Here is a 63,387-nt window from a genome sequence, read left to right on the forward strand (position 1 = left end):
TGTTTAGGAACCATGTGTCCTAAACAGCTCGTTCACACATCCAGTTGGCAGAGCTCCCACAGCCCCAGTCATTCCAGCCGTTCTGGATCCAAAGGTGGGCGCAGTTTTCAGCACCGCCGCTTGGCTCATGGCGCACCCAGAACCTGCAGACGATGGTGGACAAAGTATATACATTCAAGTGAATAAATATTAAAGTATGTATATAGTAGTAAGTATTCCAAAAAATCTGAATAAAAAGGTTCAGGAAGCAAAAGGAAAAAAAGGAAAACAAATCTCCTCCCGCCACGCCATCACCACCGATCTGATTGATATCAACTCCTCCTAATCTCACCTGCTATGATTATCTGATAACAACCCCTCCCTTATCTCCACCTTCCAAGCCAATCAAGTATGCCGTATGACGGCATTTAAACCCAGCCGTGTCCACCAGCATTCATGCATAGTTTTCTCACATCCCACCCCCAACCCATTCTCCCCCACATGCATGCAACTAACCTTCTCTCTCCCATGCATGTGTCCAACTAACCTCTCTCTCTCATGCACGTGTCTGAATAATCTCTCTCTCTCTCTCTCTCTCTCTCATGCACGTGTCCGACTAATCTCTCTCTCTCATGCATCCATTTTCATGCAGGTTCTCCAGAGGGGCCTCGATCGGTTTGCCCCTCCTCCACGCCGCCATCCCTTCATCCCCCCCCCCCCCCCCCTTCCCAAAGAGCTCTCCCCCAACCAAAAACGAACCATTATTCTTCCTTCCACAGCACACCAAACGTGCATCATTTTCCTGCCCATCATTCCATTTCAATAAATACTATCCAATCATACCAGGCTGTAGAATATCAAAGAACAATAGAAGAGTGAAAGTATAGTCTTACGTTGGTGTGGTCAGTGGTGTTCCATCCACCCACTTCCACACGCCTTCTGTCTCTCTGTCAGTCAGACCAATCCACACATACCGGGATGACGCCACTCTCACAAGTAAGGCCTGTACATAAAAGGCTTCTGGTTACTGAAGTACAAACTGTACAACACATGCACGCACGCACGCACGCACGCACGCACGCACGCACGCACGCACGCACGCACACACACACACACACACACACACACACACACACACACACACACACACACACACACACACACACACACACACACACACACACACACACACACACACACACACACACACACACACACACACTGTTACCTGTTTTTCTCGGCTGTTTATGATGATCAGGTCTGATTGCCTGTCGATACAGTCTTGTCTGCTCTGGTCCCAGCTTTTTCTCTCAGTAGAGATGTAATAACACACACCGGTATCGCCATCAAATGTCATTCCATATGATTCTAACACAAACAAATAATAATAAGGGTAATATAATAATAATAATAATAATAATAATAATAATAATAATAAAGTTAAGCACTTTTTTTCTCTATGATGAACAACATGACATAACAATAAATAAAAACAGTGAAATCTCACTGACCACACAGCCTCCTCGGGTCACATGTGGTCTGCAACTGGTTGAAACTGGTCTGCAACTGGTCTTTCTCTGTAGCCAGGTTGTTATGGCTGGTCTGCAACTGGTCAAAACTGGTCTGCAACTGGTCTTTCTCTGTAGTCAGGTTGTTATGGCTGGTCTGCAACTGGTCAAAACTAGTCTGCAACTGTTCTGTCTGGTCAAAACTGGTCTGCAACTCACCAAAACTGGTCTGCAACTGGCCGAAACTGGTCTGCAACTGGTCTTTATCTGTAGTCAGGTTGTTATGGCTGGTCTGTAACTGGTCAAAACTGGTCTGCAACTGGTCTTTCTCTGTTGTCAGGTTGTTATGGCTGGCCTGCAACCGGTCAAAACTAGTCTGCAACTGTTCTGTCTGGTCAAAACTGGTCTGCAACTGACCAAAACTGGTCTGCAACTGGTCGAAACTGGTCTGCAACTGGTCTTTCTCTGTAGTCAGGTTGTTATGGCTGGCATGCAACTGGTCAAAACTAGTTTGCAACTGTTCTGTCCTGTCAAAACTGGTCTGCAACTGACCAAAACTGGTCTGCAACTGGTCGAAACTGGTCTGCAACTGGTCTTTCTCTGTAGTCAGGTTGTTATGGCTGGTCTGCAACTGGTCAAAACTAGTCTGCAACTGTTCTGTCTGGTCAAAACTGGTCTGCAACTCACCAAAACTGGTCTGCAACTGGCCGAAACTGGTCTGCAACTGGTCTTTATCTGTAGTCAGGTTGTTATGGCTGGTCTGTAACTGGTCAAAACTGGTCTGCAACTGTTCTTTCTCTGTTGTCAGGTTGTTATGGCTGGCCTGCAACTGGTCAAAACTAGTCTGCAACTGTTCTGTCTGGTCAAAACTGGTCTGCAACTGACCAAAACTGGTCTGCAACTGGTCGAAACTGGTCTGCAACTGGTCTTTCTCTGTAGTCAGGTTGTTATGGCTGGCATGCAACTGGTCAAAACTAGTTTGCAACTGTTCTGTCCTGTCAAAACTGGTCTGCAACTGACCAAAACTGGTCTGCAACTGGTCGAAACTGGTCTGCAACTGGTCTTTCTCTGTAGTCAGGTTGTTATGGCTGGTCTGCAATTGGTCAAAACTAGTCTGCAACTGTTCTGTCTGGTCAAAACTGGTCTGCAACTCACCAAAACTGGTCTGCAACTGGTCAAAACTGGTCTGCAACTGGTCTTTCTCTGTAGTCAGGTTGGCCTGCAACTGTTCTGTCTGGTCAAAACTGGTCTGCAACTGACCAAAACGGGTCTGCAACTGGTCTTTCTCTGTAGTCAGGTTGTTATGGCTGGTCTGTAACTGGTCAAAACTGGTCAGCAACTTGTCAAAACTTGTCTGCAACTGGTCTTTCTCTGTAGTCAGGTTGTTATGGCTGGTGTGCAACTGGTCAAAACTAGTCTGCAACTGGTCTTTCTGGTGGCTCACTTTGTTATGTTTGGAATATAACTGGTCAAAACTGGTCTGCAACTGGTCAGTCAACATCTTCAATTCAGAATCTGTAAGAAGGGGGGTAAGGTTAGGTTTAGGTGTTGGAGGTTAGGTTTAGGGTGAGGGTTAGGGTGATAGGTTGTAGGACTAGGATCTATCTATCTATCTATCTGAATTCTTAATTGTGTTTTACAGATTGGATGGATTGATATAGGAAGGAATACTGAAGGAAGGAATATGAAGGAATACTTATTCGTTCATTAATCCTATTAAATTAAATAAACAAGTGTTGTGAAACAAACACTCTATACACTTTCGCTGATCCACCCGAAATGAGCTAACAACGCATTCTGACACATTTTACCGTCCTCAAAATAGCTGGCGACCACGTCAGCTATTTTTGACCACGACCACACAGGTGAAGTTAAAACGTAAGACTTGACGGACAAAATAGGTTCCTGTAACTCACAAAGTCACAATACCTATAGCTACTATATTCTGTCCAAAATGGTTAATTTTCAGGATTCAAATTTAAAAGTATCAATGCTTTTTGTGACACTGCAGTGTGATCTCATGGGGCATATGATCTTATGAAACCCCACAAAAAGTTAGAATCTGGAGATAAGAGGTTCCAACAACAACAAAACAACATCCAGTATCTCTCTTACCTGAACATCCTCCACTTACTTCCAGCTCCGTCTTACTTTCTGAAAGACATTATCATGTTAAATATGAAAACAAATAATGTATATATGAGGCATTTATATAGCGCCTTTATCCAAGGTGCTCTACAGAGATGCATTACATTCACACACCGATGACAGAGGAAACCATGCAAGGCCCCAACCTGCACATTGGGGCAATTAGGGGTTCAGAGTCTTGCTTAAGGTCACTTCTCCGGCCACTCTACCGCTGAGCCACCGCCGTCCCGATATGAACACAGTATGGGCCATATCCATACTTTCATGTAACTGGTCACATTCAATGGAAATGAGGCCGCTGTTTTTCCTTTGATTTGTGTCTTTACCCAGACAGGATCTGTAAAGATTCAATGTATCCCCTGAGCAAGCAGGCAGGCCTGATTAGCTCAATGGCGGAAGAAAAAAAAAAAAAAACAGCACTTGCCACTGGAAACCAGGTTCAAATCCAGGGTAGAATAGAAAAAGTTGCATAGTACAAAACAGAAGAGCATTTTAGCTTTCTTGCTGTAATGTGAAGTAGCCTATAGGAAGTGAAGTGGTTAAATCACACTTTGTACAAGCATCAGCATCTCAATCATACGTACCTGTGTTTTCGTTTTCCGTTCTGTTGTGCTTGTGATGGCCGAAACTCAGCTCCAACTCCGTCCCTTGGCCCTCAAAGCTCAGCTCCAACTCCGTCCCTTGGCCCTCAAAGCTCAGCTGGAACTGTACGTCAGCTGGCATGGCCTCAGCCTCACGCAGACAGAAGAGGAAAAGCAGCAACACTCTGCAAGCCTCCATCCTGGAACTCTATGTGACTATTGATACAGGACAGCTGTCTTATATAGAGGGAATGGACGTGACATTATCATCATCCCTGGAAGTTATGCAGGAACGCCTACTGAGTGTCAGAAAACTACTTTCTGGCCTTGACAGCCCATACATCATGTACATACATCGTGTGTGTGCACGTGCGTGCGTGCACGCGTGAGTGCGTGGGTGAGGCAATTTGCTGTCAATGCTGTCAGTTTATTCTATTGGCTGATCGCCGCAATTAAGTTGACTGAAACTTCTTCACGCACACATGCAAATTCCCCGATAGAATAGATGTTGCAACTATTCATGTTAGCTGAGAGTCACACGCATAGAAATATGAATTCATTGTTACCTGTTGATTGTTTAGCCTACCTTGCTAGACCAGTTCATTGTGTTATAGGGCATAGCAGTGGCAGCCATTTTGTGGTATAAAAAGGTCATTTAGATTAAGACTGCTTAAATGTATGTTTAACTGAATCTAATGTATCATGGTCATGATTCACCCGGATCCTGAATGGCTTGAATACTTGTGTATGAATGTTGCAATATTAGCCTCCATAAAAGAACCAATTTCCTTCTTAATTGAGAGTGCCATAACTTAAGGACTCGGTATCCAGTCTCTGGTTTCCTATTATTCCTATGATAGGATCTATGCACAATACTTAGGCCTATACTATAACATTTGGAATGTACATTACATGTGATGGAATGAACCTTCCCTATTTCAGTGGAACTACGTTTCACACGATCAACATGGAATGAACCTTCCCTATTTCAGTGGAACTACGTTTCACACGATCAACATGGAATGAACCTTCCCTATTGGGCGACTGTGGCTCAAGAGGTAGAGCAGGTCGTCCAATGATCCATGGGTCGGCGGTTCGAATCCCGGCTCCTCCTGTCTACATGTCGAAGTGTCCTTGGGCAAGACACTGAACCCCAAATTGCTCCCGATGTGCTGGTTGGTACCTTGCATGGCTTCCGCCGCAATCGGTGTATGAATGTGTGTGTGAATGGGTGAATGTAATGCACAATCTATGTAAAGCGCTTTGGATAAAGGCGCTATATAAATGCACCATTTACCATTTATTTCAGTGGAACGACGTTTCACACGATTAACATGAATGAACCGTCCCTATTTCAGTGGAACTACGTTTCACACGATTAACATGGAATGAACCTTCCCTATTTCAGTGGAACTACTGTAGGGTTAGGCCAAAGAACTGGTTCCTGTGGCATGTGCATGGCCTGTTTACTACAGCCTGGGTTCCAGCCTGATTCGCTGATACCGGTAAATATCAATTACACATTATTGCATTCATGTCTTGTTTACATGCCGAGTTCAGCTCTGTCATTTGAGTGAAATGTAGCCTGAAATTGCAGGATTACTAAAAGGCTCCAGGGTCACCCTCTATCTATTTTGCGCCTAGAGGTGTGATCATCCCCTAAATTGCTATTTTGGTCACACACATTTGGGAAAGTGATAGTCAGACAATTGCTCCAAACCGAGTCCCAAGCGAGTAGCAAGTCATTTGGTCCAAGTCTCAAGTTTTTCTGTTGTGGGCAAGTCAAGTCAAGTCGAGTCACAAGGTTATGTTCAACTCATCTCCGTTGTGTGCATTATTCTCCAAAGCAACACTGCTGAAAGCAGCCACATGACGCAAGTAACGAGGCGCTGCAGCGACCAGTAACTGTAGTGTGATTATCAAATTTGGAGGAGTAGTGTCGTTATATTACTCGTTACCGACCAAAGTAGTGTTGTTACAGTAACGAGATTTTCCGTTACTCGTTACACCCAACTCTGCTCCCGAGGCACGTCAGACCCCCAAAAGCCTCATTAAAGGAGACGAGATGGGATCTTGCAGATCTGATCTGATGTTGCGGAGATATGCCTGGGAGGACCAGTGGCCCATGATTTGGATCAGGTGGTCGGGGATGCCGTTACGAGATGCGGAGGTGGCTGCGCCAATCCTGAAAGAATCGAGTAGTGTGTGGGGGAGATACCGGAGAGAGCAAGTACGTTGCAGAGTTGTTGGAGGAACCACGTCTGGAAGCAACGCGGCCGGACTCGGAAGTGAAGGGGGGATCTGAAGGAGAATAACTCTGGGACTTCTGGTATGGATGGTAGGTCTCCTGAGTGGAGAGTTCGTATGCATGTGACCAGAAGGTCTGTGGCGAGGGGCAGGCGACGAGGGACTCGTGCCGGTTCCTGGAGGTCGATGGAGATGAGGTTGGATGGTGGCGACGATGGGTTGGTTTGGTTATGGGAGTGGCGAAATTCTGCCGAGCTGACCGATAGAGGTTGAGGGTTCCCAACTGTTGATGATATGGATCCAGGAGGAGTGGACTGGAGAAAGGCGAGGTTTGCAGGTTGAATGTCGGCACCAGATATGGGGAACTGGAGTTGGATCAGGGCCTGCATGGAGAGGCGTGACGTCTGAATTCGGTGTCGGTGAAGGCATGGAATGACCGGAACATGAGCGACGTGGGGGAGGAACTGATGAGAACCTGGGTGCCAGATGAGATGGCCCGTGAATGGCACGATAAACGGAGTGGGAGCGGCCTGTGACGACGGCTGTGTTGTCCGAGTGGATTGGGATTGATTGGTGAGACCATTCGTGGCCCCTGCAAGCTCCGGGGTTCGTCCGGCGGAAGACCATCAGGCGCTGTAGAAAACCCCAAAATCGGCATAAAGAACGGCTTCTGTGGACGGGTTAATGTCTTGCGGGTGGGTGAGGTGATCTTCATGGAAGGAGATGCCGTTCCAGTGGGCGAGGAGACAGAGCCGGAATGAAACCTTGTGATGACGATGGCGAAATTAGGATGGTACGGGGAGAAAAGACGTTTGGCGCAGCTGGGGTAGGTGGGGGGGTCGGAGATCAGGGTCAGTCGAGCATCTCCTTTGGGAGGGGAGCTTGGAACTGGGCTGTGATGAGCTGTCGGCTGGAGCAGACTGCTGCGTCCTTTAGACGTGGGCAGTGTGAAGCTATGGCACCCGGATGAGGAGACCGGCTGTGATCGTCGGAGGTAGAGGCCCGGGGGAGAGGCGCGCTGTGCAGAGGGAGACGACGCTGGCCCGGGGGAGAGGCGTGCTGTGCCGAGGGAGACGACGCTGGCCCGGGGGAGAGGCGCACTGTGCCGAGGGAGACGACGCTGGCCCGGGGGAGAGGCGTGCTGTGCCGAGGGAGACGACGCTGGCCCGGGGGAGAGGCGCACTGTGCCGAGGGAGACGACGCTGGCCCGGGGGAGAGGCGCACTGTGCAGAGGGAGACGACGCTGGCCCGGAGAAGAGGGGCACTGTGCAGAGGGAGACGACGCTGGCCCGGAGAAGAGGGGCACTGTGCAGAGGGAGACGACGCTGGGGGAGAGGCGCGCGCAATTTAAAATGTGTGTTCTAATATTAGTCTATTATTGCCAGATAACATCATGGTCCATTGTCTTCATTATAGGTAATGTAATGAGTGTATTTATTTATTTTTCACAATTGAAAACGAGTGCTATATTGAAAGATGAATCCCTAACCCTAACACAAAATAATATTTTAACTGGTGTTTACGTGGATAACAATGCATAACAAGACAGCTATGAGGTGTAAATGGAAATTCAGATTAGTTTTAGTATTTTGGGCTGATTTATACCACGGGTCAAATTTGACCCGCTAACACCACAAGTGTTAGTAGGTTTCTAACACAATGCAAGGGTTAAGGCAGCTAATATGCCCTAGCAGTAGTTCCACTCAGATTTAACTAGGCCATTCATTTTCCCATAGAGATTTACAAAAAATAAATCCTAGAATCAAGCTATCCAGCATCCGGGTGAATCATGACCATTCAAAATAAATGTAAGCTATTTGTTTTGTGTGCCATTTTTGGCTAGAGTCTTAATCTGAATAAACTTTTTTTATACCACAAAATGGCGACCACTGCTATATGCCCTATAAAACAATGAGCTGGTCTAGCAAGGTAGGCTAAACAAGCAACAGGTAACAATGAATTCATATTTCCATGCAAGTGACTCTCAGCTTATGTGTATGCTTATCTCTCACACATGTCAGGGGTGATTGATGAATAATAAATGAATAGTGGCAACATCAAAGGGTGCTCGCATGTGTTCGTGAAGACGTTTCAGGCAATTAAGAATTAACTGTGACGACTCAGTCAACTTGTGGCGATCAGCCAATATAAAAAAACTGACAGCACATCAGCACACACACACACACAAGCTTGACATGCCATCAACAGCTCCCTCCGCATAGAAGCTGGATCCCGTGTTCAATCTTCCAGTCCTCATATGACCTGGGCCAGACATCCCTTCAATTGACCTCATGCAAACTGTGGCCATCTTGCCAGCAAGGTTCTAACTACAGTAGGTGCAATTTCCCATTGACAAATTTGACAGCCCCTACATCCAAACAGAAAAGTCTGATTGTATTAAACAACGTCAAACTCACCAACATTGCAGCTGTACGAAAAGCTTAAATTGGAACAAAGGTTCCTATGTTGGGGTTTAGTAGCCTAATACTGAAACTAATCAGTCTCATGATGATGATGATAAAGCGTATATTCCGTTTGTGTCCGAGCATAGGCATGGCTGAGGCATGGTAACGCCCCGCCTGCCTGTGATTGGTCTACTGACACTGCCCGTCTTGACTGTCCTCCGAGATGCAGGTTACTCCGTGGTGAGATTGAGAAATAAATAATAGGCTACAAGAGAATGACAGCTTGACACGCGCAACACGAGTAACTAACTTGTACGTTTTGTTTTTGTAGAAGAGGCAAACTTATTGTTTATGGCATGCTGTTTGCTTTGATACTGTTGATTATCGTGTATTAATCTAATTATAGTAAACTAATACTATTACACTAAAAAGGAAGGGAAAATATACCTTTTTATAGTACAATAATGTTCGTATAGTTGGAATATGGCATATTTAGCAGATCAACAAACGTGACACATTATTGTAGAGTACAAAGGCCGCTTCCCTTCATCTTTATCCTTTTTAGTATAATATTATAGTTTTCTATAGTTCGAATATGGCGTTGCACAGACCATAAATAAATAAATAAATGAAGACGGACGTGCAATAAACAAACAATTTACATGGAAAACTGCAGACCATTACTGTATTAGCATAGCACCCGACGAGGGCATACATTGACACGAAACAAGACAGGAACGCCCAAAAACGTCACAGCCGGTTTTTTAACAAGACAGGAACGCCCAAAAACATCACATCCGGTTTTTTACCCTGGGCAGAATTTTCTATGGCTGCCAATGCAACTTTTTCCAATCCTTAATCACATACGGACAAACATCCATGCCGATAATATCTAACTTGCGGAGGTAACGTGCCTTGTCCGCGGGCAACAGATCTTTCAACGTATGGCATTGCAAATACGTTTGATAATCGCTACTCTGCGCAATATTGTTTTGAAAATGCCGCAAATTGCATTGCAGTGAACGAGAGCAAATCACAAATCACAAATCTTACCCTGGGGGGTGGGCGGAGCCGCGGAGTCGCAGCTGACGCCCCTCCCTCCGCTCTGATGACGCGTTGTTATGTCAATGTATAAATAAATGGAGATGGACCCGCGATAAACAAACGATTTATTTATTAGAACACCCTGATCAAATCATATCAAATAAAACCGCATAAACTATATAACTATATTTCTACAAGAAAGTAACGCTGCCGCTGTATCTGTCAGGCGTACGCAACTAGCGTATCTGACATATAGGGCGCTGCCATCTTTGACAGTTTTTTACATTGACAACAACGAGCTCTGGCGAATCAGAGGCAGGCGGGCCAAGCGGGGCGTGTCTCTGCCTATGCTCGGACACAAACGGAATATACACAATGATAAACCTAATTATTTTTTCATACAGAAAATACAGTGCTTTCCATCAACAAAATCACATGAACAGTAGGCCTATACTTCATATAAGAATGCATATGGAATGAACATCAAAACCGAGTGCATATACTGTAAACATAATGGCACTTGACGGGTTACGATGGCTCAGGGGCCACTCAGAGAAATTCCAAAAGTCCATGGGCCGCAGGTTAAAAATGCCAGTATTATTTTCAAAGTTTTACAAATATATTTTGTAACAGACTACACCACTAGTCTAAACATCAAGGAAACAAACAGTAAAAAGCCACATTTCCTTTTTTTTTGTTCAAATCAATGAAAATGTGGGGATCAACCAACTCAAAAACTAAAGCAGTGTGAGAGGGGATTTGCGTGCTGTCAGTCAGTGATGCTGATCGCCACAAACTATTATTTTGTGGCGATCAGCATCACTGAGAGCACGCAACAAAATAATGTGACTGACTGACTGAAACTTCTTCTGCACGCACCCTTGCAAAAACAAACCTGCGTGCGTGCGTGCGCGCACGAGCAAGAGTCTGAGCAAGTATGAGAATGATGTCAATGAAAGAAAAAAGTTGTAGAGAGAAGACTTCCGCACACCCGGCAGGCAATTTGGAGCAGGTGCGATGATGACAGAGAGTATACAATGTGGAAGAAGGGACATCCGCACACTGCCACTTGCTAGTTCAGAGCAATTGTATTGAGCAACGTTTCGGTCTTGCGACCTTCCTCAGGCTTAATTCAAGAATGGGCTGACATTGTCACTAAATACATTTCAGGAAGTGTGAACAACCAATCAAAATGCATGTAATTTATCCAAACAGATAACAGCTGTGAAGAACCTTGTCACGTGACTTGAAGGTGCAGTGCTTCTGTGAACATTCCTCATATATCATTGAAAATAACAGTTTACAATAATACAGGGGGAAAAAAAGAATTATACATAAATGTCATGCCATACAACATACAAGGAAGACATACAGTAAAATAAGCAAATAAATGTCAAATGTAAGATCCTACTCTGTCCGAAAGAGTGGAAAAGCACCTAAAGTGCCTATAGTACCGGCTGGACAAGAAGTTCAGATCAACATTTTCTATAGCATAACATTCAATAGTAGTTCATCATTAAGCCCTTTGGGGTGTAAGGTTTGTAGAGTGTGGATCCAGTAGGCCTCACGTTGTTTTAAAAGGGCATCGTGGTTACCACCTCTTCTTGGAAGTTTGACTTGTTCTATACCAATGAAGCGGAAAGTAGAGATGTCATGTTTAAGGTCATTGAAATGCACTGCAACAGGGTATTCACGGTCGTTTCTTCTGATCGAACTCTTATGTTCACTCATTCTCTGTTTTAACTGTCTAGTAGTTTTGCCTATGTATGCTAAACCACAGGGACATTTGACCATATACACCACATGGGTTGACACACAAGTAACAATGCTATTGATCTTGAACTTCTTGCCAGTATGAGGATGGTTAAAAAAGGAGGTCTTATGTGTATTACCACACTGTGCACAATGACCAAAAGGATAATTTCCTTGTGGGAGTGGACTTAACAGGGTCTGTCTGAGTGAGACCTGGGGAGATTGAAAGTCAGAGTGTACAAGCTGGTCTTTTAGATTCTTACCCCGTTTAAAGGAGAATAGGGGTGGGTATTTGAATAGTGTAGCCAATTCAGGGTCAGGAGTTAAAATATGCCAATTTTGTTTAAAAATAGCTTTTATTCTATGTGAATAAGGAGAATATGTGGTTTCACATGTGACCGAAAACTTCTTCTCTTTTTTCTGAGTTGTTTTCAAAAGCTCAGAACGAGGTTTATTTAAAGCTAATGTGTACGCTTTGTCAATACATTCAAGTGAATGACCTCTTTCAACAAACTTGGCTTTCATCTCAGACGATTAATTGTCTGAGATGAAAGCCAAGTTTGTTGAAAGAGGTCATTCACTTGAATGTATATGTCAAATGTCCCTGTGTACATAGCATACATACATACAACATCAATTACAAATGATTTAATAATCCTTTACAGATGTATATAAATGGCTTATTCATGAATAGTTTACTACTTACTAATACCTTATAAATGTTTTTTAACCATAGTTATAACGGTTTTAGTAATCATTTACGAATGTCAACAAACAGGTTGTTAATGATTTGTTAAGTCTACAAACTGCTTATAAACGTTTATAAATGCTTTATAACGGGTCATTATTGTAAAGTGCTACCGAAACGTGGATTGAATATCAAAAAGGCAATATTAACTATGGCAATATTAAAAATAGAAAGCACCAATAGATTAGAAATACATGCAAATGGTGACGTTTCAATATAAGGAAGGTCTAAAAGTATAATGCTCAAATCCTCAAAAATGCTCAAAAAAAGACGGAAATCACTCCGATTGTCCATGGTAAATGGTAAATGGTAAATGGTGCATTTATATAGCGCCTTTATCCAAGGCGCTTTACAGAGATTGTGCATTACATTCACCCATTCATACACCGATGGCAGCGGAAACCATGCAAGGCACCAACTAGCACATCGGGAGCAATTAGGGGTTCAGTGTCTTGCTCAAGGACACTTCGACAGTAACTCTGGGGGAGCCCGGGTTCGAACTGGCAACCTTACGGTTAACCATCCAGGCACTCTACCCCTGAGCCACCGCCGCCCCACGGTGATCCATTTCCGGTTGCCGTAGCCGACTGCCGTATCCGTCGTTGCTTAAAGTCGCTAATGATGAGGATCCGCAACGTCCGTGTCAGAATTTGCATAGCAACGGAAATGACATGGTTATATAGAATTTATGTTCAATTAAAAGGGACTATACAGCCGTGTCTCATTATTAAAAAGGCATACATAGTAATGAACATACATAAGAAATCATTAATACAATTATTGTCTCATTTCAAGTCACAGAATCCACATTACAAAAAAAAGACAAAATCACTTCATCATTTTTGACCATGAATTATAGCCGGGTTAGGGTTAGGGTACTGTAGCATGCCGTTTTTCATCATTTTTGAGGATTTGAAAAAAAGAAGAAAATCACTCAGAGACCATGGACAATCGGAGTGATTTCCGTCTTTTTTTCAAATCCTAATTTTTCGTCTTGGACGGCATACTATAGCATGCCGTTTTTCATTTTTGAGGATTTGAGCATTATACGTTTAGACCTTCCTTAAAACGTTACCATTTGCATGTATTTCTAATCTGTTGGTGCTTTCTATTTTTAATATTGCCGTAGTTAATATAGGCGGAGCTTGAACTAGACGCCAGGGGGTGCGACAGCTTGGCAAGCGACCAGCGTTTTTTTTAACCTTTATTTTATTATTTTAGCGTTTTTACAATGCCCTAACCCCTAAAAGAAATAGTTATTTAGGTAGTACAGCAGCACACTACTACCTGCTGTACTAATGAAACCCTGTAGTGCTGTGTGTGTGTGTGTGTGTGTGTGTGTGTGTGTGTGTACACAGTACACACAATGCAACACGATGATCTGTCAATCCCGCTCTGTCAGTGTTACAGGAATTCAGGCTCTCTGTGTTCACATTCCAAAACAAGCTAGTTTCCAATAAGGAAGTTAATTAAATATAATATCCATTGCAACAGGGCTGCCAAGTTCCTGCTCATGTTCCCCTCTCACTTCTTCGTAATTGACATACCTTGCTACTCGGGGCCTGCCCTACTTGCATCGAGGGCAGGCATGCTTTCAAATGCCCCCGAAAACTGTAGTCAGAGGCCTGGAATCCTATGCTATATGAAGCCTATAAATGTTAGAGGTGATTAATTTTAATGCCTTTTCAATCAATCAATGAATGCCTCTTCATCTTGGATCATGCTTCTGCAGCTACTATTGGAATGCATCAAATGATATGCATATCTATCTATCTCTCTCTCTCTCTCTCTTTGTGTGTGTGCGTGCGTGCATGCAGTTAGACGTACTGTGAAGTTCGACATTTGTCACATAACTCATGAATGTCAATTGTTCCAGGTTGCAATGGAGATGCTGTTCACTGGAACACCGATTTCAGCCCACGATGCTTTGCTGCATGGCCTGGTCAGTAAGGTTGTGCCAGAGGAACGTCTGGAGGAGGAGACGTTAGCGATCGCCCAGCGCGTGTGTCAGGCCAGCCGACCTGTTGTAGCGCTTGGGAAGGCTACTTTCCAAAGGTGCGAGAGCTCTGGTTTGGAATAAGGAGCTGTTTTTGTCTATGATCAGTGATATACCTAAAGCAGGTGTTGTTAGTTTAATGTTCTGACAATGTGCTCTTTCCCATCAGACAAAAGGACGAGATGCCGCGTACGCCACGGCCTCTAAAGTCATGGTGGACAACCTAGCTCTCACAGACGGCCAGGAAGGTATCCGGGCATTCATAGAGAAACGCAAACCTGTGTGGAGTCACAAACCAGAGAAGGCTCACGACTGATCCATTGCTACTGGCCTGGATGGACTAGTTCTTTGGAGCTTATCCTGGCTGTTGCACTTTAAAACTGTTGTCCAAATTAGCTGAAGTAATATTTTGTTAATGTTAAAAATGTTAAAAATACGATACATAAACCTGCTCTCCGTCGCAGCCCTTTCTACTACGGGAGAACCTACACATGCACGTAGTGTCTACAACGCCATGTCATAACCATGTTTATTGAAATTATAGCTGTCATACATTTACACCGATCGCTCTCTTATGCTGTGTAATGTTTTGGCATGCTCTGAATGAAGAAATAACACTAATACCATATGTCATATTAACCATGTTTATTAAACGGTTTTAGAATAACACAGATTGCTCCTGGACCTTACTCTTTCCACTGTTGATCATGTTTAGCGCATGTAAAAATTAAGCAATATCGGCAAGTTAGCTGACGCGCGACGAGGTATAATAGTGTTTGTTTGACACATGCTGCATGGACGCGTCACCGGAGGCTGTTTGCTTAACGATTTTGACAGCTACGGCGTGGGCGTCATAGTAGGCCGTACTATAGGCCGTACTTCCGCGTAGCGGAGCCGTCCTGAAAACAGTCATTGCTTAAAGTCCCTATTATTAAATAAGACTCTTCCTACTGGGAGTGCGGATTTTATTCTCTTTGAATCTGCACCCAGCACACACCTGAACCTTTAAAAGACTGTCTGAGTTGAGCGAGCCTTTTCCCTTGAAGTGAATTATTAAATTATCTAACATTAACAAAATATTACTTCAGCTAATTTGGACAACAGTTTTAAAGTGCAACAGCCAGGATAAGCTCCAAAGAACTAGTCCATCCAGGCCAGTAGCAATGGATCAGTCGTGAGCGTTCTCTGGTTTGTGACTCCACACAGGTTTGCGTTTCTCTATGAATGCCCGGATACCTTCCTGGCCGTCTGTGAGAGCTAGGTTGTCCACCATGACTTTAGAGGCCGTGGCGTACGCGGCATCTCGTCCTTGTGCCATTTGTCTGATGGGCAAGAGCACATTGTCAGAACATTAAACTAACAACACCTGCTTTAGGTATATCACTGATCATAGACAAAAACAGCTCCTTATTCCAAACCAGAGCTCTCGCACCTTTGGAAAGTAGCCTTCCAAAGTGCTACAACAGGTCGGCTGGCCTGACACACGCGCTGGGCGATCGCTAACGTCTCCTCCTCCAGACGTTCCTCTGGCACAACCTTACTGACCAGGCCATGCAGCAAAGCATCGTGGGCTGAAATCGGTGTTCCAGTGAACAGCATCTCCATTGCAACCTGGAACAATTGACATTCATGAGTTATGTGACAAATGTCGAACTTCACAGTACGTCTAACTGCATGCACGCACGCACACACACAAAGAGAGAGAGAGAGAGATAGATATGCATATCATTTGATGCATTCCAATAGTAGCTGCAGAAGCATGATCCAAGATGATGAAGAGGCATTCATTGATTGATTGAAAAGGCATTAAAATTAATCACCTCTAACATTTATAGGCTTCATATAGCGTAGGATTCCAGGCCTCTGACTAGTTTTCGGGGGCATTTGAAAGCATGCCTGCCTCGATGCAAGTAGGGCAGGCCCCGAGTAGCAAGGTATGTCAATTATGAAGAAGTGAGAGGGGAACATGAGCAGGAACTTGGCAGCCCTGTTGCAATGGATATTATATTTAATTAACTTCCTTATTGGAAACTAGCTTGTTTTGGAATGTGAACACAGAGAGCCTGAATTACTGTAACACTGACAGAGCGGGATTGACAGATCATCGTGTTGCATTGTGATTCATTGTGAGCTTGTACATCATCGATGTTCATAATGTGGTCAGAATGTACAGAGAGGTCATTTAGCCCTTTGAGATGCAGCTTCTCATTTTAGAGGGGGCAAACGCTGTGTTTCCCCTCAAAGTCCTCCATGTCCACCCTCAGCTCATATGTTCTGAAATTGGTGAGGAGATGCATATGTTCTCCAGTCCCAGCCCGTACTTGTCTGATACGTCTCCAAACCCAGCTTGTTACTGAGCCCAGGGTCTGTAGAAGTTAACAGTGCCGTCTCTGGATGACTGTCCACTTCCCTCCGTCTGTGTCCATGTCACAGTAGACCTTGACAGGTGTAGTGGTGGGGTAGATGGAGCACACACCACTCTGTGTTGAGACGTTGTTGTAGATTTCATCGCATTTAATCTGTTTTCGATGGTGACGTATATGTCGATCAGTGTTGGGTGGATTAAAGGAAAGGTGAAAGGTGGAAAGGAAATGCCTCTATGTATATGTACAGTATATGTAATTTGTAAATTGATTAGCGGTATACTGTGGTTACTTTGCACCCCGTTTGATGCGTATGTATCGTACCAGCATAATTATGACGTCAGGGTATAACTGGTATAACTACCGGACTATAAGGCGCACCTGAATATAAGCCGCACCAGCCAAATTTAGGGAAAATCCCAAATCTGTACGTATACAAGCCGCACCGGACTATAAGCCGCAGGTGTTTTAATGTTTAATTACCATATGTAAAGGTTTCCGCACGGTCGCCCCTTTTCCATCTCGCCCCACTATTATACTGATTATATAAAAGGTATTATCATATTAATTTATCATTGTTAAGTTCACTCTGCATATCCACGGGCATAATAGCATGATGATGCCATTACAAAAAATGGGCTAAATCAGGAGAAATGTGCGAGAATGCTTGCCGATTAACCATGGGATTCAAAATAAAAAGTGTTTGAAATAATTCCAACCAGATAGACCTACCGAACCTCAGTCATAAGAACAGTTCTTTCTGCAAGCGACGTGGAACTGATCTGCAAGTCTGCCTGCAAGGACGGCTATTTCTTTTTTCTCTCTCTCCCTCTCCCTCTTGCTCTCGGAGGCATGATGTAAATGTTCATGAATCCAACTATCCAAGTAACTGCCCGTGAGGCGGAAGTGCATTTTAGATAACGCTGTAGCACTATTTGTGGCGGTGATGCGTCACATGACTTGATCTATCCTATGGTGTATATATAAACCGTGCTGCTATAAAACTTCTGCTCTCTTCTCTGCTGGCACAATCAATAAAATATATATAAATTACAATACACACTGTAGCCTATAATGTTTCTAACCTGACTCTGCCAGATGGGGGCGGTATTGGGTAACCATGTTCCCCAACACAGCAACCATCTGGGATCTCTCAGGGAGTTGAGCTAACACCGAACCGCTCCGTGGTTCGAACCAACCAGCGTGAGCTAAGGGCGGGATATGTGCGAAACCGGATGTGAAGCTATATAGAAACGTTAATATGATTGGTTGTGTTTGCACGCCCACACGGTGATAGACAGACGGTCCCATCCAAGCATCTACCAAGTATCTTGAAAAAAAGGAACAGCCCCGTCATCGAATATGCTTCCGAGATCCCAGATCCCAATAAGCTGTGAAACCAATTTGTGTAGCAAGCTTCCTGGATCTTGCAGCGTCAGGTTATAATGTTTCCCCCTCTATATAAAAATGTGACATTTAAATAAGACAATGGCAATGGTTACCGTAATGACTGGAAAATTGCGCAGAGGAAAAACGGTAAAATGAACTTCTGTGGGTGCCGGTCGGGGCGGGAGGCATACTATCATCCGACAGAGCATTGCTCCGAAGGAGCAATGCTCCGAGGTGCGATGCGGGTCGGGAGAGGGTTGCGGTTAGGTTTAGGTGTCTGCCCCGGGGGAGGTTAGGGTTAGGGTGAGGGAGGAGGTAGGTTGTCGTTCGGACCAATGCTCCGTCGGATCAAAGGCATGCACTCTGTCGGGGCGGGGGCACCACGGCCACTGTGGCCGTATGGGCATATACTTTTTCGAGGGGCACGCGGCCAAAGAGAGGGGCAACGATGGCCATGGCCGCCGTGAAATTCCTGCCCTGGTTGGTAGGGCGTTTAAGTTAAATAACTCAGAAACTACAAAACATTTCAAAGTAAAAAGTTCCAGCATGTGTCTCCACAATAAGCTGAATAATAAAAAGTGTGAATGGAGTTTCTAGGTGAAAGTGATTTTTTGAAATGCCACTATCTGCCTATAAATGTCTCAAATTTGAATGCACTATATTTCTAAAACTATGAAACATTTAAAAGATTCCTTTTCAGGCAAACATGTCCACCGTAAGATCAATCTAAGTAGGCTAGAATGGGGTTGGTAGGTTTAAAGGAGCATTCAGTGATTTGGGTGATTTGGGGAAAAAAACCCTATCCTGATTGGATGAAGGCTGGGCCACCTAGCCAAAAACGAAACCTAATGCTTTTTGACCCCCAGGGGTTAACTGGGGACAGGGAGGAACTCCTTATATGGTCAGCACACTCTATAGTAGGGAGGATTATCACAACAAAACAAAAAAAGAAGTGATATTTGAATTAAGTGAAATCACTGAATATACCTTTAGATGGTTTGAACTCACCATCTCCCGATCATATGACCAATGTTCTAACACACTGAGCCACTGGTTCCAGACAATTCACAATGCTTTTTTGTTTGTTTTGTTCTCCTGAAATTGGCCTTGAAAGTAAAGACTTGAGTGGGGCTTGAACTCACCATCTCCCAATGTGGCCAATGTTCTAAAACATCTGTGCTACTTGATGTCAGTGTGGAAAGTAGAGTGTCACAGTAAAGACTAATGTTGGATTTGAACCCTGGACCTGTGGATCACAAGGACAGCCAGTCATCAGATTGAGTTATCTGCAAGTTACTAAAAAACAGCTTTGTTGTGCTACTTGAAGAGAAGAAACGTGGATTGAATATCAAAAAGGCAATATTAACTATGGCAATATTAAAAATAGAAAGCACCAATAGATTAGAAATACATGCAAATGGTGATGTTTCAATATAAGGAAGGTCTAAAAGTATAATGCTCAAATCCTCAAAAATGAAAAACGGCATGCTATAGTATGCCGTCTGAGACGAAAAATTAGGATTTGAAAAAAAAGATGGAAATCACTCCGATTGTCCATGGTCTGAGTGATTTTCTTCTCCTCAAAAATGATGAAAAACGGCATGCTAACCCTAACCCGGCTATAATCCATGGTCAAAAATGATGAAATGATACGGGAAAACCTACACTTACACGTAGTGTCTACAACGCCATGTCATAACCATGTTTATTGAAATTATAGCTGTCATACATTTACATTGTACCTTCGTCAGGCAGCCTCTGTAGACATTTTTAAAGCTCAGCTCAAGACCCACTTCTACAACATTGCCTTTAATTGATCTTTTATTTTTTATTTTTCATGTCCTCACTGTACTGCATTACTGCTTGTTTTTTTAATGTCGTTGCCTTGCTTTTCTTTTATTCTCCATTGTTCTGTAAAGCACTTTGAGCTGCATTTCATGTCATGAAAGGTGCTATACAAATAAAGTTTTATTATTATTATTATTATTATTTACACCGATTGCTCCATCACCTCTCTTATGCTGTGTAATGTGTTGGCATGCTCTGAATGAAGAAATAACACTAATACCATATGTCATATTAACCATGTTTATTAAAACGGTTTTAGAATAACACAGATTGCTCCAGGACCAGGACCTTACTCTTCCAATGCTGATCATGTTTAGCGCATGTACGAATTAAGCAATATCGGCAAGTTAGCTGACGCGCGACGGGGTGTTTTAAAAATAATAATGTGTTTGTTTGACACATGCTGCATGGACGCGTCACCATGGCAACCAATGTCGCCGTCGCCGGAGGCTGTTTGCTTAACGATTTTGACAGCTACGGCGTGGGCGTCATAGTAGGCCGTACTATAGGCCGTACTTCCGTGTAGCGGAGCCGTCCTGAAAACAGTCATTGCTTAAAGTCCCTATTATTAAATAAGACACTTCCTACTGAGAGTGCAGATTTTATTCTCTTTATATGTTCTCTTTGAATCTGCACACACCTGAACCTTTAAAAGACTGTCTGAGTTGAGCGAGCCTTTTCCCTTGAAGTGAATTATTAAATGATCTAACATTAACAAAATATTACTTCAGAAAACAGCCAGGATAAGCTCCAAAGAACAAGTCCATCTAGGCCAGTAGCCATGGATCAGTCGTGAGCCTTCTCTGGTTTGTGACTCCACACAGGTTTGCGTTTCTCTATGAATGCCCGGATACCTTCCTGGCCGTCTGTGAGAGCTAGGTTGTCCACCATGACTTTAGAGGCCGTGGCGTACGCGGCATCTCGTCCTTGTGCCATTTGTCTGATGGGCAAGAGCACATTGTCAGAACATTAAACTAACAACACCTGCTTTAGGTATATCACTGATCATAGACAAAAACAGCTCCTTATTCCAAACCAGAGCTCTCGCACCTTTGGAAAGTAGCCTTCCCAAGCGCTACAACAGGTCGGCTGGCCTGACACACGCGCTGGGCGATCGCTAACGTCTCCTCCTCCAGACGTTCCTCTGGCACAACCTTACTGACCAGGCCATGCAGCAAAGCATCGTGGGCTGAAATCGGTGTTCCAGTGAACAGCATCTCCATTGCAACCTGGAACAATTGACATTCATGAGTTATGTGACAAATGTCGAACTTCACAGTACGTCTAACTGCAATTGATGCAATTGTAACAATATGATTATGTTTTTTCCACACAGACCTATTGAGAACAGAACAGAACACCAGAACAGCCGAGATGACATGTTTGACATGGTGTAAGCAGCTAAAACGTTCTTTTACCGTACATTCCGAGCGTATGAGAGACTGAAACGGCAATGGACCGGCGGTTACAGGATGGAGTTTATCAGAGCTCTTTCAAGAGTGATGCCATCAATGACAGCTCTTTCCTGAGCTGCAATGTACAGTATGTTCAGGTACTGTACAGCAGTGGTTCCCAAAGTGGGGTCCGGGGACCCCTAGGGGTCCTTGAGGAAGTTCCAGGGGGTCCCCAGCTAAATGATAAGTTTGGAATCAAATGGACCCTTGTGGGTCTGTAACTCCGAGTGTACAAATGGAAACAAATGGACCCTAACAGGTCCATTCCACACTGTCAGAGTTCAATTAACGTTGATTTTACAATACAAATCGGGGTCTCAGAGATAGAAATGCCATTAAATGGGGGTTCGTAGCCTGTTGCATATCAAACTGGGGGTCCTTGAAATGAAAATGGTTGAAAATCACTGCTAGAGCTGCAAAAATCTTCTTATGGGGGTCCTTGGCATATATTTTCAAATGGGGATCGGCAGGTTGATGAGTGTCATTTTGGGGGTCCTTGACAGGAACAAGTTTGGGAACCAATGCTGTACAGGGCTTGACCTTAACGTTTTGAGGCACTTGTCCTTTGCACAAGTACATTTCCCATTCACTTGTCCGGGCACAAAAGTCACTTGTCAAGAGCACGAGCACACTCATTTTAAATCAACTAGCCTAACTGTAAGTTGGTTTTGGTGAATACATGTTATATTAGATGAATATTCTCAGTTTACAAGTTAATAGCCCTAGAATGTCTGTGATATTACATACATTTCATGTATTACAAACAAATACACAGCCATAAATTGGTCCTATCCGCACATGGTTACTATACTGACCTCATCGGCATTTAAACTTGTAGCACTCACCCAATAATTCATTTCTAAGACCTAATTGCTAGGATCTGGAGTCGTTTTGGGGACTAGTTTTGTATTCATTTGAAAGTTCTGGCAGAAAACATGTATTTAGTCAAATATCTCAACTTTTCCATGAGCTATACACAGGCGACATTCTCTCCGGAGAGGGACCTGGGGCCCAGAATGAGTGCAGGACTGAACATATCAAAACTTCCTTTAGGGAGCACAAATGTATGGGGGACACAATATAGGTTGTGTACCGTAATCACTTACCCCACACCAAGCGCAACACAGACACCTGTCAATTGTGTGCCCCATACGTTTGTGCTTTCCAAACATCAACTGTTCCCAAAGAATGTTTTTATATTTTCAGTCCAGCATTTCTACCTGGAAAAGTGGGAATATTTCACTTAAACACATGTTTTCTGTCAGAACATTCGAATGAATATTAAACTAGAGGACAACATCTGACTCCAAGTCTTCGGAATTAATTACTGTGTGAGTAGGCACACAGTGCTACAATTTAAAATGCTGACATGGTCAGTCTGCTAACCGTGCGTGGATAGGACTGATCTATGGCTGTGTGTTTGGAATACATAAAATATATGTAAGACATTCTAGCGCTATTACAATCAGAGCCGGATTAACAATGGAACTAGGTGGAGCTTAAGCGCCAGGGCCCGAAGCTTGCAGGGCCTGGTACGAGACTATATGTACAGCTGTTTCTTCTTTCGAAAAATATAACGCAACATAGGAACCCCCGCTAGTGTTTTTGGTCTTCTCTGAGAGTTTCTGTAGCAGTTTTCTGGAAGGGGGGGGGGCAGTTGGTTTGGGGGGGTTCCCCATGGCTGCGCGTCGCTTCCACCTCTGACAGAGGGGAAGCGAGTAAGCGACGCCGTCAAAAGCCCCCTTGCTCAGGAAGGCCCCCTCACTCAGACGGACCAAGTTGCGACAATAACATACAGCCTATGTAAAGAGGAATATAAACAAGACCTTGGCGCAAAACTTCATATTTACCCTGCTCTAATGCAACAAAAGTGTGTTCTTACATCCTCCATTTCACTCGTGAGTAAATTAATTTAATTGCTATTATTATGAAAGTTTTCAGTGACGTTGGACCCACAGGTTGCATTGTCGTCAATAATTAATCTGTCTTTAAAACGTTCTATATAGCATATTGGCATTGTCTGTTGGTGCACACTGTTATATGGACCATGTAACAACATGGTCAACAGCACTGTTTGCAAATGTAGCTACATTTGTTGGCCACAAAGACAATTTAGACAAAACATGCTGCTGCCTGCTAATGGAGCTTGTAGATATAGGCTAATTATTTTTCGGGGAAATTGCAGATAGTTTAGCAGAGACTGAAGTTGGAAAGGCTGTGCGCAGTGCCTGCTGGCTGCTGTGTCTTGTGTCAGCGGGCAGCGCAGGCAGAAGTGGATATGCGCTAAACGCATGCATGTTAATTAATTCATTAATTAATTGGCTGAATCAGTAGGGGCCTTTTGGTGAAGCGCCAGGGCCTTGAGAGGGGTTAATCCGTCACTGATTACAATATTGGAAAGATGATATTAGGAAAGACAATATTGTTGGCTGCTAGGAACGCCACGGGAAAATGTGAAACCAAGAGTCACTTGTCCAACGGACAATTCAAATGTTAATGCACTTGTCCGGAAAAGATACTTGTCCCGGACAAGCCTTATATGTCAAGCCCTGCTTGTATACCTTCCTTGGCACAGCTCTTCCGATGGCTACGGCTGGCGTGGAGCAGAACAGACCCACATTCACGCCTGGGGTGGCAAAGGTGGACTTCTCTGTCACCACAGCAATGTCACAGCTGGCTACTAGCTGGCAGCCTGCCGCCGTGGCTACGCCGTTCACCATCGCTATGACAGGCACGGGTATGTCTTGTATGAGGGTCATGACCTGAAAAACAGGGGGAAGGGGGGGGGGGTTAACTTACTGCAGTGGTTAACATAGAGGGACATTGAGGTTGCAGCTGTAGGGAAAGCTTGGCCGCAATTTGCAACACTAGATTTATTTTTATGATGGCGTGATTCTTTTTCCAAGTGTTGGAGTTTGGAAGCGCTTGCCGAAGTAACTGAAAGGCCCTGAGTACCACCTGTTTCGAATTTTCGCATAATGGGGGAGGCAGCAGCACGACCCGTTAATACAAACGAGCGCTATCAAACTCCAACACTTTAATAGAAAAAATGATCACAGCATGGAATTTCTTGACAGAAGGTAGCTCATTACATGTCTACGTGGATGTTTATGAAACAAACGTTTTGCAGTTTCAAAGAGGATAATTCAAGCTTTCCCTACAGCTACAATGTTGGTGAGTTTAACATTGTTTTATACAAGCAGACCGGAAATGCAATTTGGATCAATGGAATGTCAATAGAGGGTATTGCAACTCTGGATTCATCCCATTATTTTAAAATAATGTGTTGCATTTTGCTGCAAATTTGCGGCTAGGGAAAGCTTGAATGATCCTCTTTCAAACTGCAAAGCGTTTGTTTCATAAACATCCACCATAGAAATGTTATGAGCTACTTTCTGTCAGAAATTCCATGCTGTGGTCATGCTTCTGCCTCCCGCATCATGTGAAAATTCCAAACAGGTGCTCCGCAGGGTCGACAGAATGTAGCTCATAACATGTCTACGGTGGATTTTTATGAAACAAACAATTTGCAGTTTGAAATAGTATAATTCAATTACAACTGCAATGTTGGTGAGTTTAACGTCGTTTAATACAAACAGATCTGAAATGCAATTTGGATCAATTGGATCATATCAATGGAGGGTATTGCAACTCTAGATTCATCCCATTGTAAGAAAGAAAAATCTAGTGTTGCAAATTGTGGCTACAGAGAGACTAACCTGCGAACAGGCCTGAAACACCTGTGTGTGGTATTCTCTACCCTGTGCTGAGGTCAGCTCCTTCAGGTCATGTCCAGACGAAAACACTGGTCCCTTTGCTATGACACATGGATTAAAATGTTGGTTAGCGTCCATCTATTCTTGACCCCACCACACACACAATTTACTAGCAGTCAAAATGGCTTTCAAGTCATGTGAATATGATCGCAATAACAACCCCTGCTGAAGTATCGCTGATCATAGACAAAACCGTTAACTATAGTCTGGCAGCCGACAGGCTTCTTTTGTTTAAAGTGGGAAATTTGGTATAGGCCCTAGTCTTTTTTTATTGGCCTAAAATATTGTCTATATATACATTCATGAATCCACTTGTTGACCGGCTGTTAGTATTGGGCTTGGGCAATCTTTTTTATAGGGGTTTCTTGTGACCCTACCATTAGCCATCCTATGACCCGTCCACCTCGGCAGCCGGACTACTAGTACATTATTCAAAAACAGAGCTCGCACCTTTGGAAAGTAGCTGCGGACTGCTGCAATTCGAAACTGGCCCCGTAAAATCTGAATACCCCCCACCCCTTTCCCCTCACCGTTTTTTTTCTCCTCCTTTTATGTGTTTCCTGTTTTGATTATATAGAATTGTAAACAAATTGAATGCTTTATGGTGTCGTCCACAATTAACAGTTTTTGTATTGAGTTGTGCTTGAAATGTAATGTAATTCTCCAAACTGTTAATACATACTTCAATCAAGCAAGCTTATATTTCCATACCTTACCTGATATGATTATGACCCTTAGGTCATTGCTGTCAACATCGTTTATAATGTTCTCTGTTAGGGATTGTAACATGGACAAGGACAGGGCATTCCTCTTTCGTGGATTATTGAGTATGATTCTCCTGGTAAGATAATACATCTTTTTAATTGTTATGAAGTTTAGTTGTAGGCTACAAACGACATCGTAAAACTTGAGAAATTTAGAATATAATTGTCAAATAGCCTACAATCTGTGAATATTAATAATAATAATAATAATAATAAACTTTATTTATAAAGCGCTTTTCGAAAATAATGTTTACAAAGTGCTTTACAGTGTCAAAGGATAACCAACAACAATCAAATGAAATGCATACAATAGACAGGAGTAGGCTATAAGACAATAACAGAACCAAAGAAGATAATGATGCGGAAGACTAATCAATCAAGCCCAAGTCGCCATGCAATAATTCTTATGAAACAAACAGTCAGTACACAAGTGTACACTAACACTACATGTTACTGTGCAGACACGTGCTGAGGAGGAGCACTATATGACACAAAGCCATTAAAACACGTTCGACCTTATTCCATTGTGTTGCTGGCTGACAGTGAGCGGCTCCGTCTGAGCTTGTTGTGTGCATAATAAACGTGCCCCAGACAAACGTGTCAGCTTGCTCAGTTGAACGAGGCCGGACGACGCTCTGCACAGCAGGTTTCGTGCCATTTTGTTTGTCCTCCTGTCTTGTCTTGTAGTAGTGTAGTCAGTGTGCAACCTGCTTCTGAGTCTGACTGTGTACTGTAAAGTGTAACCTACTAGTGTAATGTGTAAACCGTGGACTTTGGATCCATGTTTGGATCAAGTCACGTGACATGTAGAGAACACTTCCGGGTTGTACACGCCAAATTCTCGTCCACTCGCTCTGTCGCTCACTCACAATCGGTCACTCCAGCATGGCGGTGTTGCGGTGAAATTTGTGACCTGACGAAATAATTTACCATCTTGTGGACTTCTTCACATGATAACTTACATGGAGGTGTTTAAATAAGTGGCCTAAATACAGCTAGGTTGAACTCTGCTAATAAACAAAATTATTTACGTTCGGACATTAATGACACTGACACTAAGCAGGGACGGATTAACCCCCCGAGGGCCCCTGGGCCGGTAATTTTTGCAGGGCCCCCATAGCGCGCGTGCGCGCAAAATTTTGGTGTTTTTCCGTGTTTTTATCATCTTTTTGACCTAAATTTAACAAAATCAATGGCCAATGAAGGGCCCCAGGAGCCCTTTTCAGGGCGTCAAACCTAGTACCTGACGGTCCAATTTCCCTGAAGGGCCCCTGAGAGCCAAGGGCCCCTGGGCCACGGCCGCACTGGCCCAATGGCTAATTTGTCCCTGACACTAAGTGAATGTGATGTCATGTCAACACGATTGTAACATATTTCAGCAGGTCACCAATTTCACCGTAACACCGCCCTTGCTGGAGTGACCATAGAGAAAGTGAGCGACTCAGCGAGTGGCCGAGATTTGTATCGTTGGAAACCAGCTTGTGGTAAATGCCATAGGGTAAACGCCTACCTGAGAAGCCTATCACAAATTAATAGCATGTTTTCTCACTTATTTTCTCAGTCACTTTCCAGTCCATTGTAGTGAATGAATACTTAATAACCCCTAGGATGTAAATAACTACATTAAACAAAAAGGGGTACGATTGTGCGAACCTATTATTTTGTAAATGCATACGGTTAACTTACAACCCAGTTAGAACTATGGAAGGCATATTCTTGGACACTAGATGGAGCTATAGCTTCAGCTCAGCTGTGCGTGCATACATTTGTGTGGATCAGACGTGCTGCAAAATTGCAACTTAAACAATAAACGAATAAAGATATTGGCCTACACGGAATTTGTATTACTATTTTAGGCCAAAAATAGGCTACTATTTTCAAACATATTGGACACATGATTGATCGGTCGTGATATATTCAAATCTTCAATTTACATTAAAATTAAAACTCTATAGTGTGTGTGTGTGTGTGTGCGTGCGTGCGTGTGCCTGCAGTGCACAGGTTTAGCTACTTTTTACTAGGCCAATAGGCTATAGGGGAGAACGGATGAGATAACCATTGCATTTCTTTCTTGTGAAATATTTTCAAGTGGGAGTGTATTGTGTTCTACATTGTGTCTTTGTGTGCGTGATCATGTCATCTTTCTATGTCGTTTTTCATGGTTTTCAATTTAGAGTCATAGGCCTATGCTCTCCTAATTTTTTTTTATATTCTGCAAAAGTGAAACTTTCATATATTCTCAATTCAATTCAATATTTAAAACCTTTTTTGTTTTAATTTAGATAATTATGACATAGGCCTACAGCTGAAAATCAAACAATCCTATCTCAAAATATTAGAATATTTTATGAGACCAAAAATAAAAACAATGTTTTTTTAATCCAGAAATGTCGACCAGATGAAAAATATATTAATGTATGCAGTCAATACGTCTGGGCTACTTCTGAACCAATTATTTCATCAATGGGGCGTGGCATGGAGGGGATCAGCCTGTGGCACTGTTGGTGTTATGGAAGCCCAGATTTGCTTTGATAGCCGTAAATGAATTTGTATTGTTGAATCTTATGTCTCATACCTTCCTCTTGACAATACAACCTAGATTCTCCATGGGTTTCAAGTCAAGACAGTTGGTCGGTCAGGTACAACGCATCAAGTGTCCTAAAATATCCTGATAGATGGCTGTGGCCATAGCCACTTGCCCAAATGTACCCAAATATGCTGACCATTTGTGATGGCCGTTTTTAGCCCAAGGAGTGTTTTTCGTGCTAAACTACTGCTTGGAATGGATTCAGAATCATGAAAAACCCCTAGTTTGACACGTCACATGCTACTTAAAGCATAATGAAATTTAGAACATTTTGCCTTATAGCCTATTGGTTGTTGATGGTACCCCAACTTTCAGCAGCTGTCAAAAATTCCCTTAGGGTGGTTGAATAGAAACCAATGTGGGATATGTTAGTAGACACATTTACAAACACATTGGTGAAGAAAATTCTTGGTAAGAAATGTATTCCCAGATTTGACATTATTCTGATAATATTCCCTGACTATCAGTGTTTACAGGAATGTACAATCTGGAGCATGTTCATACTGTAGCTACAGTCAATTTGGCACCGTGGGGAGAGATAAGTGTTGGGAGCTCCACAAACAAAACAAAACAATTGTTCACAGTCAACAAAATTGTCTGGGAACAATTGTTTCTTGAGCGAAAAAATGATATTTAGCAATATCTAGTTTTGTGATATAGGACCCTGATTACAACTGATGTCTTGTAATATCAGTTTAGCATAGTTTAGGAAAATGAACAATTAACTTTTCTGTGGTATACTATTAACGTAATATTACGGCCTTGTATGCTTGTTTTTCTTTTGTCATAGGTTTAGTACTGTTATTCATGCACCGTTGGTATTTATATGCATTATGGAGAATCCCCCCAACCTAGTTTTTCACAACGCATGTACATCTGTGTGACAAACATCTTGGGCTCGATTCACTACGCTGTTTACATCCATATTATTGGTGTAAAGGAATTTTCAGTGAATTTAGCGGAGAGTCACTCTTTCTCAAGTCTGCTCGGAAGCAGACTTACATGGGACCAAAGCTTGCTGTATGTCATTAGAATGCCTTATTCTAGACTACTAATGTAGGAAGTTTGTAAAAGTCCTTTACACCCAAAATAAACAGCCTTAGTGAATTGGTCCCCTTGAATCTTGAATAGATGCACGGATTCATTTACACCCCAAGTCGTTTTATTAGGCAAAGTATCCGAATGGATTGAAATTAGTCATTTAACATAACAAAATCATAACTTGTAATGGAATGTGAATGTACGGAACAGTACGGCAATACTGTTTGAGAAAGATAGAAACTTTATCAAAACAAGCAGAAAAATTATGGAATGTAGCTAAAGGTGTGATTGCAGTACTGTGTATTTAATTAAGACTTCAGTGGAAGTGGCAATACTGAACGGTCAGTATAACTGCGATGAGAGAAGTGAACTCAATATTGATACACGGTATTGAAACACTGGTTTAAACTAGGGATGTTATCGTTAATTGTTAATCGCCGTTAATTAGTCTGATAAACTTAACAGTTAATAACTAATCGTAATTAATCGAAAATGATGCGGTTCTATCATTGGGTGGTTTTCTGTGGATGTAATGCCGTCTGCGTGAGCGTTTGGCCGAGGAGCGCACATACAAAGATGCCATTGCCTGGCCCGGCCTGTATCGTCAATGGTCAAATAAATATTTGATTAAGGAATATTAATATGCCTTTTTTGTATTTCTGTATATCAGCAAAATGTAGATTTGTATGTTAGACATTGAGGGAAATTAAGATTCTCAGATTTCTTTTTTTTACTGCGCTTGTCAACTAACCGGTTAATCGATCGATAAGCTTATCAAAATTTAATTAACTATTAATGCATTAATCGATAATTCACATCCCTAGTTTAAACCCTTCTCTGGCTGTGGACCAACTACTGCATGTGCTGAAAACTCACTGGTGCACGAATAGTATAAAATGTGTCTTGGTTTTTCAGTCTGTCGGAGGAAACCGGATTTGAAAACCATTGAATGAAACCCAAAAAGTATTTCACAAGTCCTCACTAGGTGGCACACACAAGTCCTTGAGTCTACAGACAGGAATGGAGATTCAGTAAAATAATTACACTGGCCTCAGGTACACACACACATACAGTACACACACCATGTAATGTACTTCATGGGGTAAAGAAAAATGAATTGCACATAAAAAAATAAAAATAGAAATCACTGAAACTGAGCAGAGTACTCTCAATGGAAAAACAATCCCCAATTTCCAAAAAAAACGACTCTCTACAATGGAGTTATAACTTACAGTGCTTCAGTTGTCACCATTTCTAATTAAATTATTTCCTCTCTTTGAAAAATAAGATATTCATGAGCATGAGGGAAAAAAAACAACCTCTAATGTAGATATTTGGAATTAACATAAGATACAAAAATAAAGATGGAATAAAGAAAACAAATCACTGAGTTTGTTTGCAGGAGAATCACCGGCCTGCTATTGATAAAGTCAAATATTTGCTGTACATTTCAGACTCTAAATTGTGTGTGTATGTGTGTGTGTTTATATATTTACACATCTGTGTACACACATATATACACACACACACATGCATTATATATATATATATATATATATATATATATATATACTGTATAATAATTTTACATCCAAAAATAAAATAAAATCTTCAGTCAGTATTTTTCTTTTAAAGTGATCAGTATAAACGTCAGAAGCTGGTGTGTCCTGCAACGTCACGATGCATTCAGACAGTCAGAAGGTCAGTATTTCACACGTAAAGCACAAGGAAACAAAAGGAAACAGAACCAAAACAAGGCTCCTAACAACGCTAGGACTACTGCTTTGCCTTTGCCACAGTGTCAGTGACTACCAGTCAGTATTTTCAGTGTCTCTTCACGCCTCCGTTGCCGCGTCTCATCAGAGCAACATAGACTCCTGCATGGCGAACGCCTCCTGTGCATGTCTGTAGTGTGGTCCTCCAAACAGCTGGGCAGTCTGGAGCTGCTGCTGCCTTATGACGGGCTGCTGCTCCTGTGTCCTGTGGTGAAGCAGGCGCTCGGGATCCGAGGGGAAAGTGAACTCTTGGACGGGAGACATCTGGGCCTTCTGGAAGCTGGGCGACCGGGGAACCCCCCCTGCTGCAGGGGAGCGAGGTGGCAACTCGCCCTCCAGAGCCCAAGGCTGTCCGTCGGGGGCCCGCAGCGCTGGCCCCTCCAGAGCCCATGGCTGTCCGTGGGGGGCCCGCCGTGCTGGCCCCTCCGCTGGCACGTAGTTCTGCCTGTGCCCCCCCTCATACCTGTAGTCTGCCTGAGGGTAGACCTGCGTGGCAGAGGCGGTGAGTCGAGTGGGCTGTCGCAAGTACACGGGGGTCGTTGTGCTGCTGCTGGGGCTTTCCAGCTGTAGGACGCGATCCAGGCCAGGCCCTGCGGGGTTCCGGAGTTCATGGGCGGTGATCAGCGGCTGCCTGCGGTAGGTGGCGAACGAGTTGTTCACGAGGGCCTTTTCTGGGGAGAGACTGTTGGGATGGCGCTCAGTGGTGGCGTACGCCCTGTCCCCATATGAGACACCCGATGACGGAGGTGGAACTCGGGAGGGTGGGGCGTAGTGTCTCTCCTCTCCTCTGTGCTCCAGACTTACACTGTAGTTGGGATGGTACAGAGGCATCATGGTGGGCCCGCCGGGGGAGTACTGCTGGGGAGGGGTGTGGTACTGCCCATGGACGCTGGGGTAGGTGGGATGGAGCCCCGCTGGACTGTTCAGGGACAGCGGAGGAGGGATAGCCTGCTTGGGAAACCGAGGCCCCGTCGCCACGGAGACCAGGCTCCCCGCCAGGCTGGGCGTGCGGCTCGGGCTGAGCTGCCGGAGGGACGGCGGCGTGCTGAACGAGGTCTCGCTGCTGCGAGGGGTCCTCATCCTGGAAGGCGGTCTCTCCAGCTCCAGGACCTCAAAGTCCTGTTCGGGCAGTCCCGGTACGTTGTCGTACTGGGACGCGTTGGAGCCGCGGTCAGAGCCAGGCACGAAGCCCCTGGACCGGGGCCGCCGGTGGGGCAGCGCGGACTCGTCCGGGCCGGAGCCGGCCGGCGAGGCACCTCGGCTCAGCTGGGTCTCGCGTGCCGCCGCCGCCTTGACCGCCTCCAGTTTGGTGTCGGAGGGCTTGACCCAGCGCGGCGTGATGTCCCTTCGGGAGCTGGAGGCCGCGTTGGAGTTGTGGTTAGCGGTGGCGTGGCTCTGAGACCTCACTCCTCCTTCCACCTGTGCGGGAGGAGCGGGCCCCGGGGACGGAGTCGCCACCCTCTCGGGAGTCGCGATCGACGCCGAAGGCTGCTTCCGGGGGTCGGCGCCGATCTCCCCCGACCCTCTGGAGCGAGCGTCCTTCTTCTTCAGCTTGTCCAGGGAGTCCCTGCGCGCCCGACTCGGGGGCCGGCTGCCATCTCGCTGGCGCTGTTCCGGCAGGGGGCTCGGGTCCCTCGGAGGCTCGGCCGGCTGAGCGTGACTCTGACCGTTGGCCACGTGATTCACCGCCACGGCCGCCGGCTCAGGAGGTAGCTGGCCAAGCGGCTTCTTGGGAAGCTCTTCCTCTTTACCTGTTCCGGGGGAAACAGAGGACAGCGTTTAGTGGGACAAAGACGTAGAAACTATAGAAAAGATTAATATGCTGTAGAGCGTTTTTGGTTTTTGTGTCACATCAGATGAGAATTCACAACAGGTACAGTACATGGAATCATGCAACACCACTGCCATAGGGAGGTAGAACATAAAGGAGAATTACATTCATGACCACAGAATCACATTTCCACAGGCGAGGAAATTAGGACATAAACAAAAAACGGAAATTGTGTTTAATATTAGTTCCCAGCTCGCTGGCAGTGCTCAATTACGTGCTACTGAAATGAGCAGCCTCTGAAGTTAAAAGTCTCACTCTAGTCTATTCCATCAAACCGTCTTTCATACAGAAATACCTCTTGATTAATAAAATGTAGTTATACTGTGCCCCTTAAATATAACCATTCCAAAACTTGACAAGACAAATAATGCATGTGATTCCAAAAGATCTGTACATATGTATTTACCCCACTCACTCCAATTTACTGTATTACAAAATGATATACAGTTGACAAAAAACATGTACAATACGCAGACAGGAGGTGACAGTACTGGATGTGTTGAGGAGACTGTAAGGGAAAGAGTGTTCTATGATCACCATGGTGACATGACGCCAGCCCGAGGACACACAGCAGCTGGAGGAAAAGGAAGTGGTGTGGGTGTGACCCGGGAAGACAACTTATTGGCACTAAATCCACAAACTAAAATGTCTGCCCATTTTGGTCTGTAGTAGGGGTTGGGTACAGGACGCCATGTTCACCCATCGAGAACCAAAGCTTCCCAACTACGAGACCCGTAGACGTCTACTAAATTGTCGGCGCTAAATAATTCTGATTAACAAACGCGACGACATGGTAAAACGGGGGGGAAAAAATAAATGCCAGCAGATTCAGTGGCGTCTGGCTTTTGTGGCAGCAGATGGTTAAAAAGATGGGCTTCTAGGTCTCTAGGAGCCTCCAGTGTTGTAAAACAAAAAGTGGCTCATTATCTTGTCAGTGAACAGGCAGAGAATATTGCTCTCTTACCGTCATGGCTTCTGTCAGGTTCTGAACAACAGAAATGCTTCAACTCTGGAACACGTGTCAGATCTATTGTGTAGACATGTGTAGTAATAAAGGTGACTATTGTCCGACAACTATTCAACGATTTTGCTTTGCATTTTTTTGAGCATGTGAGCAAAAAGAAAACAGACCAGACCAGACAAAAAGAAAGAACGTAAAGAGGGAAGCCAACCATTGCAAGACTTCATGTAAGAAATAAAGCAGCGCAACTGAACTTATAGTTCAAACGTCAGCAGGAAGAAAAAACTACTATCAGACAACTATTTCAGTGACAAAACCCCAGTGCTGTTGGACAGACAGGCGGACAGACAGACGGACGGACGGACTGAGGGACAAGATGGACAACAAGATGGAGAGAGGGAAGACCAGTCAGGATTTGCCCACCGGTTACTGTTGTAGGAGGGGATGTGGGCATCGCTCACAGACACACTTTTGACGGCTGACATCGTTTGAAAAAAGAGGGAGAGATAGGAAATTAAGCAAGAGACAGAGAGAGAGAGCAAGTCATCAGATCTGATATTACTAACGTAACTACGAACGGCACAAAGCAATAGCAAGAAAGTCTGTGTGCCCCCTACTGTGCTGTATGTGGCAGTGCACGTGGATGAATACAGGTGTGTCAAGTGTTACCTTCTCTTGTCCTGTGTGACGAATTATTAGACTATCGTATGGTTGTGACAACATCGTGAGGGCTTTAAGCAACTAGTCGACTATTCAACTAGTCGACTAGTAAATCCACTAGTTGACCCTGTTGGTACTAGTTGACTAGTTAATAGGCCTCAAGATCAGCTAAATGTCACCAATGTACACAGTTTTTAAATGTACAAAACATGTTTTTTTCTTTACATAATAGGTAGGCTTGGTTAAACAACTAGACGACTAGTAAACTAAGCAACTAGTCAACTAGTAAAAATCACTAGAAGTGAAAGCCCTAAGTCGTGTGTGTGTGCGTGCACGCGTGTGTGTGCTAGTGTCGTGTGCGTGCGTGCGTGCGTGCGACAACAAAGGTCTGTACCTGGAGCAGCTAGCTCCAGCTTGGCCCTCCGGAGCTCCACCATTGACTGCTGTAACTGCTCGATCACAAAATCATCTTCCAGGAAGAAGTTTTTAGACAAAGAGACCTGCAGAAACTCTACCAGGTCCTCCATAGACAACTTCAGCAGGTGCTCTGTAAAAACCACGCACGCACGCACGCACGCGCACACACACACACACACACACACGCACGCACGCACGCACGCACGCACGCACGCACGCACGCACGCACGCACGCACGCACGCACGCACGCACGCACGCACGCACGCACGCACGCACGCACGCACGCACGCACGCACGCACGCACGCACGCACGCACGCACGCACACACACACACACACACACACACACACACACACACACACACACACACACACACACACACACACACACACACACACACACACACACACACACACACACACACACACACACACACACACACACACACACACACACACACACACACACACACACACACACACACACACAGGCACACTTAATACGTGCGACCAAGAATTGTGACAGTTATCCAAATTTTGACATTGATTTACATAAATATTTGTTGCGCTAAGAAACTTAATGTCGGTACATGGCTTGAGGCAAGACCTCAAATGCTGATTGATGATTTGCATCCTACAAGTTATGCACGACCATGTGTAAAATATCAATTCACCTTATTGACCTTGGACCATCCAATGACACCATGTGTCAGATATGTAGCTAGAGATTTAATCTAGGACATTTCATGGAGTTGTGATATTATGGTGACTGTAAGTGTATCACGTCATTGCGGACAGAGTGACACACTGTGCATTATGCTGACAGCACATAAGAAATACAGCTAGCTTCATTGCAATAGATTTGCAGATCAACTAATAGAGGCTCTCAAACTTTTTCATGTCAAGGACCCCCATTTGAAAACGTATGCCAGGGAGTCCCTGGCCCAACAGTGATTTTCAACCATTTTAATGGACCCCCAGATTTACATGCGTTAGGCTACGGACCCCTATTTAATGGCACTTCTATCTCTGGGATCCCAATGTATATTGTAAAAACAATGTTAATTTAAGAGTGTACAAATGAGAGTTACAGACCCACGAGGGTCCATTTGGAACTTCCTAACTATCCATTTAGCCGGAGACCCCCTGTAACTCCCTCAAGGACCCCTGGGGGTCCTCGCCCCGGACCCCACTTTGAGAACCACTGAACAAATACAATAGCCACAGTACTTGAGTTGCAATGAAAGAGGTTCTTGGTGAGGGAGATGTCTTACTCTTGTGCAGTTTGAGGACTGTGTAGGACATGGCGGTAAGCACTCTCTCTCCCTCCAAGATGTAAATATCCCAGATCCTGAGGGTCAGCGTGAAGGGCGTCTGACAGAGAAGAAAGAAAGACAAGCAAAGAGAAAAAAAAGTCATTGTATCAAATCTCTTGTGTCATTTATATTGTCGCTGTTGGGCAGAAACCAGGTATCTCCATTATTTCAAAATGTGAACCAATGAAAAGTATTATTATTATTATTATTATTTACTACAGTCCTACTAGACCCCAAGAAATTAGGATCTACTGAATGTGAAGGGGGAGGTGACAACCTCACATATTGAGCCTACGACACACAGTATGTGTTTACTGTTTGAGAGCAGACCAAAGACAAATTTCCACACGTGGACAATAAATGAAACTAACTAACATGGCAGCCCCCTAGTATCTCCCTCCATTCAGTAGATCCTGTGATATTTTGTGGCCAGATGTAATTTAACTTTTGAAGTCTCTAGTACTGTAGTAAATAATAAAAATGATCGCCATACATTTGTGTAAAAAAAAAAGAAAAAAATTAGCCCCATGTTCGAATGCCTCCGCCCCCCCCACACTGTCAACAATCGCTAAAATCTCTAAAACGAAAGAAAGCAGCAAATGAAAAAACACTTTATTTTAAAACACATAAAACACATCTTTTACTTTCTCTAATAACAACCTAAAACATGAACCTTGGTTGAAAAATAATAATATATATATATAATTTAAACTTTAAAGGTGTAGGGCAACGGAAATGGTGGACATTTTATTTTGAAGTTTTATCTTCAAACGCTGGCTCTGAAGTTTCTGAACCAATCAGAGCGTCCCATCCCTCCAGGCACGTGGATTTAGTTTGTAAACAAAGTGACAGGGAGACATGAGGACAAGTCAGCGGATTATTTCTAACCTATGCACAACCTATACATATTTTAGCGTGATGATTACGTTTAAAACAAGTTATACACTGTCTGGATGTCATCTTGAATGAGATTAAAAACAGAGTAGTTATTTGATCAAAACCAGCGGTGTGGAGGAGGAGAAGAAGCATGGGAAACAAACTGGTGAGCTCTACACGTCATCACGCAGCACGTTTGGTCTAAAAGTGTGAAAAAACATATTTTTCATTTCACTACGCCTTTAATAAAAACACTCACATGGATCACAGCCAACAGTAGAAATGTTACTCACTCTGTCCAGAAAGCACTGGAAGAACCACTTCATTGTGTACAGACTGGTGAACACCTCCTGGTTGTCCTGCAGTAACACACACAGTAGTATAGTTTAAGAACCTCCTCTTGCACTGTCATGCTAAAACCGCACCTTTCTAAACTAATTGCATTGTATACATGAAACATAGCCCCAATTGCACCTTCTTAAACTAAATGATGTTGTATATACAGTCTATGGAACATAACCTGCTGTGAAGCTGGTCACAAAAAGTTGACCTAACTTTGCTACTACAGGGAACAACATGCACATTGTTTGACTCTTTGATTGCCCTTACTTGCACTCTTTATTATTTGTTTGCTGTGCTTGCTGTGTTTTTGTTGTTTTGAATGTTACGCTATATATACCACTGCATTGTCTAAAGGAAGCCACACAAAAATAGGTTGTACATTTATGGGGGGGTAATTGCACCACTCAGTTCACACGTGTGTGATTTTTTATATGCAACTAATAAAGTAACTAAAGTTTTCAAATGATCGTAAAAGCCCAATATTTGCCTCTGAGATGTAGCGGAGTAGAAGTAAAAGTACTGAAAACTGTACTCCAGTAAAATAAAAAACACCTCAACATTTTACTTAGTACAGTACGTAAGTAAATGTACTGTATGTAAATGTACTGTTCTTCTGTATAATAAGAGCTGTGTCTAGTAGACAGCTGTATACTGTATATACAGTATACTGTACGTAAGCCTGCTTTAATCTGTACATCAAAGGCTGCTGCCAGCACACCATTCAGAGCTCCCATGCTAGTAGGCTTAGGACTGTCATGCACCTCGGTTGTGTATGCAGTGTGTGTGCGTGTGTGCGTGCGTGCGTGCGTGCGTGCGTGTGTGTGTGTGTGTGTGTCACTGTGCGTGCGTGCGTTGCCCTCACCAGGTGTTGCTTTAGTTTCGGCATCATCTTCTTAAGGATACGGTCGTGGTGCTCCTGGAATCGCATCAGCTTCGGAAAGCCAGGGATAAAAAACCCTGTCGGACAAGAGGATGGAGGGATGGAGAGAGAGAGAGAGAGAGAGAGGATGAGGAGGAGGTGCAGGTGTAGGAATGTGGGCGTGTGAGGTGCTTTAGGAAACGAGGTAAACGCTGCCAGCTGAGATCCCACAGCATTATCAATGGGAAAGTCTGCATCAGCTGCAATAATACGCTCTTGAAATGTGTACATTTAGTATATCTGAGTGTGTACAGTATGTGTGTAGTCTGTACAGTACACAGTTGTTGTAGGTGCCAGGTATAGAGGGTATGCGCATGCATAAAGTCAGTGGCAAAGTAATCTGAGTTCCCAGAAGTTTTATTTTTCGCCACTAGGGGGGCGAGAAAGACTTCTGGGCCTAAACGACTGTATCCCTGTGAGGGAAGGGGGTCACGCTCAGAATTTGAGCGGACACTCCCCTATCCGGTCTGAAGCGCTGTGCATACCATGAAAATATTCCCAAGGGAATCCAAACCACAGTACTACAATGGCGACAGCAAGTGAAGATACCGGCGGTACTTTCAGTGTCTTTTTGGACAAATGCATGGAAAATGCTGGACATATTATTGGTGTCGAAGGTTTTAAACCCTTGCAGAAGCTATGTTTAGCTACTCTATTAAAAGGGAATTGTAGTAGGCCACCACCGCTCAAGGAGCAATTGTTTCCCTTCGGTCTTATTTAGATGTAGCGCCCACTCCATGTGGAACCCGCCGCTGTCTTTTGATTCGCATTTCATTTGAAACGCAACGCACTGACTGGGCCACGCCCCTGCTGCACAGCATCTGAGGCCAAATCTCCTAGGCTAGTGGCAAAGTGAGTTTAAAGTCGTTTAATGCAATCAGATAGGACTTTTCTGTTTGGATGTATGGGCTGTCAAGGCCAGAAAGTAGATTTTTGCCACTCAGTGGGCGTTCTCACATATCTTCCGGGTACGATGATAATGATGATGATGATGATGTCACGTGCATACCCTCTAGTATAATGGTTTGTTCCAGTCTAATATCATGATGAGATATTATTGATACTAGGGATCTACAAGCTTGTAGGTCTGCTATTTAAAACAAATCGAAGAACGACTGACATAGAAACATAGCTTTTTCAGAAAACTGTCAGGATGTAGAAGACATTTTTAGAATCTGATCTCAGGTCAGAATGGGTTAAGTGCCTTCTGCATACTCGTTTGTCTTAGGCCATGGATGGTGTGTTCTGATACTGTGTGTGTGCGTGTGCATACCATGGATGGTGTGTTCTGATACTGTGTGTGTGCGTGTGCATACCATGGATGGTGTGTTCTGATACTGTGTGTGTGCGTGTGCATACCATGGATGGTGTGTTCTGATACTGTGTGTGTGCGTGTGCATACCATGGATGGTGTGTTCTGATACTGTGTGTGTGCGTGTGCGTGTGCATACCATGGATGGTGTGTTCTGATACTGTGTGTGTGTGTGTGTGCGTGTGCATACCATGGATGGTGTGTTCTGATACTGTGTGTGTGTGTGTGTGTGCATACCGTGCATGGCGTGCCTCTGTCCAGACAGTAGTTTGACCAGGGCCCAGAACGCATCCTCCTCATTCATGTAGATCAGTAACAGAGCCGTTATCTGACTCATGCCCTGGCAGTATCCCACCTCCTGCACACACACACACACACACACACACACACACACACACACACACACACACACACACACACACACACACACACACACACACACACACACACACACACACACACACACACACACACACACACACACACACAGTGAGGCAGAATGATCCAGACAGTGATCCAGATCGATGTTCTTCCTGCTTTGCTTCCGAGGGCTCCTTCTTGGAACAACATATTTTCAGATGGGGGTCGGCGGCCAATTACATATAATGTTTGGGGTCACTGACATGAAATATAGGTATTACAGAAAACTGTCAGGATTTAACCCATTCTGACCTGAGATCAGATTCTATAAACGTCTTCTACATCCTGACAGTTTTCTGAAAAAGCTATGTTTCTATGTCAGTGGTTCTTCGATTTTTCAAAAATAGCAGACCTACAAGCTCGTATCGCGCCACTCGGTGGCGCGATATGAGCTTGTAGATCTGCTATTTTTTAAATATCTAAAGCACGACATGATGCTAACACCAAAATGGGTTCCCGTTCAGAATGGGTTAAAAGACTTTTTGTTTTATTCCGACGTCAGGCCTAAATGGGGTAATGACAGTCAGTCACTCATATTTGATACAGTCTTTTTCCAGCGGAAATTTGACTAATTCTGCAGCAGTAACATTAGTATTTTTTTGTAGTCAGTTGATTCTTCATATCCATGAGTGAAACGGCCTGGAGGATTTATTTACTTTTTAAACAGTTCTTATATGAGATCAAAAATGTGGTGTCCAAGTTTCTTGTCGTAAAAATGTGTCTGTTTTCTAGACATTGTGTGTGTGTGTGTGTGTGTGTGTGTGTGTGCGTGCGTGAGTGAGTGACGCACCGTATTGTACATGGAGTAGGCGGTGAGGACATGGAACAGGGCCTGCTGCCTGTAAACACAAAACACAGACACAGACTCTCATCTCAGCTTGTAGGTCTGCTATTTTTTGAAAAGTCGTAAAAATGTGGTGCAAATCTTTGAATATATATTTCCGAGAGATCATTCTGGGGGTCCTTGACGTGAAAAAGGTTGAGCACCAATGACATGGAAACATGTTTCTTTTTCTGAAAAAATGCCTTTTTAATCGACCTCAGTCCAAAATGGGTTAAACTGGTTCTTAAACTATACTACTGTGTGTGTTACTGCAGGACAACCAGGAGGTGTTCACCAGTCTGTACACAATGAAGTGGTTCTTCCAGTGCTTTCTGGACAGATGAGTCAACAGCTCTTCTTCGCACCATGATGATGATGACTGTACAGGCGGTGTTTTCCATCCGGCTGTTGTGGAGTTGTTTGAGTTAACGGCCGGAGCGTCTTATTACGGCAGATTTATACCTGGATATATGGATGCACACCCCGGTGTCGCATTCTGAAGAATAGCAGATCTACAAGCTCACGTGTACTCATGTAGTAATGCGATGCGTTACTTGTGAGCCATTGTTGGCAGGTCATGAGACACAACTCATGTACAGTTAATCAAACTATGATTTTGATTAAAAATACATTTAAATCCAAGCACAGTAGATCAGTGGTTCCCAAAGTGGGGTCAAGGGACCCCCAGGGGTCCTTGAGCGAGTTCCAGGGGGTCCCCAGCTAAATTATAGTTTGGAACCAAATGTACAGTACCCTTATGGGTCTGTAACTTTGAGAGTGTACAAATGGAACCAAATGGGGTCCATTTGGTTCCATTTGTACACTCTCAGAGTTAAATTAACATTGCATTTACAATATTCATTGGGGCCTCAGAGATAGAAATGCCATCAAATGGGGGTCCGCAGGCTAATTAGTGTACATTTGGGGGTCCTTGGCATGAAAAGGTGTGGGAACCACTGCAGCACAGTAGATGAGCTGCAGTACCAATGGGGTTCCATTGGCCTCAAAGCCAAGTTCAGGCTGGTCCGATGAGTCTCTAACCTGACTCCGCCAGCTGGTGGCAGCAGTGAGTCCCTCCTCCTGCTCCCATCTGGTCCCTCTCGGGGCAGAGACGATGCACTCCGGACAAACGCTGACCGGAGCGATATGCGGCCGCTGGAGGCGGGATCAACGCGAGACTGGTGACGTATTGTAGCTGTTGCCACGGCGCACATATAAACGCAACCTAACGGGACTACAACTCGAAATTATTATCATGGCGATATCAGATCTTTGTCCCCGCTGCTTCCGGGTTCATCGTTTCGGCTAGAGAGAGACCAGATCAAGGTAGGAGGTGGGAACTTGTGAACTCAATACTGCCGCAATCTGGCGGAGTCAGGTTAGTGAGTCTCAGGAGGAGTCAGACTAGTAGAAGGAAGAAGGCGCTGGAGCAAATTACGTGACAACGTTTCCATGCCAAAAGGGCATAGCAGTGGTGGCCATTTTCTGGTTCCAGACACGCATTCCTTCCCCACAGAGATTTCCAAAAATATTATTTACCCGTATATCAATTATTTTAACCCTAGAGTGAGGATCCATATATATATATATTTTATATATAAATTAGATTTAATAAATACCCTTTGTTTTGACTTTCTTTTTTTTTTCTTTCACAGAATCAAATGTTTTATTATGGTCATGAAGCATCAATGATCCAGGATGGCTTGATACTAGGCTTCAAATAATTTAAATCTCGATGGGAAAAATGTATTGGGTCTGGAACGATGGAACCGCTGCTGCTTTTCTTAGAATTGGACGGAATGATTTAGATCAAGAGTTATTAACGCTTTAAGATTTTCAATCTCGTCGGCTAAAATGGGGGGGGGGGAGTGGGGGGCACATTTTCGATGACGTCCCACCGGAAAATAGCATTGGATGTTGCGCAACAGGCGCTCCCAGCCTGTGGCGCGATGCAATCGGTTTTGTCATATCAATAATCTCCGTCCTTTTGATAAATCTCTGTCCTGCAGCGCTGGGCGTTACTAATTGATAGGGGCGGAGAACTCCGTCCTTGCCGCTCAGGGTGTTAAGCTGCGAAAGGTATTGATGATCGGTGCGTGCTGCGCGTAAACCTGGCAACCTGGTGTATTGACATCGAAACATCACATACTTTTTGCCTGCACCCTGTGATTAACCCATTTTGGGTGTTAGCATTATGTTATGCTTTAGCTATTGAAAAATAGCAGATCTACAAGCTCATAGCGCGCCACCGAGTGGCGCGCTACGAGCTTGTAGGTCTGCTATTTTTGAAAAATCGAAGAACGACTGACATAGAAACATAGCTTTTTCAGAAAACTGTCAGGATGTAGAAGACATTTTTAGAATCTGATCTCAGGTCAAAATGGGTTAAAAAAAAAAGGCTCTAAATGAGTTTGCTCCAGTGCCTTCTCCCTCTCTAACATATGAGTGTTGGAATACGGCCCACTGGGTCATTTCAGTGGTGTGAAACAGCGGATATTTGAAGAGCAAATACTTTGGTTCCCGTTCCTCATGGATGTCAGAAGTCAAAGCACAGAGAAGTGGAAACGTGCTCTCTCTCAGTTCCACACTATGAAACGTCAGCGGAGCAGCTGTGGCACTGGACAACCAATTACGCATTGTGGCATTTTCTGAACTCGGTGTTCTCCTGCTTGTGTGTGTGTGTGTGTGCTGCGTTTATAGTGTTGCGGTTGCTTTCGGTCGTGAACGGATTGTGACGTTTTGTAGTTCAGTGTCTGAAGAATATCACGTAAAAGATTAGAAGACTTCACTCATTCGTCGTATATTGGTTCAGTGAATGTATCCACAATACATTCACTATACCGATAATGCAGTGAATGCACAGTGCATGCTGGTGCAGTGAATGTATCCACAATGCATTCACTATACCGATAATGCAGTGAATGCACAGTGCATGCTGGTGCAGTGAATGTATCCACAATACATTCACTATACCGATAATGCAGTGAATGCACAGTGCATACTGGTGCAGTGAATGTATCCACAATGCATTCACTATACCGATAATGCAGTGAATGCACAGTGCATGCTGGTGCAGTGAATGTATCCACAATGCATTCACTATACCGATGATGCAGTGAATGCACAGTGCATGCTGGTGCAGTGAATGTATCCACAATGCATTCACTATACCGACATGCAGTGAATGCACAGTGCATGATGGTGCAGTGAATGTATCCACACAGTATACATCGGTGCAGTTTAGGGGATGAATACCCACTTGACATCGTAGCGATGCATGAACATAAGATGGTCACGGTAGGTGCGGTTGACGTCCAGGTCAATCTGACGGATGTCGGGGGACAGCCCTCTTGCTCTGGCCTTTAGCTTCTGAGGACGGAGGAAACAAACGTACAAACAAGCAAGCGAGAACATGAGAGGGAGAGAGAGAGAGAGAGAGAGAGAGAGAGAGAGAGAGAGAGAGAGCGCACGTGCCGAGAGAGAAGCTTCAAAGAGAAATGATCCTGCGTTATACTGCATGCTCTCATTGATCTAGCCTGTCGGCACAGCCCACTAATAAAAGGCCCCCGACTCTGGGCTCAGAGGAAAAATAAACTTCCCTTTTTAGTTGCTTTGCCACAAACACACATCCTCCAGAACCTCCCGCGGCCCGTAATAATGACACCTCTGTGGAAGCAAAAGAAATAAAGCCCACTGCTTGTTGACTTGCCATGTGAATCTTTATGAGGCCTGTGCTATAATGAGGGATCCTGTGGTGCACATTATTATCTCTTAAAATGGCATGGGTGTCCATGGGTGTCTTTTTTTCCCTCTGTGACGGCAAAATTGCTGTGCCGTGTTAATTCCTGGGATTGTAACTTAATGGCTGTAAACGGTCCATTTGTGACCAGATTTGACTGAGAGACTGCCATCGCGCAAATTCCAGCTTTTTTTTTAAATGAGTTAATAGCACAGGCATACTCTTCACACACTAGAGCATGTCTGAAATATAGTGTCAGAGCTGAAATCGACATGTAATTATGAAATGCATGCTTAAACATGTTTTCTCAACTTGCTATTTTCTGCAACACATTACTCTATAAGCCATATCTCCTGAACAAAAATTCAAAATAAATCCAATGGCAGTCTCTCAGTCAAATGTGGTCACATTTAGTTACAGTTGTACACTCCTTGAGTTACAATAGACAAATTAACACATTAATTTGACTCTGACTGGAAGTGCAGCCTGGGAGAATACAGATATAATGTTTTAGGGCCAGATAAAAACATGCCGTATGATTTCAGGTCCCGTTTCCCTACATCTCTCACCTCATAGAAGTCTTTCTTCTCCTCCTTTATTCTGGGAACGTCAAGGAGCAGACCCCACACCTCTCCTCTGAGCTGCAGGGGAATTCCCTTATAGATGCGCCGCACCAGCTGGAAGGAAGGGAACCCGGGGTGGAGGAAACATTGTTAGAGGGAGGACAGGGTTTCTTCACCTCAAAACACGCCCACGTGCACTGCTCGCACACTCTCACGGTGCTGTTGAGTACGTCGTTTCTCGCAGCCAGACAATGTCCAGACAAACATCTGCAGGGACATCTTATTTCAGTGTAGGGGCTAGAACAGAATGGCAGCTAAAAACCTACACCCAATGCTTCTGGATACAAAAGATACAAAGAAGACCATCCGAAAGTCTTTAGGTTGGATCTGAAATGTTTGTTTGTGTTTTACATTTCGGAATGTTTATCACTAGGGATGTCCCGATCGTATAATTTTATTCTTCAATAAAATGGTGTGTTTAAATAGGCTAATGTAAATCTCAAAGAAATATGTATAAACAATGATATTTTGTGAAAACTGTCTATAAATGTTTATGCTTGTCCTCCTGGGGCACTATAGTTCGAGCAGTGGCAAACACTTGGTCTCAAAGATCATGCAACAATCCTGAGCATGTTCCAGTCAAAATAGGTGAGATGCAGGCCTGGGCTATATGGTTCAATGGTCCAGGCACCTTGGCTAGTAATCCAGTCTGGCAGTCCCTAAACTTATTCGCCTTCTTTTTTTTATTTATTTTTTACCATTTTGAAAAACACTTTTGAATAGTTCAACTAGCCGTTCTACATTGACATGCCGTGAGCTTGTAGATTGGCTATTTTAACTATTGAAAAATGTTTTTCAAAATAGTAAAAGAAAAGTCAAAGAAGTTTAGGGATAATGGGTTTAGCGTGGGTTTAGAGCCCATAGTTACGGGTGCGGTGAGAGGGAGTCAGGAGAAAAAAAAATAAGAGAGAGAGAAACTTTTAATGAACACCATGTTCATTAAAAGTTTCTGTAAGGACAACATGAGTGCATGAGCGTGCTCTGCAGCCACACATTTCCCTGAGGAGAAGGAAAAGGGCTTGGAAGGTGAGCTTTGACCATCTGGCTGGACATGCTCCAACAAAGACAGTGCGTGTGCGCGCGTGCGTGCCGTGTGTGCGTGCGTGCGTGCCGTGTGTGCGTGCGTGCGTGCCGTGCGTGCTCGCTAGAAGAAAGGCTGGGGTGGTGCTACGCATGCAGAAGAGATTCAAGTAATTCAGTGTCCACAGAGAGAGAGAGAGAAGTGTGTGCGACTCAGGGCGTGAAAGATTACCTAAACTGCTGGAACAGCAAGGCTAATCGGAGCAGTGAATTCACTAACCATGGCTATTAAAAAGCCAACAAGTGGAGAGGTAGGAAGCAGATAGGGAAGTGTTATGAATGGCGTGTGTGTGTGTGTGTGTGTGTGTGTGTGTGTGTGTGTATGTGTGTGTGTGTGCAGTACAGTACAGTGCTTCAATCACGATAGTTCAAGTGTGCCGTTCAGAGTGCACGGTTACGCTAGGTTAATCGCATTTCATCTATAATCCTGATATGTCTCTGAATTATTTATCACGTGGAAAAGAGAGATAGGGCGTGCAGGAGGCAGCGAGGGAGGGAGAGAGAGAGAGAGAGAGAGAGAGAGAGAGAGAGACAGTCATTGAAGGGTCCTTTCAAACGGGCAGGGGTGTACGCAGACGTTGTTGCCTGGATCAACGACAGGTCTGCTACAGGTCTGCGACAACGCAAGCGTAAAAAAAATAAAAAAGCTAAACAGAATCCAGGTCTGGTGAGTCGCGGGGGCGTGTGCACGAAACGAGCGCATTTATTGATAAATGGTGATATAATTCACGCCAGCATTCCTCCATTTTTCCCTGGTCAGCTCTTATTTTGAAAAGCCACATTTCCAGACCGGAAGTCAGAGTGTAATGGAAGGCATCACAGCGTCGGCTCCCGGCCGTGGAATAAACCTTGTTTTGACCAAAAACGCCATCTGGGACAAGCAATAGGAGATACAGGCGATTGAAAGAAACAGAGAATGCCAATTGCCGTAGAGCCACGGCATTGGCGTTAAGCTAGTTTAAAAAGCAGGTGGCTGCATGGCGCACGTCCAGTTCTTTGCTGGTGCTGTACAAAAGGTAGGTACATACAGAGAAGGAGTGGTCCGCACACAGTCTTTGCTCCAACAGTGTGTATCGTGTTAAAACACCATTCTTAAATCAGGACACAACGTCTCGGCCGTGAACGGCCTTCATCAGGTGACAGCAATCAGTATATGATAACCTCTCATAATAGTCATCAGGGCAGGTCATTTTCAAACACCATAGAGTGATAAAATAAGTTAAGGCGTTGAGCGTAACATTCATGAATTGCTTTTAATTGACGTAGATTAATGGCAATGGCGGTTTTCGTGGTAACACATTCTATGCCAGGTTTGAACCCTCTGCCAGCACGACTGCTCCCTCCCTCACCTCCACCTCTGTGGGAGAACAGACCCCCCCGCAACCCCCCTCTGACTGTCCCTTTACCATCAGTGAGGCCGACGTCCGCCGCTCCTTCAGTCGGATTAATCCACGGAAGGCAGCCGGTCCAGACGGCATCCCGGGACGTGTCCTGAGAGCCTGTGCCCACCAGCTGGCAGGGGTGTTTGCAGGGATATTTAATGAGTCTCTCTCCCTCAGAACTGTTCCCACCTGCTTCAAGTCCAGCACCATCATTCCCATCCCCAAACAGCAGAAAGTGACCAGTCTCAATGACTGGCGCCCCATAGCCCTCACACCCATAGCCAGTAAGTGCCTTGAGCAACTGGTTAAGGCAAAAATATGTCCTATGCTCCCCCCCACCCTGGACCCCTTGCAGTTCGCTTACCGTGCCAACAGGAGCACGGAGGACGCCATATCGCATGTCCTCCACACTGCCCTCTCCCACCTGGAGGGGAAGAACACCTACGCAAGACTGCTCTTCGTGGACTACAGCTCGGCGTTCAACACCATAATTCCATCTAGGCTCGTCATTAAGCTCCAGGATCTGGGTCTGCACGCAGCTCTGTGCGACTGGATCCTGGACTTCCTGACGGGCCGCCCCCAGGTGGTGAGAGTGGGCGACCGCACCTCCTCCCCATTGACCCTCAGTACAGGAGCACCACAGGGCTGTGTTCTCAGCCCACTCCTGTACTCCCTCTACACACATGACTGTGTGGCCTCACACCCCACAAACACCATCGTGAAGTTTGCTGATGACACGGTGGTGGTGGGGCTGATCACCGGAGACGACGAGGCAGCATACAGGGAGGAAGTGACCAACTTAGAGCGGTGGTGTGAGGAGAATCATCTCCTGATGAATGTCTCTAAGACCAAGGAGGTCATCGTGGACTACAGGCGGGGGAGGGACCCACATCCTCCTGTCACGATCAACGGCGCTGTGGTGGAGAGGGTGGAAACTTTCAAGTACCTGGGGGTGAACATCCAGGAAAAACTGAAATGGGAGGTACACACAACTGCGGTTGTTGCAAAAGCGCAACAACGCTTATATGGCCTCAGACGCCTGAAGAAGTTCGGCCTGAGCCCCCACATCATAAGGAACTTCTACCGAGGGACGATCGAGAGCCTTCTGACAAGCAGCTTCACCAGCTGGTATGGGAGCTGCACAGACGGGGACCACAAGGCCCTCAGAAGGGTGGTGCGCTCAGCCGAGCGTATCACTGGGTGTCGGCTGCCCAGCATGGAGGAACTGTACACTCAGCGATGCCTCAGGAAGTCCCTGAGGATCATTAAGGACCCCACGCACCCCCATACAGTTTTTTTCAGGCTGCTGCCCTCGGGGAAGAGGTACCAGAGTATCAAAGCCAACACAAACAGACTGAAGAACAGCTTTATCCCTCAGGCTGTGAGACTGCTCAACAAGCCTAAATGAACATTGAACATTCCGTGGTATTACGGCCTTGTATACTGACCTGAGTCCTTTAAAACTTTTAAAACTTTTAAAACTTTTAGAATTTTATACTTAGTATTGTTATTTTATTTTTAACTATGTGTATTGTGGAGCATCACCCAACGAAAGTTTTTCACAATGCTGTACCTGTACATCTATGTGACAATAAAACACCTTGAACCTATACACATGTGTACCATGGGACCCGAATTAAATGGAGGGCGGGTGGGGTTGATGTGAACTAATAGTGTGTGACTGTTCTAATCTAATCTCTCTCCAATCAAGAGGTCACGGCGCCTTGCACTTCACGGGACCTCGACGGCGGGCGGCATTGATAGACTGTCAACCCAACCAACCAACCAACCAACCCTGAATCAGCATTGTCCAGTGAGAGTCTCCACCACACCCCCCACCCCACACATCATCCAACGATGCACTCTGCACTGCATCGATTTAGTCCGGCTTTATATACAGGGGCTACAGTCTTTCCATTAACCCATTCTGACCCGAGATCAGATTCTAAAAAATGTCTTCTACAGCCTGACAGTTTTCCATTCTGACCTGAGATCAGATTAAAAAAAAATGTCTTCTATGTCAGTCGCTCTTCGATTTAAAAAAAATAGCAGACCTACAAGCTCGTAGCGCGCCACTTGGTGGCGCGCTACGAGCTTGTAGATCTGCTATTTTTCAATAGCTAAAGCATAACATAATGCTAACACCAAAATGGGTTCCCGCACAAAATGGGTTAAAGAGGCCACCACGATTCTGGGGATAATGCTAAAGTTAGTTGATTATAATCAAGCCTGCAGTCCATTTGATTTAAACAACAGCGAGGAGGGACTTGCGGTGAAGTACTTAAAGATGCCACGACCGTGCCCAGTCGGTCATATCGTGCAAGGACTTTTATTAGTGTGCTTTTAGCAGTGTAGCTGCAGCGGCGCGCATTGATTACAACGTCAAACTGGTGTTTTGTTTTTTTCCCCCCCAACCCGCCGCACCACAGACCAATCAGAACTCAGAAGCCACGGGGTCCATTTACAAATACTATATAATTCTAGGGGACCTTGACGTGAAATAGTTTGAGAACCGCTGTCATTAAAAACATTTATCATGATAAATGTTTATCATGATTTCGAAGACATTTGTAATAATCGTCCTTGGGTCTAAATGGGTTAATGGCATGCTAAAATAAAAATGAATGCAGCAGCGTGCACCATGCTATAACACGCCTGCAGCGTCTGCATCAGCAGCACTGCATGGTTGCGTTGGTCCCCTCGATATATCCTCGACAGCCAGGAGGTGAGGATACAGACAGAGCATTGTTGTATCATCAACCGTGGCTTGCTCACCGCGTGGAAAGCCATGTGGCGTTGGGCTGATGAAAGAGAATACCCTCGAAGCAAAGAAGATGAACAGAAACCGAGGGAAGCTCAGGGTCAAGGTGCAGAGAGAAAGTGGAGTGTTTGTGTGCGTCTGTGTGTGTGTGTGTGGGGGGGGTGTCCTTGGTAAATGGTAAATGGTGCATTTATATAGCGGCCTTTATCCAAGGCACTTTACATAGATTGTGCATTACATTCACCCGTTCAATTTCACGCACACATTCACAATTCAATTTTAAATAGGGTGCATGTTGCGTCCCAAAACTCAGTTTATAGCTAAGGGTTAAGCTAATAAAAAACAACGACCTCTGCACTACTGTACTGTTTTTGATTCTAGTTTATTTTGCTAGCTTTAGCTATAATAATCATTTCTTCTTCTGTTTTCTACATGAATATAACCACATTATAACCATATGAAATGGGAGTTAAATGCTGCAATTTGTAAAATATGACTCCTATAACGTGGTTGAAGTGGGACTCATCTAAAACACCATACCTGCATCTCGGGACTCATTACATTGAAAACCTATTTACATCACTGCATTCATACACCGATGGCGGTGCCGGAAACCATGCAAGGCAACCAACCAGCACACCGGGAGCAATTTAGGGGTTCAGTCAGTGTCTTGCTCAAGGACACTTCGACACCAACTCTGGGGGAGCCCACCGGGTTCGAACTGGCAACCTTGCGGTTACCATCCGGCCCACTCGCAACTGTAATGTGATGTGATGTCTCTGCCCCCTACCCCCTCCCTCTCTGTCATTACCCCCCACCCAAATTCTGTCTCCCCCACCCCCCTATCCTTTTCCTTTCTTTTCTGAAGATGCAAGTAGGCCGGGCGCAGCGCACGCTTGCGACCAGCAGCAATAACTTTGGTCTGACTGATGTATTTATATGTGTTTCAAGCCTTATGACCTGCTGTAAAACCTTTTGCCCTTCGGGGACACTATTAAACAACCTTGAACCTTGAACTCGAACCTCTGAGCCACCGCCGCCTTGCTACACAGTTCCTCAACAAAAAAAAAACAGTAGGGAGCAGCTGCTTACTGCCATGGATGAGCATGATTCAAATTCCCTGTCTAAAAATCCCACCACATGTGGTGAAAGCGTCCCCCCAGGGCTCTGCGACACTCCTCCTATCACAGCCATAGCTGTAAAACCATCAGGCACTAATGAGGACAGCTATAACAGACAGCCAGCTCCTTCTAACCGGCCTCGTCGTCTGAGGCAAAGTTAAGCCCTGGCGGCGACACTCCGTCTGAGCCGTCAACCAACCAGGGAGGAGGACATGGAGGAGGGCATGATGAGAGGAATTCACCCATTTTGACCTGAGATCAGATTAAACAAATGTCTTCTACATCCCGACAGTTTTCTGAAAACTACAGGAGACGAGAGTCAAGATGTGCGTGTCCACAGTTACTAGACCACCAGCGCGCGACCTAGTTACTAGAGTTTTCAATGTATTTCACTGGCTCAGGAGGTAGAGCAACTGCTCGCTCGGGGATCGGAAGGTTCCCAGGTCCGACTCCCTCTCGAAATGTCCTGGTCAACAAGACACTGAACCCCGGCCCTAACTGCTCCAGGCTAATATGGTTTCTGCCTCGGATTCGGGTTCTTGGAAACGCCCCCCAGCCACTGCGTTAGTTTTATTGAGGTTAGGTTTAGGCATATAGTTTACTGAGGTTAGGTTTAGGTATTGTTTTACTGAGGTTAAGGTTAGGGTTAGGTTTAGGTATAGTTTTACTGAGGTTAAGGTTAGGGTTAGGTTTAGGTGTAGGCTGTCAATCACAGCGACTGGCCAGTCACAGCGCACCATTTACTCAAACCCGAGGCAGAAACCATATTAGCCTGCTCCAGATGTGCTGGTTGGTGCCTTGCATGGTTTCCGCCGCCATCGGTGTGTGAATAGGCGTATGAATGGAATGCACGTTATGAAGCACTTTGAATAAAGGCTCTATAGTTATAGTATAGACTATAGAGCCCACATGTTAATATCAGAATACTGATAGCCTATAGTATTGATTTCAGCTGTTACAATTCCAAACGCACAACTAGTATTAAATTACTAGTACTTAATATCTATACATTCTATATTAAAATGTTACTGTCTTTTTGTGTCCAATGTAGTATGTTAACAGTACATAAAGTTAACATAACTATAACTAAATGCATTTGAAATTCAATAAAAAAAGGGTTACTTATCAGGATTCCAATTGAAGAATAGCAAAAAATGATTCAGGTTTTCAATTCAAGTATTATTATGCAACGTGGCCCCTCTGGAGTGAGTGTGGAAATATAGTGGCCCTCGCCAAAATTGCCCACCCCTGGTCTATACAGTATAATGAATGAATGAATGAATGAAATATTTATTTTCGTGTCATGCCACTTTGGCCCATCCAATATGGGATTATGTGACACATTTCGCAGAGTACACTACAATTACAATTTACAATTTAGGCATTTAGCAGACGCTTTTAATCCAGAGCGATTTACATTAAGCAAGAACAAAAAGCATGGGAATACATCACAAAAAAGCATTTATCATGAAACATGCTTAAGCTAAGAAAGTAATAGTGGAATATCTATATTATGAGACTATACATATAAACTATATATATATACTACTATGTTATACATATGTACTATGGTGTGCTATGACTATATACAATGCAATTATAGTGCTATCTACATAACATGCTATAAGTCTGTATCAAATGCTATCTAAGTCTACAGAAATGCTATCTAAGGGGGTAGGGTAAGTGCTATGGGCCATGATGGAGTCTGAAAAGGTGGGTTTTCAGACTACAGCGGAAGATTGGGAGTGATGCTGCAGTTCTGACTGCAATGGGAAGTGCATTCCACAGTTTTGGAGCCAGAAGGGAGAAGAGTTTGGGACGTGTGGAGCGTTGTCCCGGCGTTTTTAGAATACACTGAATACACTGAATACATTATATGACACATTTCACAGAGTACACTGAATACAACTGACACTGCAGTCCTTCCTGTTCATACATATTTGTATGTATAAATGCACCATTTACCCTGCATGTGGACACGGACTAAAAGCATAAATGCACCATTTACCCTGCATGTGGACACGGACTAAAAGCATGCTCACCTTTTCACTGTTCTTGTATTTGTCCCAGCTCTTCATCATCTTCAGCCATTTGGTGGTCCTCTCCACCTCCAGGTGTTTTTGCTGAGCGGACACAGGAGGACGTGACACGTTTAAAATACTTCTCTCTCAGACGGCCGTGACTTTGAATTTGTAAAAAAAAAAAAAAAAAAATTGTCTTAAAATAATAACCATGATCAGTCGTCATAATGACGTCGTGTCAAAGGCAATGGAACACAATAACACTAGCTGTTATTTTAAGCTCTTACTGCGAACCCAAAGGAATAATATATTCAACTCTGTTGTAACGAACCCTGGAAAGAAAAGGATTTTTAACTAATGAGGAGGACTTTGTAAAAACACTCAGAGACATTAGGGGAGAAAAGCTTTCTACGCGCTCAGCAACCTTCGGGTCTATTTACAGCACGGTCAGAAATGATTATTTGTGCAAATCAGCCCATTTTCCTTTCCACTATTAGCTGTGAAGGTCAATGGGGGGGGGGGGGGTGTGAAGGTGAGCTATGAGTGAAAAGGAATGATTTAAAGAGAATCAACATCACTCACCCTCTCTTCCAATAGTGTGTCAGAGTCCGGTAGTTCTTTCTCACTAGAGTAGTGGGGGGGGGGGGCAGAGAAGAATAGACGAGCAGGAAAGGAGAGAAGGGAGGGGGGAGGGATATGGAAGAAGAAGAAGTTGGACAAGGAGTGAGGAGATGCAATGCAGTATTTCATATTGATATATATATATATATATATATATATATATATATATATATATATATATATATAGGTTTATTTCACGTTCATTATGTTTACTTGAGATTGAGAATGCACCATTGGTTTGGTCAGGGGCTGAGCTCAAGCATCTCATAGATACTGTATAATCAGCATATGACAGATGGCCAGCGTCACTCCATAGTTACATCATAATCCAAAATTCCCCAATAGCTGTGTCCCTGTGGTTCAGTGTTGGGCAAGTTACTGAGGAAGAGCAATTTGTTCATTATTACCCATTTTGGGCGGGAAGTTGGGAACCCCTTTTGGTGTTAGCATTATGTTATGCTTTCTCCAGCTCATAGGTCTTCGAGCTTATAGGTCTGCTATTTTTGAGAAATCGAAGAACGACTGACATAGAAACATAGCATTTTCAGAAAACTGAAAGACATTTTTAGAATCTGATCTCAGGTCAGAATGGGTTAAAAAGGAATAAATATTACATCACTTATGACCAGGAGTAATACGCTGTAGTTCGTTCTACAGGTGCATTACTTTAGTAATATGCCAACAAATTAGATGTTGAATTCTTAGCCTGGTTAAAAGACGCTGCCCGCAGAAACAATGGACAACAATATCTGTGTATTTGACAGACACAAACTCAATAGAATGACAAAACTGTACTTTTAAGATGTTGAAAGTACTTCTGTTATCCTTCTAATGCTTTTGAGCCAGGCATCACAGGCCTGCCCCTGACCTGCAGGAATGACATACTTTTACACGATGGGCACATGCTCAAAAAGAGTACCTGTTGATAGATCTGTTCCCTTTTTTTATTTTTATAATATATTTTCTTAATGATTTGAATCATCCCTAGTAGGACATAGCATGTGGATGTTGTTCAGCTTTATTTTTGTCAATGGCCTAACTTCATGGAATGAACTCCAAAACTCCTTAAAACTGAGCTCCCTGCCATCCTTCGGTCAGTTCAAAGGAATGCTCCAGAGTATTTTTCACCATGATTGCTCCTGCTTCAATCGATTTATTTCACTGATGGTTGTTCTGTATAAAGTTCCTTTGTAATTTACCCTGATTTATAATGTTGTTTGATGTATTGTTTTGTGACTGTATTTTATGTATTGTAACCCTCGGCTACGTTGAAAATGAGAGCTTGCCCTCAACTGTATATAAAAAGGTGTATAAATAAAGGTGATAAAGAAAGAAAGATTCCAAGACCAGTTACTTTCGCCTCCATCAGGCTGACCAGGGGGAGGCAGTGTAGAGATCAGAATGGGTTTTTGTGAGTGCACACGGGGAGAACATGCAAACTCCACACAGAAAGGCCCTTTGGCCACACCCCGCCTCGGGTATGGCCACTGATGATGATGGGCACACGGAGGCAGTGGTGGAAAAAGTACTTAAGTAAAAGTACCAATACTGCAATTTAGAACTACTTCGTTACAAGTAAAAGTACAAAAGTATCGGCATCAAAATGCACTTAAAGTACTAAAAGTAAAAGTATTCATATTGCAGAATGTCCCATTTCACAAGTTCAAAGTGTGTAGAAAATGTATTGAAAATAGCCGATCTACAAGCTCTGCGACGCATTGAGAGCTTGTACTGTAGATCGGCTATTTTCAAAAGGCCGAAATGTATAGGGTTGAAGTGGTTAATGTATTTTTTTCTAATCTAAATTTAAATCGCCAAAGTAACTAGTAACTAGTTGTCAAATAATTGTAGTGAAGTAAAAGTAAAAATGTTGGCTCCGAGATGTAGTGGAGTGGAAGTAAAAATTGGAAATACTCAAGCAAAGTACACATAAAAGCATGATTTTAACAAATACTGTACACTTTTTGGAAAAAAGTTCTTCTTCCTTATATGATAATAATAATACCTGATGATCATGTTTCAGGGTGGAAAATAATCATGGCACTCCATCTTTAAGTAGAAGTACTTAGTTACTTTCCACCACTGCGCGGAGGAGAGAACAAGCCCCCAGCACCCACAGCGCCCCCGGCGGGAGTCGAACCCAGGACCTTTTCTATCTGTGAGGCGACAGCACTACCGACTGCACAGACAACCTCTATGGTGCTTAAACTGGACACAGCCCATAGACATAGTTAGACAAACAATGCAGAAACTCACTGGACCCCAGACTGCTCCTGATGAGCAGGTTATAGTGCCTTGCACTAAGCCATTTAATGCAGAAAGCAGTGTTACTTGACAGTGTTAATGATGATCTTGCATGTACAGTATATGCAAGATCATCAGAACTTGTTATTGCCTGGAGATGGTCCATAATTCCGTCACACGTATTTTGAGAAGAAAAAATAAAACTGACGTTGCTACAATTTCATCCTAGACTGGCAAATAATATATACTTATTTTTTTAAATCATCACTATTTGCATCTTAAATCTGCGAAAATGTCCCTGAGTGGAAGGAAACACAAGTCTGGGACTCGACCTCGCTTCCTGTGCAGTTGCTCTGGGATTTCCATGACCTCTGACCTTTCCGAACCAGGAAGCTCTGCTCAGGGAGAGTGAGCAGGCAGAAAAGGGGTTCAACGGCACATGCACACAGTCAAATCCTTAGTGTTCATTAGTCCCCATGCAGCTCAATGATGGAGTTGGTAACCAAATGGACCCTTATAGATCTTTTCTCTTGAGAAGCGTAAAATGGACCCTCCCGGGTCCATTTTGGTTTCATATGATACTTCTCAAGGGTTACATTATTGTTAAACATCTGCATTACTCAATTTACAAGAAGTCTACGCAATTAAATGTCATCAAATGGTGGTGCGTGGCTCAAATACCTTGATATGAAGAAAAAAAACACTGATTTCTGTGTCTTTCTGGGCCTTATGTGTGAAGTTTGCATGTTCTCCCCGTGTGTCCCCTAGGGTAGGTACCCTCACAAAAAAAATGCAGTAAACATGGTCTCTAAACTGCCTCCCCCTGGCCAGCTGGGGCGCCTGATGGAGGGGAAAGGAACTGGTCGGAATATTGTGTTCCTTCCACGTGCTACGTCCGGCCAGCGAAACTCCTCCCTGTCAGGTGAAAAAGAAGCAGCTTGGACTCCTCATGCATAGATGGAAGCATGAGGTCAGTCTGCTACCTCATGCTGCCAGGTTGGCAGAGGAAGTGCAGCGTCCAGGATTACATTAGACAATTGACACTGACTGGGTGAAAGAATGGTTGCAAAATCATGGGATAAAAATTAAGAAAAAAAATAAGAAAAACCACTGATTTAAAGGATAATTCCATGCCAAGAGGTCCAGGTGTTATTTTGTGCAAAAGTGCATTATTGGCTATTTCCCCTAATATAAGCCCTCAATGGGGGTTGGGTTTTTGTGCTAATTCGCTTATTTCCATCAAAATAAGTAGTAAAGTGTGCCGCTTGGGATACTATTTACATTATGAAGAGAGGATATATATACAAAAAAAAAGATTTTTGAGCGATTTAATGCCCCATTAAATCCAATGCAATTCAATTCAATTCATTGAGGGCTTATGGTAGGGGAAATGGCCAATAATGCGCTTTTGCACTGCCTTCTAGCATGGAATTCTCCTCAATTCAACACTGACACTCTGGACAACATCACTGGTGAATGATCCTGGTGTAAATGTTGCATCACCTCCTGTCTCCTCTCCAGGCCCTTTGTGACGACTAGTGGTGGAAAGCAACCAAGTGCTTAACCCATTTTGACCTGGGAATGATTCTATAAATGTCTTCTAAATCCTGACAGTTTTCTGAAAAAGCTATGTTTCTATGTCAGTCGTTTTTCGATTTTTCAAAAACAGCAGACCTAACAAGCTCATAGCTCATAGCTCAAAGCTCATAGCTCATAGCTCAAAGCTCATAGCTCAAAGCTCATAGCGCGCCACTCGGTGGCGCGCTATGAGCTTGTAGATCTGCTATTTTTCAATAGCTAAAGCATAACATGATGCTTACACTAAAAGGGGTTCCCGCCCAAAATGGGTCCAATTTTGAGGCATTTGTACTTTACTTGAGTATTTCCGATTTCCAATACTTTTACTTCTACTCCACTATATCTCGGATGATCGGATCCAAATTGTACTTTTACTCCACTACATTTATTTAAAACCTTTAGTTACTAGTTACTTTGTAGATTTGGATTATTATTACAAACATACATTAACCACTTCAACCCTATATACATTTCGGCCATTTGAAAATAGACGATCTACAAGCTCACGATGCGTCGCAATGTGATGCATTGTGAGCTTGTAGATCGCCTACAAGTATTTCTGCACTGCCGTATCCTGTCCTTTTTTTACTTCAACATTTGAGTACTTTTTCCACCACTGGTGAGGACAGTTGGTAACCAAATGGACCCTGATATAATAGATCTTTAACTCTTGATACCAAATGGACCCATATGGGTCCATTTGGTTTCATTTTACAGTATCAAGAGTTAAATCATTGTTACACATCTGCAATACTTCATTTACCCAAAGTCTACACAATTAGAGAACGTAGAAGGATTGTTGTTTTGATAAACGTTTGCCAAGAGCAAGGAATCGTAGACAAAGTCTTATCCAACGACACCAAAATATTCTTTGGTTTTGGGTTCGAGAGGCTAAATCTCATCAAATGCTGGTCCGTGGCTCAAAAGCTGAATGAATAATGCTCTTCTAGCCCATTGACGCCTGGTGCAACGTATACGTTGTTCTACCCTTGATGCCGGCGCGCTCTCTGTGTCTCATCAGCTATTGCTATACATGTAGCAACATAACTATTAAAAAAAAAAAACATCCGAATTTGAAGGTTTTCAGAAACCTTAGGTCAGGCCCTAGAAGGCGTTCCCACATTTGGCCTCAGGCATCAATGGGCTAGACTGTCCTGTGAGCCAGACCTTGGTTTTGCCCTTGTCTTTTGCACTCTGGAGCCCTGTCAGTACACATCGATCAAACACAAAAAAGCAACAAAAAAAAGATAATGCATGAATTTTATATAGACTTACAGTAGATAGCATTTATATAGACTTAGATAGCATTTTATGTAGACTTAGATAGCATTTTATGTAGACTTAGATAGCATTTTATGTAGACTTAGCACTATATAGTATATATGCATAGTTCCATTATAGATATTCCACTGTTACGTTCTTAGCTTACGTATGATCCATGATAACTACTTTTTTATGTATATGATGTATTGTCATGTTTCTTGTTCTTGCTTAATGTAAACCACTCCGGATTAAGAGCGTCTGCTAAACGCCTAAATTGTAAATTGTGTCATCTACAGATTGGTTAAAATAACAGATCTCAGCTTTTTTTAAAGGGCCGTATTTTGCTTCTCGGCTCAGCACACAGACGTCTGTCTTTACCAATCAAATAACACTCAAATAACACACAACATGGCTGTCTTTCTCCCTCCATCTCTCTCTAAGCCGCCTCCTTAGGGCATGGTTTATGTCCGTGTTTCAGCGCTGGAGCTCCAACACTGATGCCCTGTGATTGTGGCTAACCCAGCAGCTTCCTGCCTACATGTGCCAGCCTATATATATATATAACACTTTAGCACACTGCTGTTTAAGAGCCTCGCAGGCTCCCTGCGAGCTCTGCCAAAGCCACACACGCACGTGCACACACACGCACACACACACGCACACACGCCCGCACACACAGATGTTTAAGGTCTTGACTCTTTCATTCTCTCTCTTCTCCAAGTGGTGCTACTGTTCAAACTGCTTTGAAGGTTATTAAGTTAGTTATCAGAAATAATAGCTTGTGGTTCTAGTGCTTGCGTGCATGCGTGTCCTTGAGTCCTTACTGGCGGAAGCCGAATCGGTCAACGACTTTGTACAGCTGATAGTTGGTGTCCTCCCAGGGCTCCACAATAGCCTCCTTTCCCTGAAATGAAAAAAAGCAAGTGGACGAAACCATGAATAACAATGAACCAGAAATGTGTGCATTCTAAACAAATATCCATCCATCTTCAACCGCTTATCCGTAGTCGGGTCGTGGGGGCAACAGCTCCAACAGAGAGCTCCAGACATTCCTCTCCAGAGCAACAGTAGTGACGTCCTCCTGGGGGATCCCGAGGCAGTCCAAGGCCAGTGAGTCGATGTGTTTCCTCCAACTGCGCCTTTGGTCTGCCCCGGGGGGGTCTCCTTCCAGTGGGACATGCATCGAAGACCTCCCTAAGGAGAGGCTCGAGAGGCATCTTAACCAGATGCCCAAACCACCCTAAACTGGCTCCTTTCCAGGCGTAGAAGAGCGGAGTCTCTCTCGTGTGACTGAACTTCTCACACTATCTCTAGGGGAGATGCCAGCCACTCGTCGGGGTGCTTGTATTCGCAATCTTATTCTCTCTGCCATGACCCACACTTCATGGCCATAGGTGAGACAAACGGGTGAAACAAATATGTGCGTTCTAAAGGGCTTTCCTGCGGGGACATATGGACGAGTACGAGAGCACAAACAACTAACCCTCCCCCGCCGCCCACACACAAAATAATCTGCAGTAAATTCTGATAGAGGCAATTGCATCACGTCACCTATGCTGCTCAGGAGCAGATTCACCAGATTGGTGAATTACAGATGTGTCACGACTCTCATGCCCTCGTCAGTGTGTGTGTGTGTGTGTGTGTGAGAGAAAGAGGGGGGAGAGAGAGATACAGTGAAAGTGTGTGTGTGCGTGTGGTGTCTGCTAAACAGTTGTGAAATGAACAGCCATGCAGGTGCCACCTGCATCACCATCTGACCCCGGGCCTCCCAAGTGAATTCAACACGACGGCTGCAGTAAAAAATGGGAAACCCACTTCTAGAGAGACTGGGGGAGGATTATGTAGCAGCGGGCAGATTTTACACTTGCTGCAAATAGCAGATCTACAAGCTCACAGCGCTGCGACTCCGCTATTTTCAGCATGCAACCAAATGTAAAATGACATACTGGATCTCTTGTCCACTAGTCCTTTCCTAACATTTTAGTCTACTTTTGATTTGTTGATGAAATCGACGTAACCAGAGCGCTCCGCATCTACCCCTCTCTCTCTCTGTGGCTGCGATGCGCTCCGCGAAAACTGCGAGCTCATCAACAGGTTGCAAAATGCCCAAAACAGGTCCCAAAACATGGTATTTGTGAGCACCGCCACTGTCTATTATTTTGTCGTATGACCAAAAATGCTCCCCAATGTCTGAATCTGTGAGCTTGCAGGCAGGCTACGACGAACACTAGCAGTGTAGCACTAGCTTGCTCGTTAGCTCCTCAAATTTGTTCCACCTGTGTAATCTCAGCAACGCATTGAAGTGGGCATAGGGCAAAAGCAGAAGCAGAACGTCCGTGAAAGTTTTGCTTAACAATGATCAGTTGTTCAGTGCTGTTTAACTTTGGCAATATGTGATACTAGACTAGAGCCTAGAGAACATGCTAATATGGCTGCTAAATAAGAACGTTTTCCCCCCATCAGCTAGCATGCTATTGTGTGTGTGTGTGTGTGTGTGTGTGTGTGTGTGTGTGTGTGTGTGTGTGCGCGTGTGTGCATGCCCACACAGACTGTGTGTAGAAGAAGAAGAAGAAGAAATGCGTTCTGGTAAATCAAGTTTACCAAGGGTAACTGGACTAAGCATCAGATACTTGTTTACAGCCAGGCCCACATGGAGCATTTCATGGTAGTGGTTCAATGCCTTGTCCAAGGGCACTTCAACGGTGGTAATTTTAACGTGTCGGACCGCTGATTCGAACTGGCGACCTTCCGATATCTAGCCCGCTCCGCAATCCACTCGGCCACCGCTGCCACGTGGTCGTGGACAGTGGTTCTCATAGTGGGAGTTCCAGCTAGATAGTTAGGAAGTAAACCAAGTGGACCCTAAGGGTCTGTAACAGAGTGCAAAAATGGAACCAAAATTTACATTGATTTTACAATAGAAAAAAAAAAAAATCGGGGTCCCAGAGATAGAAATGGGAAGAAAGACAGTCAGCTATACACGGTCAACATTACAGATTACAGTATCATTACAAATACAAGGAATGGCAAATCAAATTGTATAAAAAATATAAAAATAAATAAAAAAATATTAATTTTGAAGGAGTATTCATTTGTATTGTCTTTATTGTTAGTTGCAACATGCCTACAATAACGTGAAGCATTTTTTTAAAGGTAATTGCAAAAAGGTGCCATAATCCGATTAATCGATTAATCGTTTAAATAATCGCCCGATGAATCGATTATGAAAATCCATAATCATGTCTTTTGCCATAATCAGGTAGCTTTACAACAAAGATGTATTCGGCTATTCGGTTTTCGGCCAACTGTTTCCTATATTCGGTATTCGGTTTCGGCCAAGAATTTCCCTTTCGGTGCATCCCTAGTATATTTAGTCATATTTTTTGTCATCATGGCTTAGTTTTGATTTAGTTTTGATTTAGTTTCTGTCCGTGAAAAAAGGTAGTCAACGAGTTTTAGTTTTAGTTTTAGTCTAGGCTTGACGACTCAGATCACAAGCAAAAGGCAGAGAGAGTCGTGTTGCAGTGCAGTGTCGTGTAGCCTTGATTTATTGATAAATGGTGAATGGGTAAATGGTGCATTTATGTAGCACTTTTATCCAAAGCGATTTACATGGATTGTGCATTACATTCACCCATTCAAAACACACTTTTGGCGCTGGCGACATGGGCA

The 63,387-nt window shown here is 44.0% G+C and overlaps 3 protein-coding genes across 3 annotated transcripts; all 3 read right to left on the reverse strand.

Annotated features, from left to right (window-relative positions):
- Nucleotides 1–15,559: 15,559 nt before the first annotated feature.
- Nucleotides 15,560–16,705, reverse strand: LOC310879765 (enoyl-CoA hydratase domain-containing protein 3, mitochondrial-like; the record flags this gene model as incomplete). Its single annotated transcript, XM_083794595.1, has 3 exons — nucleotides 15,560–15,730; nucleotides 15,841–16,019; nucleotides 16,634–16,705. 3 exons carry the CDS (start codon nucleotides 16,703–16,705, stop codon nucleotides 15,577–15,579), a joined length of 405 nt encoding a protein of 134 aa, XP_083650721.1. The 3' UTR covers nucleotides 15,560–15,576.
- A 3,446-nt stretch (nucleotides 16,706–20,151) lies between these two features.
- LOC310853225 (enoyl-CoA hydratase domain-containing protein 3, mitochondrial-like) lies at nucleotides 20,152–26,792 on the reverse strand. Its single transcript, XM_083757477.1, has 6 exons — nucleotides 26,518–26,792; nucleotides 25,955–26,076; nucleotides 25,182–25,279; nucleotides 24,024–24,224; nucleotides 21,059–21,237; nucleotides 20,152–20,948 (listed from the first exon to the last, which is right to left on the reverse strand). The coding sequence occupies exons 1-6, from the start codon at nucleotides 26,658–26,660 to the stop codon at nucleotides 20,795–20,797; spliced, it is 897 nt and encodes a 298-aa protein (XP_083613603.1). The 5' UTR covers nucleotides 26,661–26,792; the 3' UTR covers nucleotides 20,152–20,794.
- A 2,202-nt stretch (nucleotides 26,793–28,994) lies between these two features.
- Nucleotides 28,995–60,616, reverse strand: usp6nl (USP6 N-terminal like). The gene is made up of 12 exons (XM_083758229.1): nucleotides 60,540–60,616; nucleotides 54,592–54,634; nucleotides 54,031–54,111; nucleotides 45,591–45,698; nucleotides 44,542–44,651; nucleotides 41,250–41,298; nucleotides 40,277–40,397; nucleotides 38,671–38,765; nucleotides 37,760–37,825; nucleotides 36,549–36,648; nucleotides 35,252–35,404; nucleotides 28,995–33,156 (listed from the first exon to the last, which is right to left on the reverse strand). Exons 3-12 carry the CDS (start codon nucleotides 54,067–54,069, stop codon nucleotides 31,490–31,492), a joined length of 2,508 nt encoding a protein of 835 aa, XP_083614355.1. The 5' UTR covers nucleotides 54,070–54,111; nucleotides 54,592–54,634; nucleotides 60,540–60,616; the 3' UTR covers nucleotides 28,995–31,489.
- Between the last annotated feature and the right edge of the window lie 2,771 nt (nucleotides 60,617–63,387).

The sequence above is a fragment of the Protomyctophum parallelum genome (genome assembly GCF_964188405.1).
Source record: "Protomyctophum parallelum genome assembly, chromosome: 22".
In the NCBI taxonomy this organism is placed as follows: domain Eukaryota; kingdom Metazoa; phylum Chordata; class Actinopteri; order Myctophiformes; family Myctophidae; genus Protomyctophum; species Protomyctophum parallelum.

Bases quoted from the DNA above. Each gene is read 5' to 3' on its own strand.
- LOC310853225 (XM_083757477.1), bottom strand. From the start codon at position 26,660: ATGGCACGAAACCTGCTGTGCAGAGCGTCGTCCGGCCTCGTTCAACTG. The intron at 24,225-25,181 runs GTTAGTCTCTCT...CCTGTTTTTCAG, and splicing joins TGTTTCAGGCCTGTTCGCAG to GTCATGACCCTCATACAAGA. The intron at 20,949-21,058 runs GTGCGAGAGCTC...CTTGCCCATCAG, and splicing joins GGGAAGGCTACTTTCCAAAG to ACAAATGGCACAAGGACGAG.
- usp6nl (XM_083758229.1), bottom strand. From the start codon at position 54,069: ATGATGAAGAGCTGGGACAAATACAAGAACAGTGAAAAG. The intron at 40,398-41,249 runs GTGCGTCACTCA...GTGTGTGTGCAG, and splicing joins CCTACTCCATGTACAATACG to GAGGTGGGATACTGCCAGGG. The intron at 33,157-35,251 runs GTACAGACCTTT...CCCCCGGAACAG, and splicing joins GCTGGAGCTAGCTGCTCCAG to GTAAAGAGGAAGAGCTTCCC.